At 37.6% G+C, this 72,089-nt stretch overlaps 1 long non-coding RNA gene across 1 annotated transcript; it reads left to right on the top strand.

Moving 5' to 3' along the window:
• Positions 1–56,718: 56,718 nt before the first annotated feature.
• On the top strand, positions 56,719–60,828 carry LOC119150503. Its single transcript, XR_005105083.1, has 3 exons — positions 56,719–56,765; positions 57,490–57,645; positions 60,696–60,828. It is a non-coding gene; the product is annotated as an uncharacterized LOC119150503 (long non-coding RNA).
• The last annotated feature ends 11,261 nt before the right edge of the window (positions 60,829–72,089 follow it).

Below are 72,089 nucleotides of genomic sequence, written 5' to 3'. Positions count from 1 at the left end.
TGACTTTTTGTCACAGTATGTGGAGTTGCAGTTCAGAGATAAGTAGTTATGGCATGGTCTTCCATGGTGCTCAGCTGTGGAAGAAGAAAAATGACTCCTTATGTTGGCTTGTTGGCTTCTGTATTAAAACCAGATGTTCATTAGGATTTTTTCTAAGTATTGTCGTTCAGAAATAGATCACAGATGTTTTTCTGAGGAGATGGAGAACAGAAAATATTACTTTTTATACAGGAACTTTAACAGTGCAAGATTTTAATGAAACCCGTCAAGCTGGTCAAAAGTTTGGTTCAATATTTTGGAGGTTTTGTAAGCTTACATATTTTGAAAACCATAAATAATGTGTTCTTTTTTATTTTACCCCTTGTGCTTTCATTTTACTCAATGTGTAGAGTACCAGAAGCAGGATTATGCAGCTGTTCAAATGCCTAAAGGAGGAGTTTCTCCTGCTGCCGTGATTTTAGCACAAACCTGAATGGCATTACCTAAGCCGACAAATGTTTGCATCTGCCACTGAAGATGTTTCCACACTTTAGGCTTTTCCAACATAGCAAATTCAACATGCTGTGAAAGTAAGATTTTTTTATTATTTTTTTTTGCCACCAAGGTGATAAGCAAAGCTCTGTGGAGCCCTTCCCTCATCTGGGGAAGTCCAGTGCAGGAAGCTGACCTGCTGCACTGATCCTCATTCTTTTAAGCAGGCATAGAGTGACCAGGGACCTGGCATCATAAACTCAATTTTTGCATTCTTTTTTCTGATTTCCATTTTGATTGTAAGAAATTGTTGCAGTGCAAATGTGTAATGTGCTGCCCACACACCTATCAGTCATCCCCTGGCTGGAATTTCTACTCCTTAATCAAGGAGGCAGCTGGGGTAAGGTGCTTTACGGTCACTGGCCTGAATAATATTCAAACTGCACCAAATACCAATACATGATACCTGCAAAGAGGGTGGCCTTTTGGGAGCCTTGCAGGGTGATGAAGTACATACAAGCAACAGCTGCATTTTGGGTGAAAACAGAAAACCTCTGAGTGATGAGTTGGTGCCTAACGCTTTTACCTGTGACTTTGCTTTCCCCACTAGGAAACCACTTCAGCCCCCCAAATCAACCAAGTTACTGACTTGGCTGAAGTAAAAGCAGACTACATGGAGTTTAGTCTTAGACAAATCACCCAAATAAGCAAGTGGGTCCATGGGATTTGCTGAAATACTAACTGTAACCTTTGTTGCATGATTTTGTGTTGGTGTTTTGAAGCAACACAGTGAGTTGAAATCCTGGCCTCATGCAAAAAATCATTAGAAGAGTGGATGAAATCATAATTTCACTGAAGTCAGCACATATAGTTTGATTCCAAATGTGCAGTCCTTTGAAAAAAACATAGCTGGAAATACTTATTCTTTGAAGTCTATTTTCATTACAACTATCTTAAGACATGCAAACAACTATATATGTTATTAAAAAGGCATTGCAAAGCTACCTGGCTTTGCTGACATTATATTTGTGCTGAGATTTCAGCTTAAGGCTTGAAATGCATAGGAATATTTCAGGTGAAGCATTAAGCAGGAATATTCAAGAATAAGAATGCTTTCTCCCAACAAAAGTCACAAGAACTGTAAGTACATTACGACCAGATTTATCTGGTTCAACCAGAACTTTTAAAGCTAAACCTTAAAAAAAAACCAAAGAAAAGAAAAAAAAATGTGGATCTGTAGTATTTGGAATTGTTATAATGACAAATGCACATTATGAAGAGTATGATATAGTACTGCTGTTGTATTGCAGCACAGCTCCTCATCCTGATTCTTCTCCATGTGAGTGATACAATTTTGCACAGACAAACTTACTATTAGCAGGACATGTCACAGAATCACAGAAAGGTAGAGGTTGGAAGGTATCTAGGAAGGAGGTCTAGGCCAACCCCCCTGATTAAATCAGCATCAATGACAGCAGGCTACTCAGGATGTCGAGTCAGACAAGTATCTTCAAGGATGGAGACTCTTTGGACAGCCAGTGTTAGACCTCCTTCACTGTAAAAAAAAAGTGCTTTTTTGTATTTAGTGGAATTTTCTGTATTTCAGTTTGTGCCCATTGCACTGGATACAGAACTCCAGGTGTGTCTCAGCAGTGCTGAGTAGAGGGGAAGGATTACCTCCACCAGTCTGCTGGTAACACTGCTAGACTTCCTTGCTGCAAGTGCACGTTGCTGCCTCATGATCAACTTGATGTCCATCAAGACCTCAAGGACCCTTTCTGCCAAGCTGCTCTCTACCCAGTTGCCCCCCTGTTGGTATCAATGCATGGAGTTTTTCCTACTCATGTGCAGGAATTTACATTTCTTTTTGTTGCACTTTATGTCGGCCCATTTCTCCTGCCTGGGAAGGTCTCTCTAAATGGCAGCACAACAAATATATTTTACCATATACTTCAATTTTTTTTATTAGTGTGTCAAGAAACTCCCATGATAAATGACAGAATTCTGCTTAGTGCTATCATGGTTTAACCCCAGCTGGCAACTAAACCCCAGCCAGCCTCTCACTCATGCCTGCCATAGGTTGATAGGGGCGAGAATTGGAAGAGTAAAAATGAGAAAACTCCTGGGTTGAGATAAAGACAGTTCAACAGGTAAGGCAAGAGCTGTGCATATAAGCAAAGCAAAATAAGAAATTGACTCCCATCAGCAGGCAGGTGTTCAGCCATCTCCAGGAAAGCAGGGCTGTGTCACACATAACAGTGACTTGGGAAAACAAACACCGTCACTCCAAATGTCCTCCACTTCCTTCTTCTTCCCCCAGCTTTATATGCTGAGCCTGATGTCATATGGAATGGTATATCCCTTGGGTCAGTTGGGGTCAGTAATCCCGGCTGTGACCCCTCCCAACCCCTTGTGCACCTCCAGGCTACTCACTGGTGGGTGGTGTGAGGAGCAGTGAAGCCCTTGGCTCTGTGCAACCACTGCTCAGCAGTAACAAACACATGCTTGTAGATTATCAACACTTGTTTCCAGCACAAACCCAAAGCGTTTCCCCACAGTAGCTACTATGAAGAAAATTAACTCTATCCCAGCCAAACCCAGCACAGCTGTGCAAAGAATTTGCCCTCTAAAAGGACAAAGCATACTGAAAGGAGGTAGAGGGCTATCATCAATTTAGAGAGGTGAGCAACTGAGGCACAGAAGTTAAATAATCATCCTATGGTTAAAAAGGAAGTCTGTGGTAAAGAATTTACACAGTATTCCCTAGTCCACTGAAAAAAAACCAGAAAATCGTTTGTACCTCCTAATAAACCTGGCATGCACAAAACACTGCACAATGTGCAACACCAGAAAGTTTAGTGAAGACCTTAATTATACAGAAATTACAAAAACATTTATCAGACACAAAACATTTCTTTTTTTGTAAAAACGGAAAATGAATTAACAGAGCAATCTTGAATTTACTTGCTATAAATTTTGTCAATATTTGAAAATCCAAATGGAGCTCAAAAGCTAAACCTTAAATCTCTCTTTCATGCAGCAAGTGGAGTTCCTGTGAAAAATTTCACAAATAGCTTTTGAGGTCCAAAATAAAACCTATGCTTGCAAAAACTTCAAACTTAATGTCTGGTGTCAAGCTAATACATTATCTTATAGTTTAGTTCATTATTGTTTAAAAACAATTCAGAGTAAATTTGTTAGGTATTTTCAAGCATTTTAAGTGCCCTTGCAAAATCTGTGTTTCATATTGGAGGTATCAAAACCACAATACATATTACTCCTCACTCTGTACTGTAACACTTATATAACACTGGGAAATATACGTCTCATCTGAATTCTGTATGCAAAGCATGTCTATTTGATATATTTCAAATAGCAGCAAGGCTTTCCAGATATCAGCTATTACTTACGTGAACTTACAAAAAAAAAAGATATTCTGAAAGGACTATTTATTCACTGTTTTTAATCTTTCAACTGTTACATGAAAATGAGGTTCTTCAGATTTTGAAAGCTAAATCCCTTATACCACAACCATTTATTTTTTTTATAGTCCTGTATGTGAACTATTCAGAAGCACATTTCTTATCAACTGAACACATGCACTAACAACACAGGATCTTATATTGTATTATATATATATATATACGTAGTTTGTCAGTATGCTGAACTCAAATGTCCAAGATTGCTTTGCACCTGAACTATTATTCTCCAGAGTTTGTGTACATCCATGTCCATTTCTCAGAGCAGCCACATATATAAATATAAATGGACAATGTACTTTTTATATATTTTTTTTTTCCATACATATCAGGGAATTTCTTCTTTTTATGAATGAACACCCACCCCACCCCTATCTCAGATGAATGCAGTACAGTGCTTAAGTATATATTTCAAATTTAAAGAAATGCTGGATTGTACAGTGATGCACTGCAAAAAAATGCCTGTGAAAGTGAGGTTCTTATTCTCCATAAGATTGTATACCAAAAGGCTGCAGCTGATGTGCTTATCAGAAACAAGTTTGCTCTACTCTTGCCAGATTAAAATTTAGACAATTCAGTCTGTTTGTGACTCATTTGAGTTAGGTATTATCTGATGGGACATATCCTTTCCTTGTTAAAAAAAGACAAACACCTGACAGAAGTTTAACAGGTACAAACTTTGCAGCTGGAGTGTTTCTTCTGGGCACCATCCCCTGCCCTTGGGCAAGGGCACCATCTCCGGGCACTGATCCCTGCACCTTGAGAAGATAAGAGATCGAGATGCACATAGCAAATCAAAGTGTGCTTTTCACAGCTAGGGAAACAGTCTGCAGGCTATGGTGAAATATTGCAATTATTTTTTGAGACATTCAGTGTGACTTTATTATACCACAGTTTACAAGCTGGGGAGTCAGTCAAGTTGCATCACATACCTGAAGACATAAGAGGTGGCTGCATTTAAGTAGTAGGAGTAACAAAATAGGAGGCTAAAGAAAAGAAAATAAGCCGTACAAAGGCAGGGTGAAATGAGATGCATTTTTGCACATTCCTCACCTGAAGTCAAGCTAATGTGCTGAGTGGCAGTCTGTTTTCACAAAGGTACACCCTGCTACCCAGCCTCTATGCATAAGAGGGGTAGGACACAGCAGAGTGAAAGGGGCAGATAATTCATGTCACTGTCTGCTCTTGTCAACCAACATGATTAATCTGGCTCTGTGACTGGCCCTAATGAAGATACAGTACCTAAAATTGTTTTGCTGAAGCAAACAAGGGCCCAGGAAATGAAACCAATTTGAATCTGAATCAGAGCCCGCTGCAGTCAAAATGTATGTGATTATCTCTCAGCAGAATCCACAAGAACCTCTGGAAGGTGTCAGTAGTCACAGGAAAAGTAGGATACCCAGAATCCTGAAGAGCCTGTCTATGTAAAAATGTTTTGCAGTAGATATTGAAACTTATATTAACCAGGAGAAAAAAAATAATCTTATTCTGTGCTGAAATGTGCCTGTCTTATTAAAATCTTTATCTCTTCGAATAATGTTCTCCAGCAGGCAGAATCCTGGTTTCTAATCTGACTGAATCAATGACTTAGTCTGTGACCTTGGGCTAATCACTTGACTTTCCTCTGAATCAGTCAAGCCAGCTGGAAAATTGGGGGAAAACATCACGTTGCTGAAAATCAAATTCTGTACCTAAAGTTAGTTTTTCTTCAGAAAAAAAAGTAAACTGCAGAGAAGAAAATAAATTACTATTTATCCTGAACTTTGGGTTAGAAGGCCAAACCAATAATTTCCAGTGTTCACTCTGTAATGATATGATGCTTGCCCCATAAATACCATGACGCTTTGTTAGACTATTCATATAAACAAATTATCTGCAGTTGATTTGTAAGCAAAGTTTATTCATATACATGCAAGTTTTTTAAGAGTTCTGTCAGTTCACCCTTTCAGCATTTAAAATAACCAGTGTTCCCAATGTCTAAAACAACTTTGCAGGAGGAAATAGAAAAGCTGAAGTTCATTAAAATTTATGTAATTCACAGCAAGGTTCCAAACATTCCCATTTCAAACCAGTGAGGTTCTACTGAGAATGAACAGTTTTTCAAAATTCACTGAAACCAGAAAAAAACCTAACTCCCCCAAAAAATCTTTTAATGAGATTATTAAAGTCTTGGAAAATAATATGTAATGTGTGCAAGTTTATCTACCCTTCAGTTGTTATCAATTATTGAACTTTCTGGCTGAGAAAAAACCCGTATTTTAACATATTCTGATCCAAATATGCTCTGAAAGTTTACTTTTAAAGTTTATGAATGGAAAATCTGATAGAATCTGATTTTTTTATGCGGATATTGTCTGAGATGACAATAGTTGAGGGGTATAAGTATAGTCATAGAAAACAAATAATTCAAATACCCATAGGAGACTGAAAAATGGACTATTCTAGCCAACAATAGCTCTTGATCTTTTGTTTTGCTTCCTTCATCTGTCATATTCTTTTCTTTCATTTTGCAGTAAGTAAAAGTGAAAACATTGACATTTTCAGCAAATACACAAAAAAATATTGTTTTGAAAATTCAAATATTAAATATGTAATAACCCCAAAACAAGAAGACTTATTTTTATAATGTGGGCCTGAAATGAAACACTTCCCTTTCCAAGACTTTAGTTTCTGACAGTATAGCACTTAAATGCATTCCCTGTTCCTTTATACTAGTATGGGTGCAAACACTTGGCTAGAATATATTTCTTTTAACAAGTGCAGTTAAGTCCATAAGACCTGCAATAAAAATATAGGAGGTTTGTACTCAGGGGAAAAAAAGAAGAAAAAAAAAAGGAAAAAGGAAAAAAAAATCTGCTGAAGAAATGTCCAGTATTTTCAATTTGCCTTGGATATACAGAGTAGTTGAAAGCAAAACACATCAAAGTTTTAGAAGACAAACCACTATCAACAACATTTCCAAGATAAGTATTTGAGAATTGAACTCATACCACAGACAGAAATTGTGACTCAGCAGCCATAGGTAGGTGGCCTAAAGTCTACCTAAGTCAAAGTCAAATGTTGGTAACATCTCTGGCTAAAATTTCTGAAAATTTGCATGGAATTGATGAAAGACAGTAAAGGAAGTCATATAATTTAAGATGATCTTAGGTGGCGTGTAAATATGGCCATTCATCCACTACATTCATTCTAGTATAGGCTGAGAAGAGAGATGGTTTAGTGAAGCTTTTTGAGCAGACATCCGTATACTCCTGGCTCACCAACACTGGAGTCCTTTAGGCATCCAGAAGTTCACTTATGCTTTTGTTCAAGAGTAAGAGTCTAAGCTTTCCCTGAAGCTAATGCATTCAATCACTATTATATGAGAAGAACGATATCCACCAGCAAAAAACTGAAAATGCTCAGGATTTCCTCACATGAGCTTCATAGGACAGGACTAGAAATGTGAACATTCAACAGCCTCTCAAGTAGTTTGGTTTACAGTTTTAATATTAATCTTATTCCAGAAGTAGTTTGAACTAATGCATAATTTGAAGAATTGGCCACTCTTCCTGAGATTTATTGACCCTAACAGTCCAATATTTACAAAGGTTTTGCCTGCCTCGATAATAATCATTTTCTTTCAGCAATAAATCTCTATGTTGGTCTCCTAAGAAGTCAATATCTAGTTATTAAACACAGATAAAGTAGTTTGAATTATATACATTTCTATAACCTCCATTTGCCAGCTAAGCAGCTGATTTTGCTCTGATTATGTAAAATGGAAAAAACTGTTTCTTTAAAATTTTCTTTAAAATTTTGGAAAACTATTCCAACTAGTTTTATTTACCTTTGCATTGAAAGAAACATAATTCATTTTCTACTTTACTGAAAGGAATATGTTTCATTAAATAGGAGAGGTTACTTTAATATTTTAAAGAGATGGCTTCCATTACAAATTAGAAATTATTTACAACTTGTCTTGCCCTCTGTGCAATCAAAAATGGAGCTGTATTTAATACTGAGAAGCAAAAATTCTTTAATGTGCTCCCAGTACTTTAACAACTGAATACTGAGTCTTATCAAAAAACGAGGTTTTGTATATGAGACCACTATTACTTTCTTCCTTTCCTATACATTAAAAAGTGATTACATCTCAATTAACCTTTCTACAATTTTATTCCATCTCTCAGATATATTCACAGAAGCCTAATAAATAGAAAAATGTAAGTCTGATCCCAAATGACCAAACCCAATTTCAATCATTTAGATAACTCAAGGTATCTAAAAGATGTCATATGTGTGACCTTAAAGAATTGAAAAGTTCTGTGGGGTTTCTTACCAGTGGTTGCTCACATAACATGTGCACAGCTCTGCATGTCTGTATGTTCTGAGGATTTATATACCCACCTAGTCCATTCTCTCTCTTGTGATGCTAGGGGAAAAAAATGAAACAAAATTTTGGCTTACCTGTACAAGAGCAATCTAAGAAATATCTCCTTCAAATCACAGCTGTGGGGGAATTAGTGCCTGTGGTGTCACTGCTGAGAACTACACTGCCCTAGATTGCTCAACAGGTATTTTCTTGTCGTTCCTCTATGCACTTCAGCTCAGAATGTGCTCTCTTCTGGCCTTGATCTGACCTGAGGAAACATGTTACTTGCATGTATCTCAGTTTATTGTACTGCTGCACATATGTAGGAGTACTATTCAATGGCTAAGATGGGCCCCAAGGGACCAGTGTCACTAGAAGACCCATCATATCTCGTTCCTGACCCTTTCTTCCAGGTGTTATTTGTAGAGAGAGAAGTAGCCTCTAGCCCCTGTGCTATCTAGTATACATGACTCATGTGACTTGGTATTTCTCACAAACTGACAAGGTTTGATTAAAAGAAAGGAAAAAAAAAGTTGAATATATTCACAATTACAAAAACTGACAGATTAAGTCTGTCTTGCTCAGGGAATACGAGAGCAATCATGATCAGAGAAAATATATCATTTTGGAGAACTGGTACTTGCAAGCCGTCTTTTGTCCTGTGCTTCAGCAAGGTGTTTAAACAGGTACGTATCTTCAGGTAGGTAAACTATCTCATTAAATTTAAATGAGAGTTTGCATGTGTTTAAATCCACTTTACAGAATTAAACAACTGTTTAGATATGACTCTTCAGATAGTCGAGAGGAACTTTTGGTAAAAATAAACTGAAGTGAAAGACTGAAATCAATATAGTTAATCCGGCCAAATACAGCAAAAATAATATTCTCCAACAGTAAAACATCTCCATAGATTCTCATTGTTGTCATATCTGTCATTCTGCCATAAAAAGTGAACATTAGTTAGTTTTTCATTGTTCAAAACTTAGGTTATGGTGCAACTTTTATTGATACTACTCTTGTTTATTTTGTAACATCTTTCACCACAGAAGACTGCTGCTATCGGCAAATCACTTGTAGAGGATCATCTGACTAAGGATACCAACTGAAGATGAAAAAAAACCAAGGCCTGAATTGTGTTGATGGCACAGCAAATGGCTTGAGAGTCAGAAGTCAGCTTATTATCATTTGCAGTGGGAAGTATACATCTTGACATTGTCAGGTCAATCTATATGATTGTTTCTCAGTCTCTCATTGATGGTAAAGTAGGTTTGGGGGACCATCCCTGAGCAATTTTTTCAACACTCCCAAGTCCTGTTGTTTCCACCAGGAAGCAATGATCTGGTGTTCATCAGTTCACTGTGATGTTATTGTTCAAGTGACATAAAACTGCCCACCCAGGCTTGGGGTCTTTGCATATACCAGAGTCCAGCCAGTGCCAAACCAGCTTCCCTGACCATAGCCCTGAGAACAAACCCCAGCTTCTGTCCCAGTGCAGCTGAAGAAAAAAGCTCTAAAAGTGCCATAACCCTTATCTTCAAGATCTCAGCTGATCCCCATATTTAGGGGACCAAAACACTAATTTAAGTACAGTGAGAAAGACAACACAAAATCTCTTTGTTTTAGTTGACACTAAAGATTTTTCTGTATTAGAAAGTTATTGGTGCAGACTTCTGTATGCTTGGTCTACTGTTGCAGAATGGCGTCCCAGGGAAATTAAGGACCATCAGACACCTCACGAACTTCCCTTCAAGGTGCTTGCTGTGCTCTGCTTCCTTGACTGTGCCTCTGGATATCTTTCAAACTAAAACACACCACTCTGCTCATTTTGCCTAAAGAAGACAAGAGGCCAAACACAAGACAGTCCTTCTGCTTAGTTCAGTATACAGATATATGAAGACTGTGGTATAAGAACCTAGACAAGCATTACAGACTACACAGTTACTAATGAGTCTAATTCTACAGTACCTTAAAAAAACTGGTTTAAGAAGTGCTGCACAGAATAGTAACATGTCTCTTATCCATGCCTTTCACTTGGTGAATCAGAAGTCCAGGAAATAAAGTAAATGGAAGTGAGATAACAGAAGTTTCATACTCTCTGTACCAATTTAAAAGCTATTGAGGCGTTCATGCATTTTCAGATTATGTCAAGGTGTCATTTGTCTTTGGCACCAATTCTCCAGTAAGCTTGTCTTTTCATCGTATAAATGGGTCTGATGCTGCATTAGCACAGGGGACCAAACAGAAGCAGCTGCATAGGACTACCCATGCTTTTAAAAGCACAACCTATTTCAGTTGATGTCAAAGGAGCTTTCCCACTATCAAAACTGAAACAGGATCTGACCATAACAGATAGCGATATTCTAACTGCAGTGAGCAGAAATAAGTCCACAGCAATGCCATTATGAATACATTTCACTCTGAATTTACACTGTTGTCTCTGAAAGAAGTTTTGTTCTGCTTATCCTATATTGTAGTTTATTTGCAGTAGTGAAAAGCACAGTTAAAAGAATTTTATATAGCTAGAAACCACTGAAAGGAAGGTACATTTCAAACATTTAAATGCTTTCCCATACAGGTTTTCTTTCTCTATTTATTGTAATAAGATTTGTTTCCTGAGGTGGAAGATGAAATTAACAATTAAACAATTGACAATTGAATCACCTGCAGATAACCCTGTAGAAATGGAAGACTTTTTTTCTTTCTTTGTTTCTTTTTCTGAGCATCTTATTTTGCTAATCACAGTGAAAGGAAGAGGAAGTACACATTACACCTTTCAAATACAAATGTTGAATTTACCTTTGGATTTTGAGGCCTACTCTCATTTAGTGCAAATATGAAAATCCTAGTAACACTTACCTGAGTTTTGCACCTGTCTGGACAGCAGGGTAGATTGTCTGCACAATTAAGTGTATATAAAACTAGCCCCAGCACAGTTATAAAGAGCTAGAAAATTCATTTAAAAATATCTAACATTAAAAGAAAAAAATCATGATTTTTGCATGCAGTTTTCATCAATAAATTTTATGTTTGAACTTATTGAAAAGCTTATTCCCTTCAGTCAACTAGTGTCAGCACTATTAACAGTAATGTTTATATATGACAGACTTACTTCAATGACAAATTATTTCATTTACAACAGTGTCCAGAAGTTCCCTTGTTATAAAAGTTACAAATGATGCCAATTATTCACCACTTGCTTATAATACCTTCCTGACACTCAATATAAATTTGTTCATAAAAAAAATATGATTCCTTTTCCACGCCACCCCTCTGCATTTCATTGAGAAGCTGACATGAATGTGGGTAATGGTTATGGGTCCTAGCTTTTGCAACTTCAGAGTGTTCATACTATAAGTAAGGCAGGGAATTAGAGCTGTGTCTGGGCAACCGATAAAACCTGCATATTAATATTTCAGCACTGATTAATGCCACTCTGAGACATGCAGATTTTCCAGAGGACTGTATCCTGAAACTCCAGCTCCCAACAGAGTTTTGCACTTATATTGGAAAATGAATGTATACCACTGACTGGCATATGTATTTCTTGTTCCCTGAAACAGTGCAGTGGTGTAGCTGAACCTCGTGATATCTGTCCCAAATAAGCTGCAACAGTTGCTGTAGGTTGAGTGGAATTCAGGGAGTTTCTCAGGAGACTGAGTTTGTGAGTGGATGTTTCTGCCTTTCTCTACCAGTCTTCTATAAGGACAGAAAGAAGAAGCAAGAACTAGTAGCTGACCAAATTTTGGGACATACATATTGTGAGTAAGGTGGCAACAAAACCTAAAAGAACCATAATGATTCTAGTCTTTTAACTGCAATGACATCTTCCTTAAAACCAAGAGGAGTAACCATGGAACAGAACGTAAGAGTAAGGGTGGACAACCATCACTACAATGTGCACAACCAGACCTTTGCCTCAGGCTGTATCTCTTTTCTATGTAACATAAGTAATTCAGCTAGCTGCTGAGATAGATAAACACATAATGCTCATGCACCATGCAAATAAATAGCAGGAGTTTTCCATTACTAAACTGGAATTATGGGACAAGATATGGAACAGTATTTTTTACTTATTTTATTCTGTGGTGGCTGGTTCTCCTGCTAAACCCAGAGGTCTTACTTCAATCCTCCCCAAATTCTGCATAGCTCTATTATAGATGCCTTGCAGGAAACTCTTGGTTTAAAGATTTTTAAGACAGTATGTAAATACATCTTTCAATATTTACTCTAGAAAATTTGAATTTCTTGGTCTAAGGGTGTTACTCTGTCTCTGAAAGTAAAATCTTTGAGATTTTAATGGTAATGATGTCTGCACACTTGACCAATAAGTTGTCAAAATACAAAGAATGTAAGATAAATATGTAAGCACAATGCAGCATGCATTTTTAAAACAGCAGTGAAGGTGAAGAGATAGGTCCTGAAACATAAGCTGTACTATTAAGTGTCAGAATAGTCCCATGTCATGACCACTTACTGAAAGGTCCCAGAAGGATACTCCTTCAGTAAAAAATCTGACCATAGCTCTGTGAGATATGACTCCATGACATCAGTTCTACACATGTTTAAATGGAAGCATGACATGAATGACCTACCTATCTAGGACATCTGGTAGCAAAAGACTGAATAAAATGTTGTCCTGAGGCAGAGTCATGTGATTTCAGTATATGACAATTTTCCCTTGTCACTTCTTCACAGAAGGCATGAATTCTAATAACATAGTATATGCAAATGTAATGATGCAGGAAAAACCAAGTAAATTAAAACCTATCAAGGCAAAATCAGTTTGTTTAAAATTTGTGCCAAACTTTGGATTTTATTTTTATTTTTACCCTTTAAAATTAATTTTATGCTTACTTGTATTTGGTTACCATGAATTATTGAATTAAACTTGGCACAAATAGATTTATTCAAAAGTCATTTTTAGAAAAAGAGTCGGTATATTACAGTCTGATCCAATGACACTGAGGACCCTGGCAAATCATCCTTTCATTTCAAGGATACAGGATCAGACTTCTGGTGAGTAAAAGAAAAAAAGACTATGAAAGATTATATACTGCAGAGTAATTACATGTTCCTGTAAATGATTTGATAATTATACTAAGTAACTCCAGAAATAGTTTCACTTGCATTTTCAGATTCCATGATAAAACCCTTCTTCAAAAGCAAAAAGTAATCAAGAAAAGATGCTGCACTTTCATAATACTTATTGCATTGTCCTTAAGCTTGCAATATGTGTTTATGTGGTCACCACAACTGAGCAGGTGCTGAAAGAAAATTCCCATGAATATTCCTCCACAATTTATAAAAAAATATATTTTTTGTGTCCCTTTCTATGTTGTATCTTATATATTTATCTTCCTAAGTAATAATCTTTATGTTAGTAATACTTTAATTACTAGCTGTTGCCACAGATTCTTGAATCTTTAGAAGAATATGCTCCATTGTGGTAACAGATACATGTTTTAGAAGTAGATTTAATTGCTGAATTCTGAGGGGAAAAAGATTCAAAAAAATACCCTATGTCAAAACGTTAATAAGGAAAATAGAATTGGACCCTTTAGTTACTGAAACAATTGAGATAGTTTTGAAAATTAGTTGATTCTCAGGTTTACAAGAAACACACAGGCTTAACCTCTACTACTAAACTTTTATCTTAGCTTCCACAACACAGGATGACCACATCCAAACTACTTTTGGAAAGAGTCTCCAGACTAAGTTAATTCCAAAACTGTGCTTGGGATGCATTTGGAGAGTTCTAGCTGACTCACGCCAAACCCCTTTAAATAATTTAACCATTTAATGGTTGGACCATTTGAATGATTTAACAATTTAAATCTGAATGTTCCAGTAGTTGGAGGCTACTGATAGTGTTTAATTTGCTGGGGCAGAGACTTAAGATTCACAAACCTGCATTCACAGGTGATGACCAAAGAGCAGTACTGTGAGTGACCATAGCCTCCTTGGGAAGTGTCAGATGCATGTTAACACAGATAGAAGTACAGAATGAATGTGCTAGACTTCACAAGCTAAAAAAGATATTAAAAAGAAGATACAGAATAACTCACATTAAATATTCACATACAAAATCATACTGGCCACTCTACACACGGAAGAAAGGATGATCTCCTAAGAGATCTGAATTACAGACAATCTAACCATCACTTTGATTGGCTGAGTAGAAGTTACCATGGATTTAGAATCTGATTTTAGACTGTGACTTCCCAAATTATATTCAAAAACAAGAAAACCCTCTCAAACATCCGTTGGTCTGTCCCGTCCTTTACCCATGAATGCAAACACATAGAGAGCAGATTGCTTTGATTTCTAGAACAGAAGTTATCACAGCTGCATTTCATTCCAGCATGAGGAAAGTATGGAAATGAAAGGGGATGTATCAAGAAGGATGACAATGTCTGCAGCAGCTGAAATGCACGTGTGCACTGAGCACCCCACCCAAGGGATCACTGGTGATTCCTGCTGATCACCACATCCAGCAGCTTGTGTACCTTGACCTACTCACTGGTACACTGCCATGCTATAAGTGTTAAAAGATAAATCCTTGGCACCACCTGTGTTTCTGAACGTTTCAGAAGACAACTATGCCGGGCTGCAACACAAGTATAACTTATGAATCTTGTGTGAGAACTCCTGAAGAAAGGAAAAGAAGCACATGGAATGTCATGCTGCTAACTATGTAGGCTGTACAGCCTCAGAAATCAAACGATATTGGACTGTTTCTAGCTGGCCTACAATGCACCAAAGGCCTGGTGCACACATCCAGAAGAAATTCTTGACAGGAACTTCAATACATTACCAGGGGGAACAACAATGTGAAAATCCAGATTAATATAGACAAGGAGCTAAACACTTTGGTTAGTGAGCAGTGCTGACAAAAAACATGAGACATCTTCTTACCAAAGAATTTTATTTTCTCTACAAGGTTCTTAATGGCAGGCAGGCAGTGCCAGGATTTTTTTATTTATTCTTGCTTTCTGAGCAATATCTGGTTTCTACCGATTTCTCAAAGTTAAGCAGTTGTTTGAAACTAGTTCAGAGAGGTGCACAGAATAAAATCTCTTCCCAGTGTGGAACACAAATAATCTTTGGAAAAGATTTTCAACTTTGCTATGCAGCCTTTACAGCCAAAGCCTAAAACTCCAATTGGCTTGAGTTATCTTCAGCCTTCTGGGGTTTCTTTCTGAGCTAACAGTGAAGCATTACATACAGTAAAATTCACCTGTCTCCTTAGATCTCTGTCTTACTTTTTAATCCTGTTTGTAAACAAAAATAGAAAGTAGTGTCCAGCCAAAAGTTAATGTATTAATGAGAAGAAATTTGAGGTTCATTATACTCACCATCACTTGTTTTCCATTTCCCTCATTTTTTGCTTTTGGATCTGCTTCTAAATCTGCAGGAAAAAAGAGCAATATAAAAATTGTCAAAAGGAGGACATTGGTAGTTGTAATAAGAGATTTAGAGGCTTGTACTCTCTAATATATACTATATTTATCCAACTGTGTTATTGAATGCTATACACAAGACTTCATCTGAAACTTTTTGATAAATCAGAATTGCAGAAGCAAGATTAAATAGCATGGACCTGCTACACAGACATCAAATTTGCTCTGGTTAATTCTGATCTTCAAAATGGATTCAAACCTTTGCAGACTTGGCAATATGAGGAAATAAAAAAACAGATGTGGACTTTAAGAGAAGTGTTGATGTGTTATCAGAAAAAAAAAAAAGCCAATGAGATTTTAACAATGAAACATTGATTTTAAAACTGTTTGACCTTGGGCAAATAAAAAAAAAAAAACAACAGAGAGAATAACATCTTTATGATGAACAGACAGACTTTGTAGGTAGAATTATTCTCATTTTACTTCAGGCATTTATATCTTAGCTATTTATTTGACAGAGATAAATATTTTTAGCATGCAATTCATCTAACACATCTCAGGCATCTACTTCAGGATACACAAATACATACCTAAATGTGAACCTTCCTCTCTACTGTCCATAAAACCAATCAAAATTATCTAGGTATCTAGCAGCAGCTTTATCTGATTAAATGTAGGTAAAGGAGGTCAGAAAGAACCTACCTTACATATCTGTGGATAAAAACTACTCAATGAGATTATGAAATACCTGACATTCAAAATACTTCTAGCAACTTCTGTGGTGATTTCAGCATCTTGGTGTAATTTACATTAAGATATTTATTGTCTCAGCTCAGAGATCTGTATAAAGAGGTGGATCCTAACTTCCTTTTTTTTCCAGGGAAAGAAAACCTTTTCATTTGAGAAAAATGTACATTCAATATTATTTTTTTTTGTCTCCCAAAGAACTTAAAAATCTCTAGCTGACCAGTCATTCACTATTGAAGAGTAAGCTAATTTATCAGCCTGTGAGAGGCCATTATACTAGAAAACAATCAGAAAAAAACAGTAGAATTAGCTGAAAAATCCCACCAGTTTTGGTATAGACATTTTTTGTTTGCTTTTTTTCAAAACTCATTAATATTCTCATGAAGTACATTTATTCTAATTCAGTTGGCTATGATTCCACCTCAAAAGAATATTTTACATCAATGGTAATGTACACTGCAATAGTGGCAATACAAGAGTTGATACTATTTTTATCATGCCTTCATTAGTTACCTTATGCATTGACATCAGTATGGAAATCAAAAGCAGCAAAATAATGTTGATCGGCTACTTTATATGAATGTCATGCTGCACTTATGCAGAGGAACATTAATGTCAATGCCAAAGTCCCACTGCATATAATATCAATATTGATGTTCCTGTGAGCCTTGTTTCTTATTCGTATTGCAAATGGCGTGTTCAGGAAAAATAAAATACTATTTACAGTGTAGCTATAATGGCTAAAAAGAAAATAATAATGATGTGAGGATAAGTAACACAGCTGTAACCATGGTAACACTGCAGCATGAAGAATAATTCACAGCAAATAACATACTTGAAGTTAGCCTCCTTGTGCTGCAGTGGAATGACTGCTAGTAGATTGCAATTTTCTCTTCAAAGGTACTTCTGAGTCAGAAGTACCTGGCACATACATGAATATTTTGTATGTGATCTTCAATATCTTAAAATTAAGTTGCTTTGGTAGCTGTGGCTGGAGACTAAACTCTATTTTCTATGCTGCCTGATCATATGAAAGTCTATTCCCAGAAATTTGGTCGAAGTTCCATTAAATTCAGCAGAAAGATACCTATTACATTTAGCTGGAATTGGATCAGCAAGGATGAGAGTTTAAATGTAGCTGTTTATGATGAATGATTTTTGCCTACAGAATTTAATGACCAGCCATAGAACTGTGGGCTCTCTATTCAGGAAAGAATTTACCTTTATCTTTATCTGTACATTGAAAAGAAATATATGTTGTGATACTTTGACATACTTGGGAAATATGTCACACACATATTTCAACACATTTTCAACACACATCTGGATCCAAAAGCTGAATGTGAAGTGGGTTGGTAATGGTGTGGTCAAAAAAACACTGGCTGTTATTGGCCAAGCATGCATGATTAAGACGCATAAGCCTCAGTAGCCAACAGTACACCAAGAACAGTAAAGTCAGCATCACATTTAGCTGTCTTTAAGTCCCTAGCCCAGGCAGATGTTCATTTACAGCTGGGTCAACTCAGGTAATGGGTTTTACAGCACTAGTTGACTGCAAAGTTCTTGTTCACATCTGTGGATCTTAGCCAGAAGGCTCAAATGCTCTGCTATCGTGATATCACTTCCTTTAATCCATCCTTCTGGAGTCCCTCATGGCCTGCATGCAACTTCAAACTTAGAACTAAGGCCAGCTCAGAGAGGCAAACTGCTGCCCTGTAAAGGACAGATGAATTTTTGCCCTGGTTTCATCACCTGTGGGTTTTTTCCCTTCTTTCCTTTCTCCTTCCTCACCCTTCCACACCTCCACTTTCTCTGTCTGACATACCAGGCTGGAAACTGAAGGAAGGATTGTGTTTTACTGGATACTGGTGGGACAACCTTGCTCAGCATTTTGCTCCAGCATGTCAGAGACTTTAGACACAATGTGACCAAAATAAAAAATTAATTTGTCATGTGATAAGATTTTGTACAATTCCTTTGGCAGATTTTGTACAATTCCTTTGGCAATCCTAGATCAGCTACTTTCTGGTACTGCATAAAGAGATCCTCAAAAGTGTTTAGGCTGTTTTATTTTAACATTAATGAAAAATGTTTGCTTGTTACTAGCTGAAAATAATTGGAAATATTTTCCAATATAGAATTTTAAAAATTCAGATTTGCTGAAATCACATCTTTCTTAGGTGTCAATCTTGATTCGAGGAGACATTATTAGAAAGAAAAGACTTTAGTTTAGATGCGTGTAAATTACAACAGGTATATTTGGTTTGGGGGTTTCTGAGCTTCTCGTTAGCTTGCTTGGGTTTAACTTTCAAGAACAGATTTATATTTATATTTCTTTTTCTCCTCCAAAAGCAATTTTATTTTTTCTTTGAAGACAATTTTCCATTGGTCATTGGATAATCAATCATTTAATTCCAGATTCCAACTTATGTCCTATAGGTTTATGAATCATTCTATGTGCTTATTTTTAAACATAACATAATTTTAATGAGTTTTATTCTGTACTGATGTAAGCTCTGAAACGCAACTACATATGAACAAATTCTTTTTGAAGGCAGAATAACTTTACTGTTGTATATGTTTCTATAAGATGAATCCAAAAGATTCCAGGCAACCACAAATTTAGCCCTGGTTACAAGCAATGTTTTGTATCCTTCATGGATTTTTTTCCAAAATCAACCAAGATACCTACAAGCACAATCCAAATATCCCCTGTAGTTTACATCCAGAAAATAATTTTGATTACCCTTCATTTTAAATACCCAAATGGGTAACTTGAAGCACAAAGACAGTGAACCTACAGATAAGAAGACAGACTCATTTTAGTGATGTTAAGTGATGAGATGCAACAGGCACAACCTGAAAGACATAAAACTCTATCTGAACAAAATAAAAACACTTTTTACTGTAGAAATGGTTGAACACTGGGACAGGTTGCCCAAAGATGCTGTAGAATCTACATCCCTGGAGATGTTAAAAAATCCACATGGGCAAATTCCTGAGCAATCTGCTCTAATGACCCTGCTTTGAGAAGGAGGGTTGGACTAGATAAATTTCCAGCCTCAACTGTTTTTGCTTTTGTTTTATGACTAAAAGGATGTTTGCTAATGCATAGTTATCATTGCTAACTTTTAGCTTATTCTAGCCATTTGGCAGTTCTTAGTATTATTGCATAGCTTATTTTTCTCTTAGTTCATTTGTAGAAATAACAACACTGGAAGAAATATAGCATGTGAGAAGTCTTTCAATACTCACTGTACAAGCAAATGCTTCCCACTTATAAAAGGATTAACTGGACCTCTTGGGATGGTTTGTATAATGCAACAGTTAGAGTTCAGGGTTAATAAACCTATAGAAATTTCAGACATAAGTGGATATTCATTAAAGGAGATAAATTAAAAACTTCTAAAAATTCAATGTCTTAAAAGAAGTATTTGCGATTTGCCCCAAGGAATCCCAACTTAGACCATGGTAGACCAAGCAGCAAAACAAAACAAAACAAAAAGTGTTTTCTTTGCCCTGTATCAATAATACCATAATCCCTACAATCTTAATCTGACTCACCTGATTTACCCTGGATTTTGTTGGAGGCTTGCACCAGCTGTCCCCTCACTTTGCACATGGCATGGAGCATGTCAAGGAGCATAGTAATTAATGCATCTTACCAGGGAAGCATGTGGCCTTGGGAAGGGGTTCAGCTACCAGAAATGCACTTTTAAACTCCTTTGAGAGACCTGGCTCTGTGAGGACCATAAGAACAAGCAATACCTTCACAACTAGAACAAAGCTAGAGTGTTGTGGAGTTTAAAGGACTTTTTTGCCTATTCCTCCTTCTACAAGGATAATACAACTGAACTCTCCAGTTTATAACTGTTCCGATCAGCAAACTCCTGCATCTGTAAGGAGGCCAAATAAAGCTCTGATAGAGGGACGACACCAGCTGGGCTAAATAAATCATAGAATTGGAGTCTGGGGTGGGGACTGAAGCAACACTTAGTAGCTATTATTGGCTCTGCTTTTAATTAATCTACCATTTTACCTAATAAAGCACATTGTAAAGTTTTGTACTGATCACTGAATATCAACAGATACATCTAACTTAACCAACATTTGAGACTTTAAATTTACTTTAATAAAGAGTTTCTGGTTTCATCAGTCACTAAGCTCTTAGCTAGCTTAAGAGAAGACTGTAAAAAATTGATTGACCTAAATTTCTTGCAAGATAGTTTTTCATTCTTTCCTTTTAGTACACGCAAACGGCATCAGAGAATTTTTCATTTGGCAGACTGAATAGTAGTTTATAATTAAATTAAGTTTTCTGCAAATACATTATGCTTTCTGTTGCTGCACCATGTGAAATGACTGAATATCACCCACTGTGACACAGTCTTCTTTTCTTAAGATACCCTGGATTTCTGGTAGCCAGGCATCTAGGTTTTTTAGAGGTAGATACCTAGGCTGAATAAAAGCTTAACAGAGTATTCCTTTGTGCCTTCAAAATTCTATGGAAAAGTTTATTCATTTCTTTTGCACTTGGGAACTATATAAACGAAGTTTCATAGTACACAACTCCAGTTCTTACGTGCCATTAGTGTCAGTGCTACTGCTTCATTTTTATCTTCTTTTACAATAATGATAATAATGCTGAAGCTTACAAACATGGATTTACATTAGACATCAAATGAAAGCCCCCAGTGAGTGGATTAACATATCAGGACAGTTGGCTGATGCATTTCAAGCAGCTTCTGAATTATATATGGCCCCCAGTGCCCTTATCATTAGGCAAAAATGTACTTACAGTTCATTGAATGGGACAGGATAAGTGAAATAGGACAGCTTCACTGGGTGATTGGTAGAAGTGTGTTATGCAGCTAGATGAAATGGATTGTTGATGACATTCTGTTTTAAAGTTCAATAAATTCGTCCCCCGAGCATAGACTGGTGTTACAAAATAATGGATTACACAGTTGGTGGACTGTCATGGTTGTATTTAATATGGTAGAAGCCTTTATGAGATGGTCAATAGTCATAGATTTATGCAGAAAGGGAAAATAGCCTTTAATTTACCAGGAAATACTTTGTCTATACAGTATTTAAAAACAATCACAAACTTTCCTAGCCTGAATAGATTGCTGATTGCTGAAGATGTGTTTTACTTGTCCTCTTACAAAAGCAATGGAAATATGGATCAATTAAAGCAAAATACTAGGCAGACAGTTAAAGAGAATGGGCAAGAAATTTAAAATTCAGTATACAGCTGTTTGGGATCTGCTCATGCTTCCTTAGGTAAGATTGAATTTACTTTTGGGTTCAATCGGGAATTCAATCATTGTGTTTTATACGACAAATACAGACAAGCGTCTTTCAGTCTTAACATTCTTGTGGCAATTACTGTTATCATATGGAATAAGTTTCCTGAGAACTAACAAGATAAACTTTTCTGAAGACATAACCTTCAATTTGTTATAAGTATTGCATGATAGCTTTCTCTCTGAGATTCCAGTTCAGTCATTTTATGGGTGTTTTTTAATATATTTTATATATATCTAAGGACATAACTAAACAAGTGAAATTAAAATAATGATACATATTCCCAGCTTTAAAAGAAAAATCCCAATAGTGTTGTAACAGTTATGAAACCAAGCATTTTAAATCCAGGAAATTCAGTATAATTGCACACAAAAGACATCCAAACATGTATCAGTAAGAAACACAGACTTAAGGTATTCTAGCAGCTTTAACACTGTCTTATGAGACAGGAAGTTAAAGATAGCAGAAAAAAAAGGAAGGTAATAATCAAGAAGTAATCTAAGAAGCAATGAGTTATATTACTTCTTCATGGTGTAGGTATAGAGAAAAGATTGTGTGTCTGTATCCATGTATGTTTTTGGGTTTTATATGACTATACTAGATTTTACTCTGTCAGGTTTGTGGGTAAGTGCAAAACTCTTTTAAGATTCCTAGCCCAAGACTACTGACATACGTTTTGTAGAGGTAAGGTCTGTAAGGAGAGATGATATGTTGTCTTAAATAAACCAACACATCTATAAAAATGAACAAACACGTACAAATCAAGATAGACTCTTATTGACACCAGATTGTTAGCAAGACTTACGTCCAAAAAACTTGTTTTCTGCAGCAAAATTAGAAAGTATGTTAGAAACTGTTAATCCTTAATAAACCTTATCTTCCTATACTCTTAAACAAAAAAATACCTCAGTAATATTACTACATATTGGCTATTTCTGTCTTGAAGGAAAAGAATTGCAGTTATGACAATCATTGAACATCAAAGAGAGTCACATTCAGCAAACCTAAAACCCATCAAACATAAAATACTGAGCATTTTGTGAAAATAGGCAAAATTTTGGCTTCTGCTAATGAAACTGGGATATCAAAAGATGCAATAAGTAGTGGTGTCACTGCTGATAATCAGAGGACTTGACTTCTATGTCCCCACAAAAGACATACAGCACTTACAGGAACCCCACGTCCGACTCCATGTTCTGCTGTATTTTCAAAAATTACATACAAGAAATATTAGCAAAATTCGTATGAACAGAAAGAGCAGATTTTGAGTATTTTTTTTCTGTATTTGAGCCCAGAGGGAAAATTAATCTTTACATTAAGGTTTTTCTTCAGTGTGTTTCTTCCTCCTGTTATCTCTTTGTTAAAAGAGTGAAGAAAAAATGAAGTATGGACCAGTGGTTTCCACAGACCATGCCAAACACATACTGACTGTACGTCAGCCACTAAGCAGGCTGCTAAGCAAGGAAAAGGAAAGGAATGCTGTTGTCACTGTTTTTCTCTAACAGTGCAAGAAGTACTCCGACAAACTACTTGTGCTATTGCTTGTTGCCCATAGTGTCTGCGCCTTGTACTTGTGTGTTGCTACAGACAAAAAGAAGGGAAGGAAATTAATCTCCAAACAAAACCCAAGGCCTTCCTATATTCTTGCTTGTAGCACCTTGATTTTATGATACCTCAGTATCTGAGAAATCATCATTAGATCAGCTTGTTGCTACTACAAGAAAGGAAGGAATTTGAGATTGCCTGAGTCCCTGGACCACAGAGGTAATTGTATTTGGCATCAGAGTTGTAGGGGTAGCAAAATGGATGAGATTTTACTGATGCTTCACCTGTGGCATAGCCCTGGGTAGCCCAGTGAGATTCTGTTGCTGCAAAGACCAAGAGGACAATGTAGCTGCAACAGCTGCTAAGGATGGAGGTGAAGGCACCAGTATTACCCTCCTTTGGCCTTACATTTGACAGCAGGAACTGTAAGTGCTATATAAATGGTTCTTCTCTGTAGAGGAATGAAGTCAGTGGGTTGATTAGCATTATTAATATAAAGTTTGTCTCTCTGTCCACTTTTGTTTGTTCTAGCGAATCTATGATCAATCTCCATGTTGTTAACGAGGCTGTAGCAATTTTGTCTCCCCTCGAGGCAGCCTCAAAAAGTACCTTTCCAAAGCTTTGCCATGTCTGAACACTGAAAACCTTTTTCATCTTAACTGGCAAATCATACTTTTTACACCACCCTAGCAGAATTCTTATTGCCATTTTATTATATTTTACACCTCTTTTTTCAAATATATCCATAAGCACTGCAAATATAGAATTTGTCTCCCTGTCCACTTTTAATTGTTCTAGTAAGTCTAAGACTAATCTCCATGTTGTTAGCGATGTTGTTGCAATTATATCCCCCCTCAAGGCAGTCTCAAACCTAATTTTCCAGCATTTTGCCATGTCTGAACACGAGACATTTTTTAGTGTAACTAGCATGTCATTTACTTTGCACCATCCTAGCAAGGTTCTTATTGCCTTCTTGTTATACTTTATGCTTCTTTCTTCAAATATATCTATAAGCATTGTTAACGTAGAATTTTCTTCTTCTGCATCTGTATCAATTAGTCCCCATCTACGCTGGGCACCAAAAGTTGTAATTTGAGTTAAGACTGACAACAAATATTGCAATACACCCATGCCGATTAGTTGTCAACAGCTCACCTCTCACGGTGTCGGTTATGGGTTGCAGGTTCTCCTGCTTGTCTCAGCTACACTGGGTGCCAGTTGTAGTTAGAGTCCAACTCAGTCAGCCTCACACAGGGCACCAATTGTTGCAGCACAAACAAATGAGTAGGCTGCAACAAGGCTTTTACCATCGGTCAGATTCTACCATCCGTGCTGTTTCTCCTTCCTCCAGTGGTCAGACCACACTGCTCCATCTCCACAGATGAAGGGCCGCAGTGGCTTCCCGCTAGGTGGGTTAAGCCTGTTTTAGATCCTAGAATTGACAAGAGGACATCAGATACCAGCTGTTCCACAGAACCCTCGAGAGGGGAGTCAGAACATCTGGGTGACCCTGATGCAGAGCCTGAATCAAACGTAGCTTTGCGCCTTCTTAACTCGACCTGAACAGCCTTTCCACATGTCCTTCCAAGGGCCCTACAACAGATGATAGACACAGCCTTTCTGGTTAAAAACAAAAAGGGGGAATTGTAGAGGAATGAAGGCAGTGGGGTGATCAGCATTGATATGCAGCTGTGGTCTTGCCTGGAAGGCAGTGGTTGATTGACATGGATGATGTCCAGCTGTAGCTTGTTGCTGCTAAGTAGTTAAATAGCACTGAGGGTGGTGGGGTGGGTGGTTTGGATGGAGGAGTAGGAGCAGTGTGGTCTGATCTCTGAGGAAGGAGAAACAGCATGGACAGTAGAATCTGATTGATGGTAAGAGCCTTGTTGCAGCCTACTAGTTTGCTTGTGCTGCAACACTTCTCCTGGTTTTTCTCCTAGCTTTATCCTTTGTATCCTCCCATGACAGCAGCAGATAATTTGTGGCTTTATCCTTACCCTCAGAGTGACAACATTTCACTATACTTTTCTCTATTTGATTTAGGTATTGGGATGAGTGAGATGTGCTATGCATCTGCCTTTACCTGTAAGGTGATTTTCTGAGTCTTTCCCTATTATCAGAGCCTGTCTTTTATATGTTCCTAATAACCTGTGCTCATATACCTAAGCTTTGTGCCTATGGTGAAGCTGTGAGTAATCAGGCAGGATGTCCAGACAAACAGGAAAAAAAACCCTAAACCTCTGAAAGTTTTGTCTGTAGTCTTTCAAGATTGGATGTATAGTCCTGCCTCTCTGCATCCCTGGCGCTTGAATTAGTCAGGCTTAATGTGCACATAGCTAAGTTTCCAACAACCCATAGCTTGTGTTCCTGTATATTACATTTCATATATAAAAAATATAAAATATATATATTCAGAAAAAATGTTAGAAACACTGCAATATGAATATAAAATATTATTATTAACAAAGAAAAAATATCTCTGAAACATCCTCCAAAGTTTTTACATTAGTATTTTAGCATGTGGCTAATATCTATAAAGGAACTGAAGGTACATAGTCACAACTAACCATAAAACAAAATTCCAGGAAGTTACCAAGCTAATCTGTTTAAATGAAGGTCACATTATTACAGACAAAAATAATAAACAAAACAAAAACATTTCCAATGGATTTTACACAGAAACAAAAACTGCTAGTGAAGTAAACTCCAGCCCAACTTTACTTGGTGAGTTTGAAAACTACTTCAGATTTTAAAAACTTGATCAAACAAATGAAAGGGAAAATGAGCTTCTAACCACTGAAAGATGAAATGAAGAGTGATGATATGATTGGTATGTGCTGATTTTCTTAAGACATGCACACGTTGTGATGACTTAGGGTGCAGTTCCATGAACTGAATAATGGATTCAGGGCATAAAAAGCCTTAGCCATGCTACACAATGTCAAACAGGCAGAATATCAGCTGGAATTGTCAATAGCTACGGAAAAAAACAAAGAATTTAGGTGGTCATTTAAATTTAGGCGGACTTAAAGGACATTCAGTTTGCCAGGTGGTTAATTTTTGGTCTGGTCTGTTCCAATTAGATAATCTTCAATTTGCAGTCCCATTTTCTTCCTTTTCAGTACTGCCTTGTAGGTATATCCTCCTTAAGATTTCCTTGTTCTCAAAAAGCTGTTGATTTTTCTTGACTTATTGAGGACCTCTCTCTACCTGCTGTAACACTAGCTTGATTCCTGACTCATCCGCGTCCAACAGTAAGCCAAAGCTAGATCCTGATCCAGTGACATATCAGGAGCCATCCACACTGAAAGCAGTGTCCCTTGCAGTCATGTTCTGCAGAGTCTCTTCACTACAGAGTGATCTCCTCAGACTGGCAACAGAAATGTCTGTGTGAAGAACTATTTTTGGGAAGTCACAGAACAATGGTCACTACAAGGCCATGCAAATACATCACTGATTTGAAAAAGCATAGGGTCTACAAGAAGGCTAGGAATGGCTGTCTACACTCAGGCTATTTCTATATGAGATAGAACCAGGGTACAGGCTTAGTCACAGTCATCCATACTGTTTAATGTTAGCACATTTCCTGACACACTCTTGGTCCTTTCTTACTCAAAGTCTGACAGGACAGCACAACACAGTTGCTGTTCCCAGTAATCAATGAGAGTAAGAAGTCTTTGTTTTTTAGAGCAAGAATAATTTCATTCTATGGCTGTGAACCATGTTGTGGCACCTGCTGTGAGGACCAGATAGTGAGCTCTGATTCATTTAATTCATGAAGAGAGTTAGTTGCACCTCAAGTTTCCCTGGCACATGTCTATCATCAAAGAAGTTGCTTAGTGTCTTTGAGCACTCAGGAACAACTTGCAGTGCAAAAGCAAAACATCCTTGCTACCTTAACATGGAACTGTAGTTGTAGCTCAGGTCCTCAGAAGGACTCTGCTTTCTGATCTTCACCATAGTAATTTCAAATCTTTGCATAACTGAATAATTCCTGCACACTTGTTTCCTGTAAACTCTACTCCAATTTCCTACTCTATTTTATTTATTCTATTGCAGCTACTGAATGAATCGCAAAGATTTACCTGTTTGGGTGAACTGACAATCCTGAAGGAATACTTTAAACTATTCTCTCCCTTGATTTACAGCATAATTAGAAGAATACATGTAAGCTCAGACTGAGATTTTTGAAGTTGCCTGTTCATTTATAAACCAAATTTCTACAGAAATAAAAGGAAGTGTCTCAATTCCTTGTTGACCTCCAGTTGGCAAGAATTACATGGTTTCTTCCAGATAGTTACACCTCTAACATTTTACTGATGCTTCTAAAAGCCCTAGGCAACAAACCCCAAACAACTTCTTGTGTTGAATGGACATGCAATGAGTATTTGTTCTTCTTGACTTGGGGGAAGAAAATACATATCCCTTAGAATAATTGTTACCTGTCATATTGTTCTAAGTTTCACTTGTTGAAGTAAATTGGGATTTTTGGCACTTATTCATCTTCTTCAAAATCAAAGTGTCTAGTATGACTGGCTAGCTTGACTACCTGCACAAACAGGCCTGTGAGCCACCCCTGGTAATCTACACTAAACTTGTAATTTCTATTTGAATTATACATCTTCAGTAGATACATTCAGTTTTGATTATTTTTTTTAGATTATTGGTTCACACTGTTTCTTGGGAAGCTGTTCCAGCTGGTAATTGTATTTCTGCACAAAAGTTTTCCTTGCTTTAACTGTGAGGGGGCTGTGGTCAGCTTCCATCTACGGGATCTTTCAAATGCTTTTATGTTCCTTTTGCCAAAGAGCATGTCTACGGTCTTAAGATTTGAGTGTCAATTATACCCTGACTTGTTCTTGTGGCTCCTTTAGGAATCACATATGGGTTTTTTTAACATTGTATTATATAAAGCAGTGATATCCTCTCTTAAACCCAACCCGATATCCCTTGCTATCTCTGCAGAAAGTCCTGAGAACTCTAATTTCTACACAGTCTTTTAGTTATTGCATCACACAGCTCATGTGAGGCAATGTAACACTATTTGTACTTGGACATTCACTACCATTGCATACCAAAGTGCTTTTCAACCCCAAACCAAATCTAAGTCCAAATTTAGCTTTGTGAGAAACATTGTATCAATTATTTATGACTAAACTACAGATACTGATCTCATTTATTCATTCAAAGTGTGTAATTTGCCTGTCATTATTATTTATTGCTAACTGGTGAATTTTTCATCACCAGGAAAAAATATTTCCAATAATAATTTTTTCCTTCACATAATTCATATTGTTAAGAACTAAATACCCACTTAAGCCATGTTTCATTTCAAGCAATTTGCTCTGAGGTATATTTTAGTTTAGCTCAGTTTTGCTTTACAGAATTTTAACAATATTATGCCCAATATGCTGAAAGATACCTGGTTTGTATTACAATTAGGCAATGATCACATTACATGAGCAATTATCCTTCCCTATTTACAGTAAATAGCTACAAGTTACAAGAAAATAGGAACTCTATTCATGAATGATTTACATGCTGCTGTTTCTCAAGGTTTTGTCTTCAAATCAAAATTTGTGCTCAGAATATTAAAGACTTATTCTAATTTGGTGTATGCAACCAAAGCTGACAGAATTCAGCAGTTTCTTTTGAACCAGTCTTACCATGGTTATAAATTCTGCCCCCCCCTCTTACACTGAGGGTCAGAGAGCAAATCAATAGCATTCCAAGATGGATGGTATCTAAGGTACAGTAAAATGAACATTATTTTTGGTAAAAGACACACACACAGATGTGTATTTTCCCATGTGACAAACAGTTTCTCTGGTATCTAGGAATGATTTACTTTTCCTGTAACTAAAGAAGTAAGTATTTGGCTAAATTTTAGGGGGGTTAATCATGTGTCAGTTTACAGGGCAGCAGGCCTGCTGGCTACAGATGGGGTTCACCTGTACCAAAGGTGGGAAAAGGATCCTAGGCCAGGGGTTAGCAGTGCTCATCGAGAGAGCTTTAAATGAGATCCAAAGGGGAAAGAGAATAAACCCAAGCTTGTTAGAGATGAGCCTTGGGGGCAGCATGCCAGGGTTGGAGATCAACAGCACAGCTGAGGTGTGTCTTGCCAGTGCCCAAAGCGCAGGCAACAAACGGGAGGAGCTGGAAGCCATCGTGCAGCAGGAAGACTATGGCATGAATGCTATCACAGAAACACGGTGGGATAATTTGTATGACTGAAGTGCTGCAATGGATGGCTACAAACCCTTCCGAAGAGATAGGCTACGAAGGAGAGGTGGTGGGGTAACCCTTAATGTCAGGGAGTGTTTTTACTGCCTAGAGCTGAATGATGGTGACAACAGGGTTGAGTGTTTATGGGTAAGAATCAGGGGGAGGGCCAACAAGGCAGATATCCTGGTGGAAGTCTGTTATAGACAGCCCAAACAGGATGAGGAGGCAGGTGAAACATTCTAGAGGGAACTGGAAGAAGTCTCAAGATCACTAGCCTTTGTTCTCAGGAAAAGCCAGTAGATCAATACACAGCTCCAAGCCTGGTTTTGCTGGCAGAAATTTGGGCTTTTTGATCACGGATTGATCTACAGAACACCAGGCCTGCTGGTGACTGGTGGGGTACACCTGTCCCAAAGGGCAAAAAGGATCTTTGTGCAGGAGTTATCACGGCTCATTGAAAGAGATTTAAAATAGATTTGGAGGAGGAAAGGGAAAAAAAACAGGCTCACTAGAGAGAAGCTTGAGGGCAGCATGCCAAGGTTGGAGGGACGGTGTGCTAGCAAAGTGCTTTGGTCTGTGCACTCGGTGGAGAGAGAATAAAAGATGTTTCTATAATGCATTAGCAACAAAAGGAGGGCTTTATTGGTTGCATTGGGGAAATAGTGACGAAGGATGAGGAAAAGGCTGAGTTACTTAATGTCTTCTGTGCCTCAGTCTTTAACAGTAAGACCATTTGTTCTTGGGGTACCTATCCCCCTGAGCTGGAAGACAGTGATGGGGAGCAGAATGAGGCCACCTTAATCCAAGGGGAAATGGTTAGCAACTTGCTACACCAATTAGATGCACACAAGTCTATGGGGACAGAAGGAACCCACCCAAGGGTATTGAAGGAGCTGATGGAAGTGCTCACCAAACACTTTCAATCATTTATCAGCAGTCCTGGCTAAATGCTGAGGTCCCACTTCACTGGAGATTAGCAAATGTGATGCCCATCTGTGAGAAAGCTAAGAAGGAGGATCCAGGAAGCTACAGGACTTTCAGACTGACCTTGGTGCTCGGAAAGGTTAAGGAGCAGATTATCTTGAATGATGTCACCTGGCATGTACAGGACAGCCAGGTAATCAGGCCTAGCCAGCATGGGTTTATGAAAGGCAGGATCTGTTTGATGATCCTAATCTGCCTATGACAAGGTGACCCGCTTAGTGGATGAGGGACAGGTTGTGGATGGTGTCTACCTGGAACTTACTGAAGCCTTTGACACCATTTCCCGCTGCGTTCTCATGGAGAAACTGGCTGCTCATGGCTTGGATGGGTGTACTGTATGCTGGGTGAAAAACTGGCTGGACAGCCGAGCCCAAAGAGTGGCAGTGAGTGGAGTTAAGTCTGTTTGGCAGCCGGTCACAAGTGGTGTTCCGCAGGGCTCATTATTGGGACCAGTCATGTTTAATATCTTTATCAATGAACCAGATGAGGGGATTGAGTGCACTCTCAGTAAATTTGCAGACAACACCAATTTGGGTGGCAGTGTTGAGCTGTTTGAAGGCAGGAAGGCTCTGCAGAAGGATCTGGACAGGCTGGACTGATGGGCCGAGGCCAGTTGTATGAGGTTCAACAAGAAGTGCCGGGTCCTGCACTTGGGTCACAACAACCCCAGGCAAAGCTACAGGTTTGGGGAAGAGTGGCTGGAAAGTGCCTGGTGGGAAAGGACCTGGGGATGCTGGTTGATGGCCAGCTGAACATGAGCCAGCGGTGTGCCCAGGTGGCCAAGATGGCCAACAGCACCCTGGCTTGTGTCAGAAACTGTGACCAGTAGGACAAGGGCAGTGATCATCCCTCTGTACTGGGCACTGGTGAGGTTACATTTCAAATGCTGTGTTCAGTTTTGAGCCCCTTGCTTGAAGAAAGACATTGAAGTGCTGGAGTGTGTCCAGACAAAGGCAGTGAAGCTGATGAAGGGCCTAGAGCACAAGTCCTGTGAGGAGCAGCTGAGGGAACTGGAGTTGTTTATTCTGGAGAAAAGGAGACTCAGGGGAGACCTCATCACTCTCTACAACTGCCTGAAAAGAGGTTGTAGCAAGGTGGGTTTCAGTCTCTTTCTCTCAGGTAGCAAGTGATAGGATGAGAGGAAACACCCTCCAGTTACACCAGGGGAGGTTTAAGCTGGATATTAGGAAAACTTTTTTCCCTGAAAGGATTATCAAGCATTGGAACAGGCTGCCCAGGTCTGTGGTTGAGTCACCACCCCTGGAGGTGTTTAAAAGAGTGTAAATGGCACTTAAGGACATGGCTTAATGGTGGACTTGGCAGTATTAGGCTACTGTTAAAAATCACTGAGCCCTCATTGACGGTAAGATGTTTTAGGATGGTTAAGAATTCTGTCCTGGTTAATCAGAAGTGCAATATCAAATGAATAGGTAGACACAAACCTAGTCATAAATAGTATGAGTACAGGCAGCTTCAGAAGAAATAGAGAAATGAGTCCTTAAAGTTTTTTTTATAAATAACTACAGCCACACAAACAATGACACTTTATTTCCCTGATCAAATCTGTACTATTCAAATTCCCTGTAGTTTTTCCTGGGCTCCAGGAATCTCATAAATATGTTAATTTGAAAACTATTGACTGTTTTCACACTTTTCAGTTCTCAGCTGATCCAGATCCTGCTTTTATGACAAACAAATCTTTAGTTGTGATGTGTGTGTGTCTTTACCTAACATGCAGTTACCCAGCATATTTTCTTTCCAAAGAAATGTGCATGCATTAGAAATCAACACAGATCTTCATTTTGTTCAAATTGGTAGGTGAGAATCTGCTAAAAGCCTTGGCATCCTTCCTTTACTTCCTGGCTCTTTCATCTTGGGCTCTGAAATTTAATGTTCTAATTACAATTTTCCAAGGAAAAAGGTCTGAGTACATTTGAAATATCAAAATACCTCACATATCTGACAATATACTCTGAGCAGTCCTGTGTTGCTTTTGTTCCTGTCCAGTTTTGTTCAGCTAGACACTTGTACTTAGCAAGTACAGATGAGGCAGCTCAACTAAGTCGATTATTCAAATCAACAATGATCTGTGGTGCTCTGCTTATTTTTCCATATGTCTCATCTGCTTTGTACAGATGCCCAATGTCCAGATTCTGATCTACTGGGGTAGATCACACTCTACCCTGGGACTCCCTATATAGACCTAAAAAGATACACACATTTGCAGACAACATCCCAACGTAGATTTAAACACAAGACAATGATGCATCACCACCTACACGTGTCCATCCTGGCTGGTGAGAATAGCACATAGTGACTGGTTTAGAACTAATGAGCTGAATTTTAGAAGCCTAAGTCAGATGGGATAAATACCATTTGTCTGGAAAAATGTAAGGAAGCCATGTCATCTCTACAACCAATAGAGACCTCATAAGAGGCTGCAATGAAGGAATAAATGCTACCTTTGCAAATTATTCTCTGCTATAACTAGGTGGCTACCATATGTGATTTTGGAGCATAAAGAGTAAGTGTAGACCTGAAACCCTTTTCTATGTTTCTTACACTTAAAATGAATCTCTTCACTATCCATGGAATTACGGCCTTAGCTTTGTAAGTATTTTTAATATGTTTTATTGCATATATATATAAAAAAAATCTCACCCCAAAGAGTGTCATGGGAGTATTTCACATTTGTGTTACTGCTTCAAGAAGCCTGACAGACTCCTTAGAAGCTGAAAAAACCTCTGGACACAAACTGTCTCCTGTGAAATAAGCTTCCAGCATCTCCCTGACAGATATGCTGTGGCTCCCACTGGACTGTGTGGCCTTTCCTGGGCAACAAGAATTGAAAAGAACAAGTATGCTTCCACCTTTGTACAAAATAGGAATAACTGATTCATGTATGAGGCACTGGTGGGAAACAGGAAAACCAGCAGAATACATATAGGAGACAATAGGATGTGCATCAACCCAGGGTAGTCACTCAGCATTTCTAGTCTCATTTGACCCTCCCCGTTGTCTAGATTGAAAATGAATGGCAGAACATTTCCATAATTAAGGCCTGAGACCTAGGAGATGTGTCGCTCCTGCTCTGCTGTAGCTGGCTAAGTCAAGGAAAAATCACTAATGTTAGGATTCCTCCCATTAAATTCAGGCATTTCAGTTACGAACCTGAATTTAAAAGCTTAGTGTAATCTTCATAAAGGAAGATTAGATTGTCAATGGAGAAAAAACCTCTCCACAAGGGCCAGTGAAATTTAGATGGACTGAACTACTATTTATTGGATGTTAATGTTTCTGTCTTCATCACCCCAGACAAATGCCTCAAGGTAGGTGTGATGCATTTGGGCTTTGGAGGCTTCTTTTGGGTTCATATGACTGAGGATGCTGTGAGAATAAATGCTTTTAAAAGTTTTGAAGTTCTTGGCTATGTTATTACATATGCTTACTGTATAATGACCCAAGACATGGTGATACTCTCTTACAGTGACCAGAACAAAGAGTCTATAATTTCAGCTGGGTCACCAGGCAGCAAATAGAAGTTTTCTGAGATTTCTTTCCATCACATTCACTAAACTTTCTCCACCACACACAGACACTTTTATTTGACCTTACACTGGAGGCCAACCTGTCTCTGAATTTTTTGGCTTGTAGAACAGCCAGCATCTGTAGTCTTCAGGGCCCTGCATAACCTCAAAGACCACGGATGTTTTTAGCTGGATAGGACTCAAAATTTTCTTTTTCGAGTTTTTAAGGTTTTCTGCCAAAATGTCTACTCTGTTTATGCACCAGTATCATTGGTGAGACTGGCATGGCACTGTAAATGTGTTACTAAACTAACACAGGAGATTTAATAGATAAAACATAACTTGTATGCTTTTGCAAAGCCCAGCTATTAAGAATCTGATTGTACCTCTGTTTACACAATTGCAAGTTGGGAACAATTCCACTAAAGTCAACAGTTATACAGGATACAAGTGGTGTTAAGTGAGATTAGAAACAAGGTCTTAACTTTTCTGGCCTTTCACAGTCTCATTATACCTTTAACATACAATTAGGGTTAAAGTCAGGAGGATTCTCTTAGACCTAACTGTTATCCTGTCAAAATCACATCTGCGGAAGGCTTTTGAAAACTTCTGGGGTTACAACACTTAGAGAAGGCTATTTTTAATTATTTTTTTAAACCCTCTGTCTATTCACTGTGAGAGTCTGTAAGCCCTCCAGGTAGAATCAGTTTAAAGTTTAAACACTTAACAGGACAGTTACTGCTCCTCCTTTTATTCTACACATGTCCTGGTAACTGGGAAAATAAATGTCTTTAAAACAGGTCTTACTAGAAAAGAAAAGACAGTTGAGAGGGTATTTGGGAATAAGTCCTACCCCTACTATGATTTTTCCTGTTTTTACAGCCTAGACTTCAAATTGATGTGTTGTACTGACAACCTGATTTTAGATAAGAATATGTGATGACACAGTCACCTAGCCCTAGTAGGAAACAACTAAAAGATTGGCAGTAGTTTGGAAGGTAATTGATGAGATTTGCACAATAAATGGTTCCTTTTAGGCCTAAAACTTAAACTAGGGGCTTTACCACAGAATTACCTTGCTTACACATGCTGAGAAATGCCTTGGCTCTCTGAAGTTAGTAGATATATTCTAAGGAGACTATATGCTGGCCATGTCCTGTTCCTGAAAGCCTCAACACTATTTCCCAGCGGGACCACAACATAAGCAGAGCAGAGTCCATGCATAAGGTACATACCCATCTTTGTTGATGACTGCTTCTTTTTATGCTCTATTTACAATCCGTGTGCCAGCACGTGTTATAAAAAGTCAGACTTCTGCACTGGCATTTCTCCAGTATGCTAACACTTTATCTCTCAACCATTATGCATATCTGACAACAGCTATAACTCTTTGGTGTTTTATTTGTCTTTAGTTAGTCCTTACTCTGTCAATCTCAGGGTCCTGAAATTACACTAGCTGTTTAAAAAAGCATACTCTTAATTAAATGCAGTGTATATACCAGTCCGGTGATTTTGGCTGTAGCAGTACTGAACTTTAAAAGTCTTAGCTGGAAAGAGGACAGAATACAGCTGCAGTGCTGAACATCTAAAAAAAAAAAAAATATATATATATATATACAAGCCAGAAGTTTAGAATAATCTTCAGCTACCTGGCCCTTCTATACAGAAATCACACTAGTGTTTCAGGTGCTGAACTAATTTCCCTCCTTTTCCTACTATCAGCCGGATAGTAGGAGGCAAATGAAGAGGAAAACTGACACCTTTCAGTCTCTGTGTAAAAAGTCAGAAAATGAGAGCTTATCCCATTATACTTCATCCTTTTCAATGTCCTTGATTGGCTTTTGGGGAAGATGAACTTGCGGAAAATCCAAGGAAATGAGAAGCTGAAGCTATGTCTAAGTTTTTAAATATTTAAGAAAAGTCAGCAAGCAATTTATATCAGAAAAAAAAATAACACCACTTGCATATGCTCTAGTATATACGGAGATTTTTGATTAAATATGTATCTAATACATATCCAATTCAATAAGTAAATCAACATTGCCCAATAGAATTCATGATATTAATCAGGCTGTAGATACATCATATAGATTAACATTCTTCTTAAATCAGAATTACAACAAATAGCAAACATTTTAAAATCTCTATTGCAAATAAATGCAGTGTTCAGTGGTAGTCCACCATCCCCAAAACAGCAGTTAAGCATCTAAGTTAGCCCTTTAAATCCCCCTAAGGGCAGGACGGTAAGTGAATGTGCTGTTCTTATTCTCCAGCCCTATGTTCTTTAATGGATCGCAGCAAATCAGATAAGGACTGATGGGTGTCCCCAGTCCATTCCACGTGAAAAATTATTGTCTTTTAAAAAAAACCCCAAACATATGAGACACTTGTATGACAAAATATTCTGCGTCACTTGCTATATGGGGATGTAGGTGGTTTGGGATTTTTTCAAAAGTTGCTCTTGTCATTGTGTTGTATCCATACAACTTCTTAAACTGTGATAGTAAATAACACACAGGTTTGTTCTCCTATTATCATAACCATCACTATGTTGATGTCCTCATTACTGGAGAATATGGCTGTATCTTTTCAAAGTTCAACTGCTACGTGCCTTGGGTGTTTCCTACTTACAGGCATCCAATGATCCAGAAATTCCTCCAAGATGAAGGGAACAAGACTTGCAAATCAGCATGCATTACCTGGCTGTCATCCACACTGCTTAGGAAAAGCCTGTGCTAAAGCAGACACCACATAGCACAGCACCTGGCTCTAAGTTCCTACTAGGCTCCATGTTGCACCATTTTTGGCCCTAAAAATACAACTTGCTGCAGTATTTTTCAGTTTAGTGCATCTCAAATAACATGAGGATGATGTTGCAGAGCATGTGTTTTTATAGCATGAAAGTGAAGGTATGGATTACATGTCTGACTGTTCATCGGTGCAAAGGCTGGGACACTGTTGGAGAGCTACATACAGAGGGAGACAAACCTGGCTGAGTCTCAGTCATACTATCTTTTGGAAATCAGTTTATAAGAGTTTAAAGTCAGTATAGTTTTTCGACTGAGCTCTATGGATAGAATATTCTTGCCTTTTAGAAATGTCTCGCATCTTAATAGATTAATTTAAATATTTGACTTGTATTCCTAGAAGAAAATGGGTTATTGGAAGAGGAGAATGCCAATCTTCTATCCTCGTATATATTTAAACACCTTTATAAATACCTGGATACATAAATGAACACCTTTAAAAGCAATTTTAAACACTGTTAATTTTTTTCTGTACTTAACTTTAAATATCACTGCTTTTGACACTCTTCGTTGGATTCTCAGCATCCATTACTTTCATTCATGTCCCTTTTGTTGTGTGGTTGTTTTTTTTTTTAGTGAGAACAAACTAAAGAAAATCACTCCCAGCAGCATTCAGCTTTAGGCTGTCCTCTTTCTGAGCCTCAGCAGATAAAAGTTGTTTTTGAGAAGCCATACTGCTCACAGGGGCCAGGACCCCTCTGTACCAGGGACTGAGCTCACTGTCACTGTATGTGTCCTCTATTGATGTCTCATTCGTGTAGGTGATGCATTTGGCGAAACTCTGTTCCACCCCTTCAGCTATGTATCTCCATTCTGTCACCATGAGGGTACCACAAGGAGCAGGAACATTAAAAACAGGCACAGTGTTGAGCAGTGAACCCTTCAATTCTTCAATCAAATTTGGGCCATATTCAAATAAATTATCTGCTCTCAACCATAACATAAATGTAATTTTTTTCCGTTCTTACTGATTTAACAAAAAAAAAAAAGGTGAGGACTAAGAAAATGCCTCTAATGTAAAAAACTATTAATCTATTTTTTATCTTACAAATATCTGGTGGGAATCTTGAACAATTCATGAGTATTCAGTGAACTCATGAAGATTTCAATGAATTAATTTGGATTAACTTTTAATATATTTTTATTAATCCCCAAAAGGGTTTTTCACTTTTACTACCACAACTGAAACCTTAGCCCTTTCAAAATTAAGTCAAAATTCTATTCTCCTTTGATAGTTGGATTTGTGCTTTTTTACTTTAGTTTGTTCATACTTAAATGGTTATATAATTATTTAAAAGTTTAGGAAATTTTTGCAGGCTAATTTTTTCCCCTAGCAGAGGAATGGTTTCTTAATGCTATAAAGGCTGTTCTGCTCTATTCAACTTGCCATACAACACACTGTAATGTAACTGTGAAAACAAAGAAATAATAATAAAGTTTAGGGTGCTAGATTACAAAAGTACCTCTATCACATTTCCTTAACTGTGATGGGTATTTTTTTCAGCAGTTTAGACTGAGCTGGATATTATTTACCTCTCTAAGTATTTAGACACTTCTTACGGGTATTTATTTATGATGTCACAAACCAAGGTCTTTTGAGGTTGTATGAGGAAAAAAAGCACTGGGCACAGAGTGCAGTGCAGTAGTCTTCCACTCTGAAACAGGATTATTTTCAGAAAATGCAGACTGTTTGTCATGAGGGGAATATCAGCTATTATATTAAACTTATAGTACATGTCTGTGAAATTGAGAGGAAGGCTTTGGAAGGTTTGTACCAAAAGTCTCCTTATAATAATGATACATTGCTGGGTTCATTGTACTTACTCCAACTGTTGTTTACATCTTTTAAAAAGGTGTTTAGCATCTTCCTGAATGGATGATGTTGTTCCTGTAGGCCACCATAGCAGTAATATCAACATTGAAGAATAATTCCTGGCAAAACTTTTAATAAAATGAGAAATGATCGATATGCCTTTTAAATGTCTGTACTTGACATCCTAGATTTATGGTGGAGGAATGTAAAACTTGAAAAGTCTCACTCAGAAATGTACTTCATTTTCCTAACTACTTAGAAGTAAAATTTCCCAAATATGCTTGCTTTCAAAGCAGGGAATTTTCCCCCCACCTTCAAAAGAAAATTTGGTTTTCTGTTATTTTGCTGGAACCTTTCATTAACACTGAACGATGTCTAAGTTTCTGTTACACTGGGGAGGGCAAACAACCTTCTGAAGGACTGTGGTGCAGGTTGTTTATGGAAAGATTTTTTTCAATAATCTTAGTAAAATTTATTTACTACCTCCCTCAAAGAAAGCAGGATGCCAAACCAACTGTTCCATATGAATTGGTAATTATACTCCTTGATTATGTCCTGGTGTTTTCCTTTAATAAATGTAATTTGCAGTAGGACTTTACCTACATCAAAGACTGTAGCCCATTGATGAGAAATCAGGTTACTATGTCTGGATGACTTCTGATAGGGCCTGATCAAAGGGCCAAAAGCTATCAGCTCAGACAGGCACCTCTTTTCCTTTTGAGTCCGGAAATGAGAGAGCTGATAGCTGCCGTTTGGTCCTAATCCACAGCACTCTGCCTGACAGGAGATGAAAGGTGCATCAATTACTGCTGGTAACAGCTGACTACTATATGCACTCATTACCATGGTTATCATTACAAATTACACAATATTCTGTACCTGCAACTTAGGTAAATATTTCACTGCAGCAAAATTTCTGTTAGCAGTACTTAGGCTCCTCCTGGTGCACAAAAAGACTAAAGTAAACATATTTTCAAAAAGAAATCCAGCATGACACAATTGCATGAGAGAGTCCAAGAACTCATATATTGCTAATGGCTGAAAATGTGTTTTAGTACATAATATGAGGAATAATTATATTTATGTAAAATTGATATCCACTTTCTGCTTAAAAAACTTCCCATGGCTATTGAAATTGTGAGTAGATGTCTCCCAGATACAAGCCTGCATGCATGAAGATGACAAGAAAATGGAAATATATCAGTAACCATGAATTATAAACCTATAATTATATCAAGTTGTTCTGGAGGCAGGAAATCACAAGCTTTTTTATTTCTACCACATTAATGTACGATACAAACCTTTTAATAATAACAAAAGTGCAGTAATGTATAATGAAAAAGAGGTGGGGTGGCAGGAATGAAGAGAAAGATTGAGATTCATTGTTTGAGGCTGTCTGGTCTACTAAGGCAATCTGTCAGTCATCACACTCACAACGCGATTGCATAGCAAATAAGTAAAGGATATTTACTCCTAATATATCAAAATGCTAGAGTACCAAGAAGAGCTGGGAGACATAGAGAGAGGAGGAGAACAGGCCAATATTTCTGCAAATGTAAAAATAATAGCAAAAGATGCATGAGACAGTTTTGAAATGTTTCATTTACCAGTGATACATGATACATTCAGTGATTAAATACTGCTCCTTTTCAAACAAGGTTCAAAGGCAAGGCAAGTTCTGACCTCAACTCAATCATATGTATATGCTTATCCTATGTTTATACGTCCACTATGGCATGCTTTTCATTCAACCATAACGTAGAGGCATTCTGAAACTGAAGTTGATGCAGAATGCCACAGAGTTCACTAGAGAACCTGGAGCACAATTTTTGCATATTTTCAGGGAAGAACTTAAGTGTTACAAGTGAATTCAACCCCTAAATGTGTTCTTATTCCTATAAGAACTCGTCTTTTTGCCTTCAGTAGCAGTACCTGTTCTTGAGCTCTTCAGCCTGAGCAGGTAAAGGCTTTGCAGTAGTTTTCTTTCTAAGGAGACCACATTATATTAATTCCCAGAACTAGATGATCCTGACATTTTGAAAGGTGTAAATTAAAGTCTGGAGGAAATTTATTCTTGTGAGGTTTATTTATGAGGAACAGACAGCCCGCTTTAGTAAGGAACTGACTATGAAATCAATTTTATGTGGAATATTCCTAGGACTGTTAAAGGAAATAATATAAATGAATTTGGAATTGTTTGCTGTGTACATAGCTGGCAAGAATGAAAGAATGAAAGATGTCCACATAAGCAGCTCCTTCTGCTACTACACACAGACACACAGAGCTTCATTTATTTCATTAGGGTTCCTGAACAGGACTTCTGAATACAGAACTCCTGAGTTTATTAGGACTGAATTCATTAGGACTCTTGAATATAGAGTGCCTGTTTGTGCAGTGTCTGATGCTAGGCTTGGTTCATGACTGAGGAAGTTTCTTTCCAGCGTTCACTGCTGGAGACAAAGCAGTAGTTGTACTTGAACAATATGGTGAAATTCTTCACAAAGGTGAATAAATAAGGAATTATACCGGTGGTGGTTCCTGTACAATCATTAAAACGCACAATTATTGTTCTGAACTACTCGTACCACCTGTTTTATATGAAGAAGTTCAGCGTGGGTGTGTCTTGTTCAACTCAATCATGTTGAAATATATTTTTAAATGAGGTGTTCCAGCATTATTTACAGGAATTGCTATACTGGAATAAATTTATAATTCAGAAAAAGATTCAAGAAAGACCCTTATGGTAGAACACGGTACAATTAAAAATAAGCCTTTGCCATATGTTTAATAGTTAGAAATTGGTATAAACCTGATTTTAACTACCTAAGAGTCTTTTCACAGAGTCTGGCATTTAGTGTTAAATTAATTTTATTATACTTTCTTTCTGGTCTGGGTCCACAGGTTCATAGATCCTCATTTCCATCACTAGCCAGTGTGGCTTTTTACAGAGGAAAAGCTTCAGCTCCTACACTAACTTAGACTTGTGCGTATTTTGTGGGCTTTGTGAGGTTTACTAGAGGATAACTGCAGTTCAGAGACCTTTATTGCTCTCCCTTTTTTGTGTTAATGTCTGTTTGGTTCTCTCCCAGAGTATTGCAACTTTGTTGTTGTTTTGTAAACATGAGTTAGAAAGAAAGAAGGAAAGAACGAAAGGGATTTTTTGGTCTTACTTTTTTCTTCAGATTACACCTTTTCTGTGTTTGCTTGTCTATATTTAAAATAAGAAACCAGTTTTTAGAGGAAAGGAACAGGGAAGGAGAAAAAGTGATTCCTGGGCACTACTAGGCAATCCTTCAGCTTCTTTAAATTAGTAGTTAATACGCTAGGCTGATTTTATAGCAGTTTATGGCTGCCACATGGTTTTTATATCAAGAATTTTGCAGTATTTTTAGTCATTTCAGAGACCTCATACAACAGGAAATGTCTTTTTGATTTACTCATTGAAATCAATAAGAGCCATGGTACATTCCTCAGTGGTATAAAATCAATACTCTAATTACAGCAGCAGCAAGGGTACATACCAGATTGAAAAAGAAACCTTGACTTCATGGCTGTAGCAATTCCAAAACCAGTTATGAAGCATGTGTGGCAGATAAATGACTTTTGACAGGAACCCTATTTAATTTTGCTGTTGTACTCAGTAGTAGCAATTTGCTTAATGGGGCAGTGATCAGTGACAGAGACTCTGAAGTAACAGTACAACACACATAATAAAAGCTCACTAATTATTATCCAGGTCCAGGTTAGAAAATAGTACTGAAGTTGTCCTATTTTGGTGAAGTATAAAACTACCAGATTACTCCACTAAATCAGCACTGGAGAAAAAGGACTCATTCTTCCTGGTCTTTCTTTATTTACACCAAAACTTTGGAATACAATGTTTCTAGTAGAATAAATTGGTGTTATATAGGATACAGTATTTTTAATTCTTATAACTTTCTTTAACTTTCTTGTTATTAAAGGAACTACAGTCTCTATTTCTACAGAAGTTATTTTTTTTTAAATGTTTCTAGCTAGTTCCATGCAAAGTTTTAGCTGAAATGCTAAATTTACTGGAATAAATTGTATTTCTGACCACAGTCTTCATCATGTGGCTATCACACACACTAAGTGTGTTTAGTGCTGTTCTTCTCATGTGGCTTTTGCTGAATATATGCCTTGTTCTCGAAAAAGCAAAATTTCCTTTCACTGAAATTATAATGAATACCTAATTAGGTAAGCATATAATAGTACTTCTTACATATAAAGAATAGGATTTTCCAGAAGCTACATGCATAGTGTACTGGTATCTTGATTTTTTTAACTGTAATTGTGCTGTCTGCTTAACCTTTTTTTATTTCGGTGTTTCACTCCATACTATTTTGTCATACAACTCATAGTTCCCTATAGTTGCAAATAGCTCAGATAAATAGTTCGTTGCTGGTTTTTCCCTGAAAACTTTCACTGTTCCTGGCCCATTTTTAATGTCCATCAGGAGTATTAATTAATGCATTGTGGCCTGCTGCTTAACAGTTTCTGAGAACACTGTCTATCAGTTCTTATTACTGAACTTTGTTGAGTCTCATAAATTATTCCTATTTCAGGTCATATATGTGTACATAAACACAAAACCCCACACATATGCATCTATATACATGGAAATTATGTACATAGGTAGTACCTAACAGAACAAAAACTGGGACTTCGAGTCAGGTTCGTTCAGGTCTAAAGGTTCTTAACTTTAGGAAAGTGACTGCCTTGAAGACTTCAACAGCCTCGAAACATATCTCAGTGATATCCCTTATCACTCTTATTGCACTTATGATTGTAACATCAGTGAAACTGGGAAAAAATGTTGGAGAGAGATTTGCAATGGAGAGAAATCACCTGTCAGTAGCTGTTTCAGAGGGTGCTCACTGCCTCTCTCTCTCTGCTGTTTCCTTTTATTAGTAAATTTGATATGACTTTGCTATAGGAAGGACCAGGGGTTACTGAGCAGGCAGTGGAGTTGCTACGTCTTGCTGAGAACTTTTTGTATGATGACAGCACAGATGCAAATCTCCTGAATCTTTTTCTCATTAAAGGGTACAGATGCAAAGAATTGTTTTTGTCTTATATTAAGATATTTCTCAATAGACCACTGTTGAAATGTATCTTGCAGGAGAACCAGTGTTCACTCAGTGTATTTCCAGGGCATTCACAAACATATATTTTGTTTGTGAAGTTTTTAACAGAATTGAGAGGTGGGAAATAGTAAAAACAAATCACTCCAGAACCTTCATGGCTGGACAACTGCAGCTGCATACTTATATAGATGTTATTGGGACTTGTGAGAAACCATTCTAATGAAGAATTCTGAAAATGAGTAATTCTACCAGATAAGTGTCAAGATAGATTGACTAATTCCATAACAATTTATTCCCTTTTGAATAAAAGATAGACTAAGGGATTAAAACCTACAAATAAGCATAAAGTAATTGTGACAAATGTAACGTCTACAAGAATAAGGTCTGCAGTCCATCATGATGCTATCATACTATACTCTAAAGTGTATCTGAAGTACACAACATGAGATTTATTTTCCTTTCCTAGTTTTATTTCTTGAGGCCATCTAGTGATTGATTCCGTTGCTTGCACTGGCTGATTGAGATTTTGACTTATGCACTTTCAAGCTACTCAAACCTCCAGTCTCAGTGTCCCAAGTTTTCTTTTTCCCCCTTTTAAAAATATGGTGCCTGTTCCATCAGGTTTATCTGAGACTATCCAAGTACTCCACCCAGACCTTATATACTCAGTAGGTAGACATGAGTATATAATGCCATGAGGAATCAGAGTGACTTGGGAAAGCTGTATGAGGAAAAAGTCCCTTCTATATAGAAAGTGAGGAGTGCATATATGGTAAGGTAATATAAAAAGTAGAAGATATAGGTTGAAAATATGTCACCTTCCTCTTAGGACCTTCACCTGGTAGGTGTTAGAGCTGCAATTGAAGTGTTACCTCCTTGGGACTCTTTTGGTTTTTCATCAGATAACTGCTGAATAAAATCAGAAGTAATTTTAGGTGTTCCACTCTTTGGGTCAGTTCTCCAAATATTTCTAAGGACATCTATATCAATTTTAGAGGCTGTCGGGGGTGTGTGTGTAATACATGAAAATAGGCAGCCTGAATATTTTTTTTTTCAGTCTACCTACCACATCATGCTGTAGTGAGTGGCAGGATGGTGTCATTACTCACCTGAGGTTCAAACTGGGCAAGTGCTGATGCTGAGCTAATACGCTCCTTACCCTGAGCCATGCAGTAACCAAACTCTTCTGACAGGCTCTTCACTGTGTGCAGTGTGTCTAGATGTTTTGAAGCTGTCCCTAAAATGTGCTCAAGTGTTTCTTGCCATTTCAAAACAGATATCAAAACTAATAGCAACATTTCACATCTGAAATGGCCACCAGCTTCCTTTCTGTAAAGGTGAGAAGGTGCACCCAGGTGGCTGACAGCAGCTTCTTTGCCAGTAGCAGAACTGATCAGAGCCCTCCTCCTCCCCTTGGTTCACTTGCAGTGGGCTGTCTACTGTCACCTTTGTCTCCACTGACTCGATAACCTACCTAACAAAAATGGAAGAGACAAATAAACACAGTTCTGTGGTTTGATGTAACAAAGTGATGATGCTACTAATTCCAGCTAAGATCTGAGTTCAGGTACATATGTGACAGCAGTGGGTCAGTAGCTGGTACTAGCAAAAGGCTAGGGTGAAACCTCAGCATAACACGCACTGTAAGCATAGCCTTTGTCATTTACAGTTCAAATTTAAATGGGTTAATCCATGTCTTCTGTCCAGGTTGCTCTTCTTTAACATTCTGCACAACATTTTGATCATATAGAATTAATATTTTCAGTATTGCTTGAAATACATTGTTGAAAAGCATGTATCATCATGATAAATAGCTTTATCATAAATTAGAAGTAAAGCTGGAACCCAAACAATAGACAAGAGGAGGGAAAAAGGCACAGAAAGCAGAAAAACAGGAACAAAACCCAATCAAGATTGTTTTCATTGCAAATTAGCATCCAGAATATGTGAGTATGTGACTATAACCTCTTCAGTTTATTCAAAAATAAAAGTAATTAGGTAGTTGGCAAGTATGAAAACAACGTAGGAAACTTAATTAAGGGTCAGAGACATTTTCAAAAAACAGTTTTGAAATTTTAAACCATGAGAATGAAGCTTGCCTGGAGGACATTGACATGAGTGATCAATAGCTGTAATCTCTTGTTTGTTGCTTGTATCTCTCTGCTGGGAATTGTTAATCCTTCCCTGGTCTTTACCACCTCTCCTTTCACCTATCCCCACAATAACTGTGACCATCATTCTTTGTCCCCATTTCATATTTCTGTCAAAACTTTACATGAACTATAATGGGGCTGCACAGGTAGTTCCTTGCCTGTCTCTGTTCCTGAAACACGTGGTAAAGTGGTACAAAAACTGCTTTAAAATAGCTGAACTTTTAAATGAACGCTTCTTTTGTCAGCTCCCTTTTGGAATTAACAAGTGCTTTAATGTGTAAGTTTACTGGGACAGAGATTCTTTGAAACAGGAAATATTGAAAAGATATTCACTGTAGTTAAGTTACAGATTTGAATTTCTCAGTGTATCAGAAATTTAATTATTTGAGGGTGTTGTGATGCAAAAGTGCTGCAGTAACTTTAAAAAAAATCAAATAACCAACTTTCAGGGTTAGTAAATATCATGTGGCCTTAGCTTGCAAAAGTTTGGGCTCTGGACATTGAATTTTGATAAGGACCTTATGACTAAGAATTACCAATAATTAGTTGTCAGGAACAGCAACAGATTAAGGCAAATGCCATTGCATCCTCTCTCAAGGTGGTTAGAAAACATCTGTCTTGTGGGTGTTGATACACCAGATGTAAAAGAGAGTGGAGGGTAATGAGCCAGCCTGGCCAGCCCTGAAGATTTTTTTCTGCATGTCTGAATATGGACTTCCATGGTGTTGCTCTGGAGATTTGCGCAGTCCTGAATTTGGGAGTGTGTTTCTGTGTTACCACATTAGAAAATCACCGGTGCTGAAAATTCAGTTTAATTAAAAGCATTTGAAGGATTAGACACATCAATCAGAACAAATGTATCTCATCCCTTCTTTACCCATCAAAGGAAAAAAGGAAAGGCCAATCTGTCAGTGACAGATAGTTTTTGGTCTCTTAATATCCCACCTTCCTAGGACAGAAAGAGAATATAGGGATTACACAAATAAATACACAAATAAAACTCAATGGAAATAACAGCTAACTTCTGACAAAAGTACAAAAAAGTGTTGCATTTTTCATTATGTAGTGTCCCTGTATCAAGACAGTACTCAGAAGTATGCAAATGTTTCTGTAATATCTAACGTCTGGGGTTCAGGTCTGGGACACACTGCCCTGTAGTAATTATTGCCTGTGGTAAACACCCAGCCATGCTGTATGCCTGCTGGGGAGCAGCACAGAATTTTGGAAACCAAATGTGCTGGGTTTGGCTGGGATAGAGTTAATTTTCTTCATAATAGCTAGTGTGGGTCTACGTTTTGGATTTTTGCTGAAACCAGTGTTGATAACCCAGGGATGCATTTGTTACTGCTGAGCTGTGCTTGCACAAAGCCAAGGACTTTGCTGCTCCTCACTCCACCCCACCAGCCAGCAGGCTGCGGTGCACAAGGGGTTAGGAGGGGGCACAGCCAGGGTGGCTGACCCCAACTGACCCAAGGGATATCCCATTCCATATGATGTCATGCTCAGCAATAAATTTAGGAGGGAGATTGTTAGGGGGGCCACTGCTCAGGGTCTGGCTGGACATCAGCCACTTTCTGATGAGCAAATGTTTCATTTGCATCACTTGTCTTTCTTGGGTTTCATTTCTCTCTCTTTGCTATTTTCCTTTTTATTACTATTATTATTATTACTATTATTATTGTTGTTCTTGTTGTATTTTATTTTATTTAATTTCAATAAACTGTCTTTATCTCTAACTCATTAATTTTCTCACTTTTACCCTTCCAGTTCTCCAATCCTGCTGGGGGGAGTGAGTGAGCACCTGGATGGGGCTTAGTTGCTGGCTGGGGTTAAACCACGACACCAAACATGCTGGAGGATGACAGCACAAATAAATCCTTCCAACTCTAGGCATTCCACCCTTGCTTCTTTCTCTGAAATTTATTTTCAGTTATTATTGTTCATGAACTCAGAAAGATACTCCTCCTTGGGGAAATATGCACAGAAAAAGCACTAAATAAAATCACCAAAAGCTTCTCAGTGGATGTCATGTCCTCTTTGTCTTGCCAAAGCCTTCAGATTAAAACCAGACACCTTCCATACATACATTGTTTCAGTAGGATTTTTGTCACACATCTGTATATACCAGCAGCTTTTGTGCTTGGTGGTAGATTGCAGCTAAATTTAGAGAAAGAGGTAAATGTACTAAATTCCAGCAGCATTGAGAAAGCTGGGCTGCTGGGTACAAGAAAAAGAGCTTGAATTCAGCTTTTGTGAGATATCAGAGAATCCACATATAAGATCACCTTGAAATCCAAACTGTACAGAATGAATACTTCATTAATTACATTAGTCGTAGAGCACCTTATAAGCTGCTGTTAGATAACCTGCAAGATTTTTAAGGAGAAATAAAATCTCTTATTAGGCTAGCTGATACAGTTGTAAACAGCGGACAAGTCTCAGACATACAAGTAATCTTTTGTGTGGACATTCTAATCTTTTGCGTGGACGTTCTTAGAGCAGTTGGAGAAGGGATGTATGTTGATTTAACTTAGGCTGTTTTCATTGCAGTGGTTTAAATAAACTGGCATGAAAATTACTTAACGTGATGTTAGCCTGGGTATGGAGAAGACCCGAGAGAGAGAAGGTAGCTACAGCTCTATGTAGCTACATAGCTATAGCCACTTCCATTTAAAATCCACTAGGACTACCTGCAAGCATAGCAGTACCGTTAAAGAACTTTAAGAGATCTTGTAATCCAATCTTGTTCCTGACAGTCATTCTACCATGAAATCAAATTATGATTTCTACAGAACCATACACAAGAAACCTGATTATATTTGATGCTAGGTGTGTGGGGCTTCCAGTTACCAAAAGGGCACTGATGCACAAGCACACAGGTATGTCTTGTCTTGTCATGCTCCGCACTACTGCACTCTTCACCGCTGTAATCAACCAAATTGGAGAAAAAGTTAGTTGGAAGGGCCCTTTGAAGGCCATGTAGCCCAGGTGGTTTCTTGTGCTTCTTGTGAATTTCCCATTTTAAAATTTTTACCTATTGTCTTTTGTCCTGTCGTTGGGCACTGCTGTGAAGAGTCTGACTCACTCTTTTCATTCCCTCCCATCAGACATTGATACACATTAGTAAGATCCTCCCTGGCCATTATCTTCTCTAGATAAAAAGCCCTAGCTCTTATAAGATGCTCCGGTCACTTATTTGTGGACCTGCCCTGGACTCACTTCAGGATTCTCATATGTTTCTTGGACTGAGAAGCCCCAAACTGGATTTAGTACTCCAGATGTGTCCCATCAGGCAGCAGAGGGGGTCATCTTCTTTGACGTACTGGCAACAATTTTCCTGGTGCAGGGAACTGAACACAGTATTATTTGAACAAAAAAACAGTAGACCAATTATGCTACCATTTTGCAGGACAATTCATGTAAATAAATTGTTCCCTGAATAATGAAACTTATTTTGTTGAGAATTCCATGACAAAATAATAATATCGCAACAGTTTTGTCCCATTGAAAAGTTTATTTGGCTGATATTATTTTAACCATAATGAGTGTAGGAAGCACTACTCTGAGACTAAAGCTAGGAATCAGTGTACCTACTGATTCAGAAGCCAAGGAAAGAATCCTACCCTTACTTAGCTCAGTGCTAAAGGAACAGCAACGGATTAATACAGTTTGGGGTTTAATTTATGGTTTTCTATCTCAAATAGAACATATTAAGATGATGTGCCTTAAATATGAAGATAATGTTAATCTCCTTTGCAAGTCTGAAATGTAAAATCTTTGCTTTAAAGGCATAACAGAGAACACGTACTTTCTTTCTTGCAGCCTCTCTACCTTTGGAAAGATGAAGATCCTATTCTAATTTCTTCATTTGCCTTTTTTTTTTTTTTTTGCCATCAAAAATACATTAAAAGGTATCTGATTGGAAACTACAACTGTACCCTCTTATTGTCTTTCCACATGTACATCTTTCTGCCTAGAACGTTAAGAACAAGTTCTTTTTTTCTCTGTTTCTCCTCTGTCTCTTTCTGTGCTTCTTATCCTCTTTGCTACTAAACAGAACAATAAACTGTGCCTTATACAATCTGTAAGAAAATTGGATGGATATCAGGTTAAAGCTAGTAGATACATCAAGACCCTGATTTTCTGGGTAGTTCTTTCCATTAAGCAAGAGTGCTATGCAGATTTTAGTCTTGTCTAGTACTGGTCTAGTACTGCATTTCAGAGTTACAAAATGCTTTGGAACTTGTTATTTGTAATTATTTGTATTCTTAGCTGTGTCTGTTCTACATAATGTCGTGCCATGTAGAGATATCTAAAAACTACCCAGGAAAAAGCAGGAGGCTCCTTCCAGTTGCACAGGCAGCAGACTTACAGCCAGCACTGATACCTGCACAATAGCACATTACAGCATGTAAACTCTCTCAGACTCAGTATGAGTGCACTTCTCTAGCAAAAGTATCTCAACAACTAGAGGCAAAAGTCTACCAAACATGAGCTTTGTCTGTCTCCCAAGTTGCATCCTTTTTATGGAGTTTTACATCCAAAAATGCTAGTAACACCAAAGAAGTTTTCTGTTGAATAAAATCCACTTGAAAGTCTGCATATTTTATTAACCTCATATACTGTATTCATCCCAAGAAACCTTCTCAGTCAGATTTTCCCTGGGATGGATTTTTATCCTTTGAAGATCATTGTGTATGTAGATATCTCATTGCTAACTGTCTAGTAGCAGTTAGGTCAAGTTTCTTTCACATTCAAAGTTAGCAATTTGTAAAAGAATTATATCTTCACAAAACTTTAGGACCATTGAGAAATTAAAGTCTGTAATATATCTGACCTCCATGTCTCAAAAGCAACAGAAGTATGCAGAAGGCCAGTTCTGTGACTAGCAAAGGACATTGTAGGAGAGACTTGTGTCTCCGGAATATTTTCGTGAAGGGAAATGAGATTCAGGATTTCCACCATCTACCTCCTTATTGTTTTAGAAATTTTGTTCCCATGGATGACAATAGGTCGTATCTTAAGTCTATTATCTTATCAGAATTAAAGAACATGCAGTTTTCTATGAAAATAGACCTTTACTAATTTATACTGCATTGGCTTTCTGACTGAAGGAAAGACTGGAGACACAGCTGTCCTAAAATGTGTGCATGTAGTATAAGCAGCTTTCACAGAAGAAGGAAGAAAATAAAACAGTTGGAATTGTACACTTTAGAAAGAAACCCAACAACTAATGGGATAAAAAACATACAATGAAGCGTAGCAAATTATGTTCTGAAACCTAAAATAAATGGGATGTTTACTGAAATGAAAGAAGCAGAAAATTTAAGAATGATAACAAAGTGTGCTTTTTTGGTATAAAACATGTGATTAAGTGGTGAATTCCTTACTACAGAAAGTTTATTAGCCGTGCCAGAGACTTAGTAAGAGCCTTAGTATGGATTTCAGAACTACCCAAATTGGTCATGAGACTGATTAACATTTTGTAAGACTTGTTAAATTTTGGGGTTTTTTCAGGCTCTAGATTGATGTCTAAGCTGAGAGAAGTTGTAAACACATAATTTGGGAGCCTTCCTGTGTCTCCCAACAAAGATTTCTTTGGAGCATAAGGAATTGATCACAGGAGTCAGGATGCTGTACTATGTGACTATGTTTCCCCAGGCTTGCCCATACATACAAAGTAAAGATTCACACAACTGGAAAAGAGATCAGAGTATGGCAAGAATTATATATCACACTTGTCTACTACAGAACAAAACCTTGATTACATAGGAATTCTCTTTTTAGTCAAAAGTTTAGGTGAAGCATTCACTAAACCTGAAATACTTCACAGGTACCCTGCAAAGAAATTAATTTAGAGAAAAAAACCCTATTGAGTTCAATTCAAATTAAAGAAAAATTTCTTTGCAACAGGTCAAACACCTTTTCTAACTCAAATCTACTTGAGTTAAGATGACCTTCAAGCTCTACCTAGAGTACATGTTTCCAGCTACTCTTGAGACATTCATCAATTTTTCTGGTTTTATCAAAAGATTTTTAAGAATTGTAACTAGATCCATGATCTGTAAATCTAAGTCTTTTTGGAGGTCTTCTGACGATCCAAATACAAAACTTCAGCAGTCCTGCCTGAGAATTGGCATTCTTGCTTACATGGAATAACATGGGCACCAGTTTTTCTGTGCAAAACTGGTACAATTAGGATCTGACGTGCAAAGGTCCAAAGATCTCAACTGCTGTGGTTTCTATTTGAAGGTGAAGAGTGCCTCTGACAAACACCTGTTCTTATTGATATTCACCAGAATACTCCTCATAGTGGGTGCAGGATCACAAATACCGACAGGACTGTAACTACAGGCAAGTAGTCTTTTTCAGTTAGAGACTGGTGTATATTTGGAGGCACAGGGCTTCATGTCCCTTCTTACAAATTTATTTTCTTTAGTCATAGTTCTGTATGAAATTCCACAGGCCAATCACATAGGGAGAAAGCTTGGTGTTTTATCACTTTATGTGTCTCAATTTTGTATTTTATTTCCACATCTTTTTTTATTTTTCTTCTGTCTTGAGACTGGGAAAAGTTCTAGACTTGCTCAAGCATTTTTAACAGGACAATGCTAGTGCATGACTGGACATTTTTGCTTCCTTCTTCTCTTTCCACAGAAATTTAGGAAGATAAAACAATTGAAAAATATTATTTTTATAATCTGTAAAATCAGCAAGAAAAAAAAATACTTTTTTGTGTTTTAGTTTAAAGCATTCAAAAGAAGGCTGTTGTGGCCTGGAATGATATATTTGGGAAAAGTATAGTATGTTTCAATATTTAATATTATCAATGTTATCAATAACTTAATGATTAAATATTTCATTTTACTACATGTTTTAATATATTGCTACATATCCAAAGGAGTTTTAGAAGCATCATCTGTTTGTGTCTGTGGCTACAGAAAATAATAATGCGTAAAGATGTTTCTGAGCTTGTTTGTCAAATTCCTTGCAATGATTTCACATTCAGTCAATATTGATAGAGGTATAAGATAATACTAGTGATATAACAAATTGAAGAATAATGCACTGAATTTTATTTTTTTATTATTTAGAGATTTACTGTTATGGATAATTCTTATTTAACTACATTTTACATTGCAAGATAGAATTTGAGATTTAACCACAGCAAACAGTGCCAGGTGGGAGCTTTTACATGTGGTTGACTTAGACTGGATCACCAACCATGGTCGTGCATTTTGGCCTGCCTAGGGTTTATCAGTGTTATGCAGCTGTTGCTTCTCCTAGAGAAAGTGCCAGCAAAACATAACAAGGTTACAGGGAACTCCAAAAAGCAGAACTTTCAATGCAAAATCACAGAGCACTACATCTGCAATGCCTGTCAGTCTTGCTGCTTATTTACATAACATTACCCCAAAAGGTTTACCTTAGGATTTTACTTTGAAAACTTGTCCTGTGTGGGAAGGCTTCACAACACTGTCCCTCTGTTTCTCTCTGGAACTCACAGCTCACTGATAAGTCTTAAGAAAGCCAAAATATGGGGCTGTAGATGCTTTTTCAGCCTGGGCAAAGCAATAAAGACAACCTTGACTGGCAACAGCATTATGCCAATCTAGGTGTATTTACTACTTTCTTAGTTACAGAAAGATATTTGGCTTCTGAGTTACTACTCCTGCATTAAATGTTCGGTTTAACAGGTCTGTATTTAACAAAACAATAAACCAGTTTCAGTAAATTTAGATCCCAATTCCTGAAAGAATTGACTTCTCAACAGCCAGTATATACTGTTTGGTTGAGGAGCATGCAAGCTGGTTTATCTCTGGCCTCATGCTTACCATAACATTTGCAAATGTCTTGACTGTACCTCTTTCCCCTCATTATCTGAGGCACTGCTCCTACGAGCATGTATGCACCTTGTTTCTAGGAGGTGAGGCACTCTGAATTCGACAAGTGTTTGTCTCCAGCAGAATTCAGGTCTGCATCTTTCTTATCTGAAGCAGCAGCAGATTCAGTGCTCCATTTTACATAGCCATATCTGATTCATTCGAGATAAAAATAAAATGTTTGATTCTGGAGTAAGGCTGAGATGTACTCCTGGATAGATTTAATCTTTTTTCCAACTAGTCTAGTGTAACTTCATTCCATTTATACCAGTATAAACAGAAATTTGTTGTGTTGTATTTCTTCCAGTTCATTGTAAGAACTTGAGATATTTCATCAGTGAAATCTATGGTAATAACTCCTCACTCATCCTAGAAGATTTTTATTGTTGTTTTTTTTTTTTTTTTCTGAGAAAGTGTGTATATTTCTAAGGAGGGAGCATTTATCATGTGTGATGATGGAATTCACTGAATTAACCGTACCTTTATCACAATGAAGTCTCCATCCAGAAGCAATTTTACATTTCTAGTTTGTCTACCAACATGTGCTTAACTTGCCTTTCACTATCTTTTAAATACATCCTTTGTACAGCAAGACAATTATATGCAGCTGCAATTTTACTGGTTACTTTCATATTTTCTACTTAAAATGTAGTATAGTGGTTTCCAGGGTTTGGTTTTTGGTGGGTTTTCTTGTTATTTTTTTTTCCTATAAAATTTATTTAATATCTTTTTCTGTAGAGGGGGGATTGCAGAAAAATTTGGGAAAAAACGACTGAGAAAATGTCTCAAACAAATACTCTGATATCACCCAGTGTTTGCTTTTTTGTAGATCTGTGCTGTGAGGAGTTCTGGTGTTTTTTATACTTTACTGTGTTGATGTTCATCTACTTTTCCATGAAATATGGCTCACCTCTGTCTGTCCCATCTTTGTTGGGTTCCAATACAAAATTCATTTTGCTACCATTTCATTTTCACCACCAAGATCCATTGTCAACACCAATAAGAACTGAACTATTATAATTCTTCTCTGAGCTTCCAAATGTGAAACCCATTAGTAATCATTAGCTGTCATTTTTTTCCAAATTCCTTAGTTTAATTAATATCCCCATGGTACCAAGGTCACCAGCAACAGAGTATGACTGGCAGTGTTACAATTGGTTTGTCAAATTCATGTCTATTGAAAATACAGGTTGTTTCAAGAGATAAAACATTTGACATGGATATTTGACGCCCACAATTTCTTGTTATATTTTTTTCAAGTACTGTTAGTGACACTGACATTAAAATACAATTCCCATGAATAAGAAGTAAGACAACAATCTGATTTTATTTCAATTCAATACATTTTAAAGCTGTATTTCAAGAATAACACAGTCCAGTAAAGCACACAAAGAGAAAGAATTTCCTGTCTGCATCTGTAATATCTCGTTCCATCACGCTGAGTCATTTGGGTTTTGTTAGAAGAAACAGTCTCATGATTTAACATTTATTTGGAGACCTGAATGAAATAAATTGAAAATTGATACCTCAATTTAGTTCCTACAGGACAGAGTAAAATTTCTGCTCCCACTGAAGACAGTAATTTTGTTATCGTATTTACATTTTCAGATTCAAGTTATTTCAGTATTCAATATTCAGTAACAGAAATAATCTGATGTTCTGATTTGATTTTTGCTTCCAAGTTCATCGTGTTAATTTAATTTTCCAATTCTCCTACCTATTATCTGTGTTGGTTTTGTCATAATTAAGCTCCTGAAACCTGAAGTCAAATATTCATTTAGCTTATGATCTGTACCTATTAAATCTTAAATCTCAAATCTATTTGCACTGCTTACCAGCACAACTTCTTTTGTTTTATTCATATTGCTAAATAACATGCTTATTTCCATTTTCTTTTCCAGATCTAACTCAGTTTGACTTTTGGAAAGTCTCACTTTATCCCTTTCCTTTCTGGACTCCCAAGATGCAGCTTTGTTTACTGCTTAACCGTTTCTTTCTGTTTCTGCTAGAATTTTCTCCTTTTCCAGAAATATGCTGAAATTAATCCATGTAGGCCTGGAGCTCTTCAGCAAAACTTTAATCAGCATAGAAACCATGATCTGAGGATCATTTGCAGCCTGGGTTTTGAGAGGTAACAGTGTCTCCTCCCAAGATCTTTAGCTGACTTTATTAACAAAATTCCTAATTTCTTAGTGATATCCCATTAGAGTTTCCCCTTTCACGTCACGAAGCTTCTTGTAGAACTAGCTGTATTTATCCTTCAAATTAAACTGAATCAGTTTGTGATCCCTTGGTCTAATCTAAAGATATTTACCTAATTGCTTCCCTCATTCAGATTTAAAATAGAATCCACTTTTCTTGGTTTAAAACCTTTGGTGCAGAAAGACAGGAAAACTCAGATGGGACTTTCTGCTAGCTGCTCCAGGTTTTCTCTGCTAATAACTGGGATATGAATACCTTATTTTCCATCACTTGTATTCAAAATGTAGAATTATTAAGAATTTAATTCTTCCTAAATTAAAATCCTGTTTCTCATGGCTTGTATTTTTTTGTTCAAACCAGAATGTGGACTTGAATTTTCCACACCAGGTGTCTCCCTCAGGCTAATCTGCCTTATTATTATTAACACTAGTAAAAAATTCAGGTAAAAGAGTTGGGCAGCTTCCTATGGAGTGAAGTCTGGTCCGTTTTGATTAACAACCATTTCCCTAGAGCAAAGGGACTGGGTCTTTAGTGTTCCTTTCTAGAAACCTGGAGGTGAAGATCTTGAGAATTTTGGAAAAGGACCTGAAATTCCTGAGCCTACTTCTCTGTGGCCACCAAATGCACATTACACCAACAAAGTATAAGTGACCTTTCATGTTGATTTTCCTAGTATATTCAGGTTAATGGTTAATTTAAGTTGCAGACATCTATGGCTGTAGACTGCAGGTTTTCAAACCTCTTGATGGTCACCCTGAGTGTAAGTAAGGTGCTGCATGCTAGATTTTCTGGTTATGCTGATACTGTACATTGTAATATCCCTGTGCTTTATGTACATAATTGTAAAACATAATCCACTCTATTCCCGCTTTTTGGAGGGAGTGCTACTTGCTATTACTTAGAGGAGCTATATAGGGAAAGAAATACAACATAAAATTCAGGATGGGACACAGGAAGAACATCATAGGCCATAAGTCAGTACTGGAGTAAAATAAAATATTAAGTGTGTGCTTTTTAAGTGAGAATCTGCAGTCCAGTCCACTGTTTGAGGCAGCAATCCTTTGAGTAAAGTAATCTCTTAGTATGTAATTCATTATTTATGTAAAAGGAGGCTGAACTGCATTTGCACCAAATGTTTCTAATTTCCTGATTTTTTGCCTACTTGATTTGCACCCTGAAGAACAGTATTAACCAAGGATTTTATTTTGTGTTTTTACTACTCCTGTTACTCTTAATTTTTTAAATTCGGTTCCGGTTTCTTTACAAGCTGGAGAAGTAAATCCTTTCAGCTATTACTAATTGGATCCTGGTTCAGACTGCAAGTTTTAGGCATGAATGAACAGTGCTTTACATATGTCTACTACTTGCAGGGTTACTGACCTGAAGGCACTCTTAAATTTACACAGGTCACTGAAGTCACTAATTTGTAGGATGAAGTCTTGCCTGTGAAGACTGGTGAAATAAATAGATTTTGTTTGTTACAGAAGGAGGATTTGACTCACTAGCCCCTGCAGCATTCCTTGCATTCTCACACAACTGGTGAAAATACAGATCTCATCTACACTTCCATAAATAGCCTGTGCAGTCAGAAGTGCTCCATTTTTCCAGGAGGCCTGGATTTTCATTCCGTATGGCATCAGGTCAGCATCATTTTGTATTGTATCTCTGCACAACTGTGAGCGCTCAGTCTGCAGCCTGTGAACAGGAGAAAAAGCAGTATTTTTAGATAGGTTATGCATTTTGTAGGGTTTCAAGTGAGATTCATCTGTTCACCCAGAATTCATCCAGGTTAAATTCACCTGTTTTCTTTGGAAGTGCGTCCCAGGGACTCTAGAGCAAAACCCCCCAAAATCCTGATTTGGGGACTTTCTGTCTGACTCACCCTGCGGTTGATTTCTGTGTAAAGATTAATTACAGGCATGATAGATGTGATTGATGGGGTTGATATAGATCTAGTACAAAAACTTTCTAAGAGATTACATTTACCTTTTTGAGATGTTTTCCTTTCCCTGCATAGTGACCAGTGGCATTTGGGGCAACAGCAGCTCAATCCAGATCTGGAGAATTATAAAGAGGGTAGTGCTTATTCCTTCACTGATTTCCTTGAAATCTAGAGACCACACTGAACTGAGGCATTTTAGACCACATAGGTCTGACACAAACATGAAATATATTAAACCACACACAAATGTTTTTAAAATATTATTAGTCATTACTCCATTGGAAGGTGTTTCAGCATTAACTTTATGTGTACTGGCTTAGGCTGATCTTGGTGGTACTTTTTTAATAGGTTTTAACAGTTTAATCTCCTTTCCTGTTGTCATGTGGGAAGATTTGGTTTTGTTTGTTTGTTTTGCTAAATCTAAGTCTTTTGCTGTTCCCCCAAAATTTTTGCAGTTTTAAGTTTTAAGTGAAATAGAGGCCCAATATACATGCATATAATGGGAAATTCTTGATGAATTCAAGACAAAGGATACACATTAATTAGGCTTCAGTACCTGTTTGCTGTCTGTACAATGGAGCTGTTAAACTGCAGTCTCGTCATGAATGCAATGTGTATGTCACTTCTACGTCTGTGGCACTTCATAAATTTTAAAACACAGCACTACCTAACCTTTAGGTAAGCATTTCTTAGCCATACATATTAACAGACTATTGTCTGAAAAGTAAGCAAGGTTCTCCGTATGGTTATTAATAACCTCCCATTGCACAGGCAGCTAGTTGACTAATTGGCTACATTGCTTGTCTGAAAATAAAATCGCAAACAAAGTCAAACTCTGGGCAGCATCTGATATGGTTAAAGAAATCCAAGAAATGTGGAGAGGAAGTGATATCCAGGAGTTGTTCTCTATCAGACCACAGGAATGAACAATTATTTTTTATTGTCCTTGATGCGCATATCTTTCAAAATCCTCCTGTGATATTGATTTCAACACCTTCCAATGCAACTTGTTCTCTTGCATAACTGTTATTATAGAATTTTTTATACCTGCAGTTTAAATCTTCCCTGCTTGGAAGGAAAGCAATTATTCCTTGTTCCAGATTCAGTGTGTGTGAATAAGCCTGATTACTTGCCTCTAATGCTATATTCCACCCTCAATTCCCTTTTTTATGGACCCCTTTCCTTCAAGCATTCTTCATAGATCTTGGAATTTTTTTTTGCCTTTCTTTGTCTATGTCTGGAGACCTCTTTTGCATCCCAATGTGTTGAATCCATCTTACACTCAGTGCACCAACACTAGATGTGGACTCATTTCAGTATGCTATAACAAAATACAGTGACATAATTAACTCTCAAGTCTTACAAGGGGCTATAGGTATCATTAATGTTCATAGAAGTAATATCTCCCCTTTTTTTTTTTGACACAGTATCTCACCTTCCTGAAATAACTTTGTACAATACATTATTTTTCATTCTTTCCTTGTGCATTTGATTTGTTCATCCCATGTTTAGTCCTATGTGTATTTTTGTACTCAGATCTGTCTTTATGGCTTCTCCATTTTCTCAAGATCTGCTTGAATTCTGATCCTGCCTTCCAAAATGGAATCCCTCACAAGTTGTCATTCACAAACTTTCCACATACATGTAAATTTTTGGTTGAAATATTGAATAACATCAGGTCAGCCTTGTGAAGGGCATTATACAATATATCCTATCCATTCTCCAACAAGCTATTAACAAGTATTCTGGGCAAGATTTTACAGCAGCTTTGCTCAGACCATATATTCCAGGTTTCTTTATGAGTGTCATGTGAATCTGACATCTATTACTTTCCCAGATCTTTTTATCCTGTCAAAGAAATTGAATTACATTGACATGAGTTATTCTTGACAAATTCATGTTGGTTGTATTTTGTCTTTAGGTGAATACAAATTGATTGTTTAATAATTTGCTTCAGTTATCTTTCTATCAAAGAAAAGCTGACGCTTCTGTAATTCTCTGTGTCACTTTTATCCTCCCAGACTTGTTCTCTGACTTTCTAGAACTTATTCACCTTCCACAAAACTCCCTCATTTCTCCTGCACCACTAATGAAAGGTCCCAAATTGCTTTGACTAACTTTGTAAGGTTTTTGGGGTGATGCTTGTCAAGTCCTAATGACTTGAATATATTCAACTTATTCAATTGATTGTTCCATTTGGCTGGTGTTCCTATTTCCTCATTAGTAAGCATCTGTTCACAGTTAGCCTTTTTGTGAAGACTGAACCAGAGAAGGCTTTAAACATTTCATGTTTCCTTCAACTGTCCATTAATTGCTCAGTTTTCTCATTATACTTGCTCCTATTTTTCTCTTTATCTAATGTTTTTATAGGACTTTTCCATGGCTTTTATAATTGTAATACATTTTCTCTTTTATATTTTCTTTGGGTTTTTTCCCATATACTTTTTCTATTCCTTAGTTTTAGTTTCAGTAAAGCTTTTAGTAGTACTTTTATTTTAGTAAGATTTTCCTTGGTTTTGTTTCTCATATAATTTGTATTTCATTATCTCACTATTAAAGAATTCCTAATGCAGACATGTAAGCCATTCCTTTTATTTTTCTTCTGAAGTACAAAAGTTTGTCGTTGCACCTTTCACACTGTCTCTTTTGCAGAGACAAGTGCCTGTGTGCCTTATAAAATCAGTGTTGAGAGACTCACAGAGGAATCTGTTACTGCAGTGATACAAGCATGACTTTTCATGTTGGCAGCTGAAGAACAGAAGATGCTACTTTCCCTACAGATCAAGACTGTCTGTCCTCCTTCTGAGAACACCAGTCCTGTAGAAAAGGACTGAAGCTCTTCGAAGGGTATGGCAACAGAAGATGCAGAGTTTTTCCTGGTCTTGAGGAAATAAGAGAAAATCTAATTTCACTTGGAAAGGAGAACTGTGTGTGTGTTTTATAATAAACTGTTGCTGGTTGAAAAAGAAGTGGTCTAAAGAAAAATATTGTTGTCATAAACTCTGCTTTCCTGGCTCCAGCTGACTGCCTTAAACATCAAGGTCTTTCCTGCATGCTTTTCCTTAACTAGTGAGTTCCTAACTAGTGAATCTCCCTAAAATTGACCTTATCTTTTTAGACAATATCTCAAAGCCTAATTTTGCCTCCAGTGAGGTAGTTCTGGAACCATCCATACAGTAAGCGTTAAAGAGGGAGCAACTTTGGAATTAGGTATTTGATTGTTGATTACCTTTTTAATGCTCTATATGGCTCAAGCTTTATGGTGCTGTATGGGAATAGACATGCTGCCTACCACAGAAATGGATCTACTACCAATGATCTTTAGAATTCCAATATCTATTATTCTCTTGCGTGCAATATCCTTTTTTTTTTTTTTTTTTTTTTTTTTTTTAATGCTTTGCTTAAGCGTGTTTGGTTTATCCCAAGACTAATACACTTGGTGTACAAATTGCATAACAGATTGTGCGCTATCCCAGTCAGCTCTGGTGCGAAGGTATTCTTGAGGGCCTGTAGAGTCTGGAAAAACTGTAGATAAGTATAAAAACAATGAGTATCCTATACATGTACACCTATGAGTATCTTTCCTAGTGGCTAAAGGCTATTCTTCAAAGGTAGTAGGTGACTTAATGAAACAGAAATTCTTGTCTTGTATCATTAGATTGGGGTTTTTTAAAGAAAATATGTCTCTAATCAGATAATACAGGTTTTCTGCTTTTTATAAGTGATTTATGGTCTATTCATTTAGAAGAAGACCACTGCTTAGGTTGGAGGTACTGCATATGTAAGTTTTCAGAAGTATTAGGAGGCTTCAGTCTTCTCTTCTACACTTTCCTAACATTTCAGGCATTAAATTATTGTAGCCCATATATTAACTGGGAGAGATCAACATGCCAGTATTTCACCAAACTCTATAGTATGCCTGTAGTACAAACACTAATATTAGTAGATTGTCTCAATTTGTTACTTAATATTTACTTCCCTGTCATCAGACTGACGAAGGCAATGGGTCTCATCTAATTAAAACATTATGTTTGGGTTTTTTTTCTTTCCACAAAGAGCAGCATTTTGCTTTGTTTCAAGCATAACTTTAAACAGTTAATAAAAAGACCTAGAACAAAACAACCCCACAACAAAAGCCTAATACGTACAGTTTCCCTGGCCCTCAAGATATCAATCCATTTCCCTTTGCTGCTTTTCACAGTGAACCTGCTAAAATTTGAAGAGCTAGTCTCAATTTTCCTCAGCTGCCCTTCTAATGATCAACAGGCCATTAGCCTGCCTTTCCCCAGGCTAACTGCCAGCACAACCCACCTGGCTGTTTTTCAACAGAACCACAAGTATTTGGGTAACCGAAAGAGTCCAGCTATGGAGAGGCAGACACAAAAGGGAAAACAGGGAATGGCAGGGCAAGACAATTTTCTTTGCTCCACATTAGTTTTGCAAATCATCTTGTCATGATGGTAGGATTAACTTTAGAGACACTACAGACAGAATACATAAATAAAAAGCCAAGCAGAGCCTGTGTTTCAGAGCCTGCATTTTTTTTTTCTTTTTCTTTTTTTTTTCTTCTTTTTTTTTCTTTTGGTTAAAAAAGTTTCCGTATTCCTTTCACATGGAACACCCTGCAACACTAACTTCTGGCACTGAAGTTGGTCGTTCAGCCTTTGAAAAGGAATTTGACACCAATATCCTGGCTAATATCTCAGCCTGGTAACTTCATGATTCTTGTTCCAAGTGATCTTTCTTTGATCGGCGTAATTTTGTTTATAAATTGTGCCCTGTACTTGCTCAGCAGAGGCACAGAAAATGCAAATGTACTTCTAAATAGCATATTTGGTCCAGAGACTTGACAGGTAACACTGTGTGGGGTGGTGGGCAGCCATACTGGCAATCATAGGCCACCCAAAGTGCCACAGAAGTGACATTTTTCATATAAAGGTAGGAGCTAATCAGTCTGAATCTGGTTACTTATATGAAAGGTTGAGGGTTGAGGACCCAGGCTAGAGCTGATTCTGTGCCTACCTACAGGCAAGATGGTTTCTGAAAATATTACTGAACACGTTTGGTGATATAAACAGTGATACAAACAAGAAAAGCATTAAAATATGTTATCTTAGTGCTTGTTTCATAGGTCATGCAAAACCGACAGCAGTTCCAACATTCTTTTTTTTTTAGATGTGTTAAGGGAAATTTTTCTTAAAATCCCAATTTAACACTCCAGTAATTAGAATATGAAAAGGTTTTGAGCTCTTAAGAAATTCTAGATAGCCTTCTATAGGCAACAAATGGGAGCTGATAAATATCAGCCCAACCAAGCCTTCCTAGTCTGAACATACTCTGACATGATCACAATCTTGTGTATTCAGTCACGCTTTTTGGTAAAATAGACGTTTAGTGTGGGTGGGAAATACTGTAGATAATTAGTATTTTAAATATTGAGATTTATTTTTTTTTTCTAAACAATGCTACAACAGATTAACTGCTGCTTTATATCCAGCAATTCCCTCTGGTGTTATATATATTTAATTAAAGCATACTAACATTAAACTTATGCTTCCCAGCTTCAACAAACAGTTGTATGCTTTCCCAGCCTTTATTAAAGACTGAATTCCCAGTTTCTGTGTCGTGACCATTACACATTGCACACTCCATCCCATCCCTCCATCGTGGATGAAGAATGGCACTTTTTCTTTCTCTCAGGAAACACTCTGCAGATCGCCACAGCCAACAGCATTTCAGCCCCTCACTCAACAGCTGACTGATCTGCTGCTAAAGCACAAAAATGCATCCCAAATGCCAGAGGTACTGGAACCCAGAGAACCTGTTTGCAAGAGCTACCCCAGTCACAGGCTCACTTTTGACCACTATTGTTGCCCAGCCTTCAGCCTCACCTCTGCCCTCTCTGGGGGTACCTGGCAGCTAGGATGTCCCACAGCAAAGCTTTCCGGTGCAGTATCAGGAGCCAGTAAGTTTTCTATCCAGTAACCACTGCGTCCTGCTTCTGGATGCATCTGGGTTTCCCAGCAGGGTGTCTGGCCCTGAATGATGAATGTCTAAAATCCTTGTTTCCTTCCCACTGTTCCTCTCCACCTCCTCCCATTCATTGGCCTTAACAAAGCCAAATGCTTCAGCATGAAGCAGGTGTGTTACACATGTGCTGTTGAACATCTGGCTAATCCTCTTTGGGGGCCAGAGAAGTGTGCAAATCCTAGAACGGGCAGCTTTCCAGGAAAATATATGAATCACTAGCTTTGTAAGCAAACTATTTCTGGTCTCAATTGAAATCCAGGCTTACAGCACTCTCATTCTCCATCAGCCCACTGAATTGGTGTTTTGATCTGCCCAAGTTTAAAGACAGAGTATGCATAATGTGATTTATTTTATATACATTCTAGAAAGATACGCATTTATACACCTGTTTTCACACCTTGAAACAATTATGGTCCCAAGAGTGGTGTGGTTATAAAGAAAATTAATAAGAGGGAGAATGTCGTTTTGGGTCTCAAATACTGCTGTGCATTCATGGCTTCCTTTGAAATTGTGGCATATGTGCATCTGAATGGGTAACTTGCTCTTTCTTTCTATCTGATGTGTGATTTTGATCACACATATACACAAAATGCCAGTAATTGCTTCTTCCCTTCATCATGCTTCATTCTGCTTTCATCAATCTGTATTTTTATAGACTTCTGTATGAATCATATCCTCGCATTTTCATCCTGCTAGTCCCTTGAGGATTTGTTCCAGATCAGATATAAAACCAGAAGAACGTGTTTTCTGAATCTAATAATGTTGCAGCTCACAGAAGTGAAAGGTTCATCTGGAGAACTGATCTCAAATGTCAGGATGATAGAAATCAAATGGAGTTAATGCTATGGCATTTGAAATATTTTTGGCCCAAATCTCTCATGAGCAAGTGGTGAGATTTTTTTATATCATCAAACTGGAACTTTTGCTCTGATTTGATCTTTAATCAAAAGTCTCTAGTCTCAATGTAACATGCATTTAAACAGTATTTTTCTGACATATATGAATTATTTTTGAACATGTGGCCAGAAACTTAAATAATGGGTTGTGTTCCAAACAGAACTTTGATTTCACTCCACCCCCTTTCTGAAGTCCTTAATGCGTAAAGTGCACAAAATGCAACGAACTGGGTAAAAGGCAAATGTGGTGAAAGTCTTACTGGGATTCTGCCTCAGAGTAAGAATCTCTGATTAAGATTCTCCTTTGCTCTGACACAAGGTAAGACTTAGTAAATAACATTAAATCCTCACAGAGAGAGATAGGGTAAACAGTATTTTTCATTGCAGGAAATTGCAGTGTTCTTGAGGAATCTATTACGTTTATAAATCAATGCAGATTTCTGCAAAATGAGTAATGACAGCATTAAAAAAAATCATCACATTAAATATGTAAAATATGTTCTGCAATATTTGTTTGATTTTCCTTTACCAGAAGCATAGTAAGGGAAGTATATTTTAAGTAGAATTTTTTATGCAAGTATAATCTTAAATAGAATTCTTAATTCTTAAATAGAGCTTTAATGGAGCTACAGAGATGGGAACCTAATGGTTTCAGTAAGTTATTAAATTTTCTTTCTTTTCATGAACTTGTGGTTGTTGGAATATACTGTAGAAAGCTTTTTCCAACTTGCTGTCACAAATCCAGTGAGGACTGGATGCAAAACTAACCTAGGTGATTTATGTGATCTGTTACACTCTCTCTTCTACAGGGGCAAAGGCTACCAAGAGTAGCAAAGATTACATCATGAAGTAAACAAATTATTTCTGCAACACAGTTTGATGATGGTTTCATGTCCATGCTAGTGTTTGCATGGGAAAGTTTTGCATTCTAAAATCAGTGGACCAAACTCATCCTTGAATTAGTAAACCTCAGGTGTTGAAAATATCAATAGCAGAGTATCTGTCATTGGAGCCAGGACATATGTTCTGATGTATTTCTTTAGGTAACAACAGTAGACTGAAGGTAGGCTCTGTTCCTCAGGATCAGGATGCACCTTCCAAAGATTGTCGCCTGATTTGCAGAATGGGTAGTCCATACTCCTTCTTCTCATTGCCTACTTTAGAATATGCATAACCATGGTGACGGAGCTCTCCCCCAGCATGCTTTGGACTTGGCCAAGAAAAGGTCTGTGGAGACTCCCCAGCTATGTTTAGAGACGTTTGGACGAAGGCACTAAAGGCTAGATTTAAAGAAGTGGAGAGCAAAACCAGTGTAGCTAAAGGACTTCTCTGAGGAGTTTGAAAGAGAGTAAAAGTGTATGACATAAGTAGAAGAGGTCAGATTCAGGTATTGTTTACAAGAGTTTTGCTAAAATGAAGAATGGTCCATTTCTGAAAGATGCAAGAAGTCTATGTGTCTCCTGAATTTTCTTCAGAGGTTCTCTAAAGAACAAGAGGGCTGGGCAGACAAGCAGTGAGTGAAGCATATATGCATGTGGTTTGGAAATGGCAGTTTTTAGGAAACCGGAGTGATTTAAGGTTAGACAGTTGTCTGTCTTTCTGCAGGACCTGAAGTCTAATAGCAGCCAGAGAAACCTTTCCTTGCCACATTGTCCTGTTGCAGAAGAAACAGGTCAAAGTAACCATAGTTAAATAGTACAGCTGTACTGGACACCTCAGGAGATGTTCAATTTTCCATCAGGTTCTGTTCTCCATTCTTGGAATGGGAATTTTCACTACTGTAGTATCCATCTCATTCTTGATGTCCACCAGCTCTGGGAAGCCCTTACCTTACTTCTAGGCACCAGCATTGTGTAAGTTTTCTTCTGATGGATACAGATGTTTTTTCACTTTACTCCACTGTTTTGTCTTGTCTTCCCTCCTGCTCCAACAACCCCCCCCCAGTCTTCTTTTGCCACTGCTGCTGTTCTTCAGTGCCTTTCTTAAATTGTGGGGCCGAGCAAGGTATCACCCAGCAGCCTGGTTAACTGTAATGGCATGACCAGCTGTGGGCTTCCTTCCTAGGAAGATCCCTTGGAGATCCATCTTCAACAGCTAAATTCATTATAGTTAAAGGCAATCCATTTTGAAAAGGTGAATTTGAGGGTGAATATGGCACAGCTGAAATACTGCAAAATTCTTTTCATGTGGTGTAGTGATCTAGTGTCAGGGCACCATCAACAGCATGCTACATTATTTGTTAACACAATAACCTGCAGAGTGATAGACAGAATGTAAAGGGTTTACTACAGGAAAAACATACAGCCTTTCCAGCAGGAACAAGCAGCAGAGCGCTTGAGAATGACTGTTTCAATTCCTTGGGTTTCCTTTGATCCACTTGCAGGATCTTGGAGACCCCTTAAAGATGTCTTTCATTCCCTTGAGAGGAATGTAAAACATTATTACCATGAACAATATATTTTATCAGTTTTAAGGCTGTAAATACAAAATGCAAAACAAAGCCCAAGCTTCTATTCAGAAATGGAAAACCAGAAGTCTGGAGGAGAACTATGCTTTTAAACCTAAAAGGATTGTAATGGGTTTTAAAGTGAAAAATGGAATTGTGCAAATCTTAAGGTAGGTTTCCTTGTAAGGTATTATAGTGTGACTAGTTGGTCATTCAGACTCATTAACAGCTATTGTTAACAATGCAATAATCAGTTTGTGCTACACAGAGTATGGCCAGGTTTTTTTCATGTTGAAATCTTCAGCGAATATCTGTAGAATTTCATTTTTATATATATATACCTATCTATACATATATAATAAAAAAGAAAACCTTTGAAGAAAAGACAAAAATAGCTCCTTGTTTAAAAATCTTTCAAACTGTCCTTTACAAAAAGCTATTCCTGCTGAGCTCAAAAGAAATTTCTTTTCCTTTACACTGAAATAAAACTTCTTGTATTTTATCATGAAGTAGAATAAGTACAAGGTAACATCATTCATGTGAAAACAACATTACTTGCAGAATGATGCTAATTTTAACCTAATTTTTAGAAATAGTACCTTTGCACAAAAACTATTCAGGCTTACTGTTGGTACAGCTTGCAGCATTGTGCTCTGTACCAATCAATCCTGCTGTACTTACGTACTGTTAAAAACCAAACCAAACCAAGCCAAGGCAACCTAAATTTAACAGAATGAAACCGCTGGAAATAGGATTCTTTAATATTAATAAGCTGTTCTATGCTTTCAAAGAAAGGAAAAACTGCTGGATTGATTTATAAGATTGTTTAGTATCTTTTCTTTTGAAGCCTTGTTCTAGACCTGTTGCTCTGGTCATTTCCTTCTTAAAAAAAAAAAAAAAAAAAAATGGAGCTAATAGATTTTGAAAACAGGTATGTACAACTCTGAACTCATATTAATTCTACCTGATCTCAAAGCATGTATTTGGGTTCGAAAAATCCATTTTGCAACACTTAGACCTGAGAGCATATTGTCTTGCCAATTTATTGCAATGAATTGAAGTCTGATAATTGAATGCAACAAACACATGCCTATTTTCTAAACAACACCAACACCATCAAACCTCCAAACCAGAGAGCATTAGATTTTCAACACATTTTGAATACTCCTTCTAGTTCAGTTTTCATACACTCAGAATTATTATTTTGGCACCCATTCTTCATTATCATCACCAGGCATCTGCTATGATCTCACTTTAAAACTTTTTGATCTCAGATGAAAAGCAGCATAGGAAAGGTAACAGAAGAAGACATTAAGATACACTTAAGGTATGTGAAATTTGCATATATTATACTATCAACTAGATTAAAAGAGTATTACTGGGGTCAGCAAATCAGATTGAAATTTAAGAGATGACATTCGTAGCTACACAAACCACCCACATTTCCGCCCCTGGATGTCCACAGGACAAAGTCAACAGTGTTGGTGTTGCTGTATCAACACAGGGGCAATATTCTTAGCCTTGAAAGACTGTGTATTGGGTTTGCATTGTTATGGCACAGGTTTGGTAGCAGTGGGGCTGTAGCAGGGGCTTCTGTGAGAAGCTGCTAGAAGCTTCCCCCATGTTCTATAAAGCCAATGCCAGCCAACTCCAAGATGGATCCATCACTGGCTGAGGCTGAGCCCATCAGTGACAGTGGTAGTTGTAGTGCTGACATATTTAATAAGGGGGGGAAATACTTCTGTGCAACAGCATCTGGAAGAGAAGAATGAGACTATGTGAGAGCAGCAACTCTGCAGACACCCAGGTCAGTGCAGAAAGAGGGTGAGGAGGTGCTCCAGGTGCTGGAGCAGAGATTCCCCTGCAGCCCGTGGTGAAGACCACGGTGAGGCAGGATATGCCCCTGCAGCCCATGGAGGTCCACAGTGGTGCAGATATCCACCCACAGGCTGTGGAGGACCCCATGCTGGAGCAGACGGCTGCCTCAAGGAGGCTGTGACCCCATGGGAAGCCTGCACTGGAGCAGGTTTGCTGGCAGGGCTTGTGGACTCATGGAGAAAGGAGTCCACACTGAAACAGGTTTGCTGGCAAGACTTGTGATGCTGTAGGAGGGAACCACACTGGAGCAGTTCATGAAGAACTGCAGCCCGTGGGAAGGATTCACATTGGAGCAGTTCATGGAGGACTGTCTCCCATGGGAGGAACCCCATGCTGGGTCAGGGCAGAGTGTGAGGACCCTACAGGTCTCCAGAGAGACTCAGAGCCATTGATAACAACCCTCTGAGCTCTGCCATACAGCCAGGTCAACACTGGCATTTCTTTCTGATGCCTAATCTGGAAAATCTGCCCTTCTTGGTGAGGAGCTGTAAATCGGAATGAAGAGGACATTCATCAAAATCTATCTTCGCCAAGAGAATTCAGCTGATTTTTTGGCATACCTGCATTCAAGTGGACTTGAATTCATAAACCCAGCTAGGTGTTTATAGTCCCTGAGCAATGTATAGGATAATAAGGTGCCAAGGAATTGAATTCACAGGAGGCAGCATTGAATGGGATTAAACATCTAAGCCAGCAAGTGGTGAATGCCAAAGTGTTTCCACAGTCCTAAGTTTTGTACTCTTCACTGTGCCTGTGAAGTTAAAATTCACAGTCTAAAACTGTCACATAATTCAAGGTGCCTAGTTGTCTTATTGGGTAACTTACACACAATAAAATATAATGGTAACAGTAGTGTCCAATGGTTGTAAACTTATCAGTTTATAATAGTCTTGTGGTTTGAATGCTTATCTGTGAAATGTATCTTCCAGAGGGATATCAAACCCTCACTTCCATGAAAAACACCCTAGCTATGAGACAGAAGCAAGACTTGTAGCAGTCCTTGGGCCAGAGCCCAGAATATATGACTCCCAGATTCAATGTCTCTTCTGCAGGCTCGTAAGAGCATACTTCTTGTATGAATTGGGCAAAACTCCCGTAAATTTTCTGTTCTTTTTGTGTGGTGTCTGGCACCAGTAGGGATGGTAGATTGTGTCCTCACACCTCATTGTTTAAAGTCTGATGGTTATGTCGTATTCCTAAGCATTGGAAACAGTGGTTTGGGACTCCTTCTTATGCCCCTCCTCACCATTTTCAATTTTCTATGTACCTCTAAGATTTTCTAGACAATTTAAAGGGAGTTTAAAGCACTTGTCAAAATGTTTTTGCTTTAAAGCTGTATTAATATTTCCTTCAGGTGAAGAGGCCTTATCATAATTGTCAGTCACCTGAAATCCATAGCATGTTACTTCCTCCCTTTCCAAAAAAAACCCCAACACTTGAGTTGATGTGCTCGAGGTCTTTATTTATCAGAAAAGCAATGCTTTCAAATGTCATACAGCATCTGAAAACTTGCACTGTTATTCCTAAGCAATCATGCGTATTTAAACATAGGAGTTCTCTAAAACATGTGTTCACTGAGGTTTTGTTAAAAACCTCTGTGCCCTGCTGGAGCATAAGGTATATTAACTATGCAGCTTTAGGATCAACTGAGCAAGGGGTCTTTCAGATATAAACCTCCAGCCATCCCGGGAACTTGTGGAGTTCACACATTCTACCAGTCATTTAGAACACAACTAAACCATATATTTTTTTAAGGTTTTTATCTTCAGGCCATGGAACCACTTATTTCCGTAATATATTGTAGTTACTTAACATATATGATTTAGCTTCCTTTTTCATCCCTCCTGAAGAAAAAGTAAGGAAAGTTAAATATAAAAGCATCTAGCTCTGAGGAGCATAAGAGGGTTCTCATAGTCCCTATTTTAGCACTAGAGTCTTAAGGAGGCATTCTGGGTATACATGTACACTGGAAATCTCTATAATTGAGATAGGGTATGAGAGCAGGATATAGGGCTTAATGCAGGGGGTGGATTGGTAGAAAGAACAGTATAATGACTGTGGCAGTATAATGATTTGGTTGTAAAAAGGGGAGAAGGGACTCTAATACCGGGTGTAGATGTCTTTGCAACTGGTTTAACGGACTTGCTCTTTTTGAGTAGAGCGTTAGGTAGGGAACGGCTGTCAGACCTCAAAATGTAAACACAACTCTGCTTTGTTGGAGAGAAGGTATTGACTGTGCTATAGCTGACACAGGTACTGTTACCTGAAGGATATAATCTCCAAAGGTGGAAGGGGGGGTGACCCTTTGGCAAACATGTATGGTTAATTCTAGAGAGACTAGAATTAAAATTGAGTTAGCATTCAGCTTAGTAATTTGTTTCCTGGCTCTCAGATGCAAGCACAACTCTGCTTCACCCTCTAGAAGTGCATAAGACATTTCAAAATGTTAACAAAGTAAATTGGGAAAAGCTGTACTGTAACAGTGTATTCTAACATAACGGTTGACCTTTGGTCTCTACAGGGCATCTGTGGCACCAATTCAACATAGCATTTAAAGGTATGCACACAATGAGCCTGATCCACTGCACTGAGGCATCCCTGGAAGCCTTTCCAAATGGATTTTGGACCATGGTGATCTAACATGCACTGCTGTATTGTCAATCAAGCCTTGAATATATCACTTTGAAAATACTCTCCTGAAGGAAATGTCAATAATCTTCAGTATATTTGGAACCTTTGTCTGGAGCTATTTAATTCCACCTCATTTCCATGGATTTTCTTTGGTGGTTATTCACTGTCAAGGTATTACATATTCACAGTATGCATCAGCTTGACTGTACAAAAGTTCTGCCAGCACAAAGGTTGGTTGGTTTTTTTCCCCCTAAATGTTAT

This window comes from Falco rusticolus, chromosome 6, assembly GCF_015220075.1.
Source record: "Falco rusticolus isolate bFalRus1 chromosome 6, bFalRus1.pri, whole genome shotgun sequence".
Lineage (NCBI taxonomy): Eukaryota > Metazoa > Chordata > Aves > Falconiformes > Falconidae > Falco > Falco rusticolus.
The sequence above is the reverse complement of the archived record's forward strand: the minus strand, read 5'-3'. Positions and strand labels throughout refer to the sequence as shown.